This window comes from Mustelus asterias, chromosome 3 (genome assembly GCF_964213995.1).
Source record: "Mustelus asterias chromosome 3, sMusAst1.hap1.1, whole genome shotgun sequence".
NCBI lineage: Eukaryota > Metazoa > Chordata > Chondrichthyes > Carcharhiniformes > Triakidae > Mustelus > Mustelus asterias.
The window spans coordinates 120,338,767-120,410,855 of record NC_135803.1 but is presented as its reverse complement, the minus strand read 5'-3'; positions in this window follow the sequence as shown (position 1 = coordinate 120,410,855).

Genomic DNA, 72,089 nt, shown 5'->3' with positions numbered 1-72,089 from the left:
CTCCTCCCAATTCCGGTTTCCTCCCACATTCCAAAGATGTGCAGATTAGGTTGATTGGCCATATAAAATTGCCCCTTAGTATCAGAGGCACTGGCAGGGTAAATGCATGGGGTTACGGGGATCGGGCCCTGGATGGGATTGTTTTTGGTGTAGGCTCGATGGGCCGAATGGCCTACTTCTGCGCTGTAAGGATTCTATGATTCTATGATTCTGAGTCCTACAGCCTGAGAGTGCCTGGATGACAGAATTAATTTCCAGTGCTTGTTTAGATAAAATTGATAAAATGACTGTATTAATGTGACAGGTTAAAAAGCCCTAATTCAGTCTGGTTTAAATTGGTGATGATTATCGTCAGCAAAAATAGACCAATTCCTGTCACACCTATTCAGGTAGTTTTGACTTGAACTCCTGGTTAGTTCTGACTGCCTTTAGTTAAAGGGATATTGAATATGTGGTGGTGGAGTGACCATGATGATATTTGTCACCAGTTTCAATGTCGCTAAATCTGCACCAGATGCATGAAGGACAATCCATATCAACAGGTCATCTTAATCGGTTTTATTCAGGTCTCCCAAAAATCATACAGAACGAGAAGGAAAGAAACATCATTACTACCTGAGTATTGCGTTAAAATGAACTTTAGATATAATGCAAGTCCCCCAAAATTAATTTTCTTTTTTTTAATCACTACAGTGCAGAAGGAGGCTATTCGGCCCATTGAGTCTGCATCAACAACAATCCCACCCAGGCCCTATTCCCGTAATCTCACAAATTTACCCTGCTAATCCCTCTAATCTGTGCACCCCGGAACACTGAAGGCCAATTTAGCATGGCCAATGCACTGAACCCGCACATCTTTGGACTGTGAGAGGAAACCGAAATACCCGGAGGAAACCCACGCAGACACGGGGACAATGTGCAAACTCTACACAGACAGTGACCCAAGCGGGGAATTGAACACGGGTCCCTGAAGCTGTGAGGCAGCAGTGCTAACCACTGTGCCACTATGCCGCCCTGAATGGCTTACATTTATGGCTTACATTGGTAAATGCAATATTATAACAGCAAAAAAACTCAGGACATTCTGAAGTCAGTCTCATTCCTGCAACTCTGTATGGGAGTGAAATGTTTCATTATTTACAGTTTTGCTATGAAACATGTAAGTAATGGCTTCATCAACTCAGGGTACCCATTTGCTTCAGCATCCAGCCAGTAAACAAGGTCATATTTCCTTTGCAAATGTCTTCACACTTCAACCATTGCAGTGATCCTAGTGACATTCACATCCGTTACCCCGAGAGCTAAATCAGATGAAAATGTTTGTATGTGGCAGTGGAGTGACTATTACAGACCAGCGCAACTGATTAAATGATCACTAGGTTACTGATGACAGGCGTCGAACAATAAATATCTTCAGTTAGCTCTCAATGCTGCCCTTGGTAGCATTTATGCTGTTGAAAAGTATAATTTTAGGAGACAGATGACAAACTCGGAGCAAATTTATATGAACTGTTGTAAATGAATCAGCATGTAATAACTTTTGACTGTTCTCAAAATGTTAAATATATTCTCATCACAACTGCAATGAGAACTCTGTTTATACCTGATCATATAATTCTCCACAATGTCTAAAAGCAAAGTTGTAGCGTTAGGATGTGGATGCTTTGGAGAGGGATCAGAAAAGGATGTTGCCTGGTCTAGAGGGTATTAGCTATGAGGAGAGATTGGATAAACTCGGTTTATTCTCACTGGAACGACAGAGGTTGAGGGGTGACCTGATAGAGGTTTACAAGATTATGAGTGGCATGGACAGAGTGGATAGTCAGATGTTCTTTCCTAGGGTAGAAAAGCCAAGTACTTGGGGACATGGGTTTAAGGTGTGCGGGGAAAAGTTTAGAGGAGATGTGCGAGGCAAGTTTTTTACACAGAAGGTGGTGATTGCCTGGAACGCGCTGCCCGGGGAGGTGGCGAGAGCAGGTACAATAGCGGCATTTAAGGGGCAACTAGACGAATACATAAATAGGATGGGAATGGAAGGCTACGGACTCTGTAAGTACATACGGTTTTAGTTAGACAGGCATCGTGGTCAGCGCAGGGTTGGAGGGCCAAAGGGCCTGTTCCTGTGCTGTACTCTTCTTTGATCTTTATTAGGATTAGGGAAACAAGTTGGGCTGAAAGGCCATTAATCAGCATAGCTTGCCATTGTCAATAAGTGGCATGCCAACTTAAGATCCATTATTCAATGGAGCATTGCAAAAGCATCTCTTGTTCAGCACCATCACCTGTGTGCAAACAAGCATAACAAGAGCAAGAGATATTTCTTCAAAGTTTAAAACCAAGACCACTTCAAACTTGAAAACTCAGTTGCTAATTTTCCTGTTTGATAAATCATGATTTGGATTGATGAGTGAGGAGGATTGGTACCTACCCTTGGGTTTCTCGGTCCTTGTATCTATGCAAATAAATGTTTTCATAAAGCACAGAAATTCCTTTCAATTAAGGAGCTTTGCATAATGCTGAGTATTTTACTTCTGGGATCCGACAAAACTGTAATATGTTAATACCTGATGTACTAAAACTTAGAGGATTCCTATCTGTTGTGTTAAAGTGCTACATTACTTCCCAGGTAATTATAAACGCAGTTGGCATTGTTAACTTTATTTGTTCTTAATGCATGAGTAATGGTGGGAGGCTGCATTTATTGCCCGCTGCTCGCTGCCCTGGTTCAATTCCAGCCTTGGGTTACTGTCAGTGTGGAGTCTGCACGTTCTCTCCATGTCTGCGTGGGTTTCCTCCGGGTGCTCCGGTTTCCTCCCACAGTCCAAAGATGTGCAGGTTAGGTGGATTGGCCATGCTAAATTGCCCCTTAGTGTCCAAAGATGTGCAGGTTAGGCGGATTAGCCATGATAAATTGCCACTTAGTGTCAGGGGGATTAGCAGGTTAAATACATGGACTAAGTACAGGGATTGGGCCTGGGTGGAATTGTTGTCAGTGCAGGCTCGATGGGCCGAATGGCCTCCTTTGGCACTGTAGGGATTCTATGCTGTTGATGTGGCATCTCCTTGTGTCACTGGAGTCCCTTCTGGTGATGCTGCTTTCACAATGGTGTTAGATTGGAATTCCAGTGTATCGACTTAGTTGCGATGAAGAAACAGAGATTCAGTATTTTATGTGATCTGAAGGGGCAATTAAAGATAATGGTGTGCCCATGATATAGCTGCTCCTGTCCTCAGGTGTAGCAGTTACAGGTGAAAGATGCACTGCTTCCGATAGCCACTGTGCGCCATTGTTGGATAGAATTAATATTGAATCTGGTGAAAACTAGTTGCAGAGATAATTTGCTGAGTTAAATGACTTGATTCTACCTTCTGATCATGAACCTTGTTCTCTTATGATTACCCTGGAAATAATCAACATCTAAGTGAGATGGATTGACAGAAATAGACAATAATATGAACACAATATAAAAGTAAGGTAGTGCAAGTGAAAATAGCAGGATTATGAAAATCACATTACGCAGGCCTTGTACTTCAGGGAGCAATTTCCTTTGGCCAAATCACTGTGGTTCGATTTCTACTGCTTTTATATGGAACACCAAATTCCATTCCTCATGTTCAGAAAGAAAGCTGTGAACAGTTTACAACAAGGAAGAAAGAGATTTAATAGGAACAGCTATGTGAGAAAGAGTGGAACTAACGAGTTAACACAGAGGATGCAAAGTTTTACACAGGCGGGAAAATGTGTTATTTTTCAAAAGGAGCAAACTAATGATGTTAATTCCGAGAGTAGTGTTGAGTCTGCTGCTTGGTACCAAAGGTCAGTCTAATGAGTGCTGGTGGTGTCCTCCTGGCTGAAAAATAAACTAGCATACATTTCTAATGGAACAAGCTATGCATAGCAAGTAGTATTCAGCAGACTAATCATATAATCTATTATTTACATAGTTATGTTGTATTAATATGTTCAAACACATTACTTGTGAATAATTATATTAATGTCCTTTTTCTTCGGCAATGCCTCAGGATCCAGGATGACGTGCTTGCAGTCCAGTTCGATGGGTTCTGGGATAGCTGATAAGTCCCATGCGTGACCTGCAGACTCTCTATCACATACAGGGCAGGTGGTGCTTGGAGGGTCAGGTGGATGAGTTGGTCGGACTTTTGTGCACTCCTTTTGATTCTTCAGCTTCACCTCTGTGTGTTCCCAACAAAGTCTCTTGAGTTGTTCGGTGCCTTTTACAGTGAACCTTCTCCACTTTGTTTATGGGAGCCATGATGTGGAGATGACGGTGTTGGACTGGGGTGGGCACAGTAAGAAGTCTCACATCACCAGGTTAAAGTCCAACAGGTTTATTTGGAATCACGAGCTTTTGGAGCGCAGCTCCTTCATCAGGTAAGTGGAGAGGTAGGTTTCACAAACAGGACATATATAGACACAGACACAATTGCAAGATAATAGTTGGAATGCGAGTCTCCACAGGTAATCAAGTCTTTACAGATACAGACAGTGCGAGGGGAGGGAGGGATATAAACAGGTTAAAGAGGTGCAAATTGTCTCAAGCCAGGACAGTTAGTGGGATTTTGCAAGTCCAGGCCAAATGGGGGTGGGGGTTACATGTAGTGTGACATGAATCCAAGATCCCGGTTGAGACCATTATCATGCATGCGGAACTTGGCTATCAATTTCTGCTATCGGTTTCCGCGTGGTACATTGGCGAGGCCATGCAGATGCTACGACAACGGATGAATGGACATTGCATGACAATCACCAGGCAGGAGTGTTCCCTTCAAGTCGGGGAACACTTCAGCGGTCAAGGGCATTCAGCCTCCGATCTTCGGGTAAGCATTCTCTAAGGTGGCCTTCAAGGTACACGACAACGCAGCTCATGATTCCAAATAAACCTGTTGGACTTTAACCTGGTGATGTGAGACTTCTTTACTGTGCCCACTTTGTTTGGTCACAAGCCAGGGACTCCCATGTATCAACAGAGATGTTTGACCTCTTCAGGGGTGCTTTGAGAACACCCCTAAAGCATTTCCACCATCCTCCTAGAAGTATCCTGCCCTGACTGAGTTGTAACTCGAGCTGTTGCTTCAGGAATCTGGTGTCAGGCATACGAATGACATATCCTGCCCAGGCGAGCTGGTTTAAGGGATTAAATCTAAATGCTGGGCTTTTTGGCTTGGGAGAGGACTCTTGGATCATCTCTCTTGCCAGATGATTTGGAAGATCTTGCAAAGGCAATAATAGTGGTACTACTGCAGTACTTTGAGGTGCTTGTTATAGGTTGTCCAAGGTTCCGAAGCATATAGGTGTATGGGGATCACTGCTGCTTGGTAAATCTTGGCTTTAGTGTTAGGTTGGAGATCCTGGTCCTCAAATATTCTCTTCCTCAGTTGGCCAAAGGCTGAGCTGGCATGTTGGAGGCCATGATGAATTTCATCATCCAAATCTGTCTTTGTTGAGATGAGGCTCCAAAACATGGAAATTGGTCCACATTTTTCCGGATTTTACCAATGATCTTAATCGATGAGGGAAGGTATCGTACAGTGGAATAGTGTGTGTGATTGCAAAACAGGGAATGGGATAGTTATGCTTATATAGTCGGTATTGATAATCTCCTAACTGTTCTCCACAGAATAGAGAAAACCCAATAATTTACAAAGCATGTGTGAAAAGTTTTATCAGTGTATCATATTTTGCATTTAATTTGGACATTAACATTGATATATACAGTCAGAAAGAAGATCTTATTAAAATTGAAAAGGAAGGGTGCAAATTAGCTGCAATGTTTTCCTACATTGCAACAGTAACAACAATTCAAAAGTATATATTCAGCAGTGAAGAGCTTTGGAACATCTTGAAGTCATGAAAGGTTGTTATAAATGGAAGTTCTTTTCATTTTTTTACATTTCATAATATAGCATCCTTATTTGCATTTCATTATAATACTCAAATTCTGATGGCTGAAAAAAACTGGTGGAGAAAAGCTTAACTGAGCTTTTCATCTATCCACCCAGAGTAGGATATTTTTATGTTGACATTAGCATAGAAATTCAATCCCATGCAATCATCGACAAAAAAGGAATGCATTGATAGAAAGTTATCATGCCCAAGTGGGATCACCTGAACAATGAGTCCCGCTCCAGGGCTTGCAATGCTTATCATCCAAGTCCATAATGAAGTGTCTTTGTCCAACAGGACAATGCAGAATTCTATTATCATTTCAAAGGCTGTATCTGAGGAATATAGTAAGGCATTTACCAGTTGATCCAAATATGCAATGTGTTGCTTTAATAAGACAAATATTTAGTGCATGCCTTGGTTTGACCATGTAAACCATATCTCTGCTGTAGTGAAGGGATATACAGAAGTGCCAACACTCAAGCTTGCAGTACATAGGTTATATATGCTAGAAGCTATCCATCCAACCATCTTTCCTTCTCATTGCAAATAACCACAGCACACTTGATTGCCTCAGAAAGAAAATACAATTTAATCTGCTGGAGGCTATTTGTGTATTTATCACTGTCGGACCCAGGTACCTCACTCATCCTGCCAAAACTGGTGAAGGAAGACTATTTTCATTCAGCATTTCAGCTCTCTTAATGAAGAGAGTTTTCTTTTTATTCAACTGGCAACACTTCATCAGCAATTGCAATATTTGAGTTATTTTAATATGACAGTTGAGCTGTTGGATTTTTAACTGGTACATTGGAAACTGCACAGTACTCCCAGGGGCTGTTAGAATGGCATTTGATATTTAGCTATTTTGCCACTTGCTGTTTTGCTTCATTTTCAGTTTATGAAATCTTTGCGACGACTCTGTGCTGTGCCTAGAATCGTGTCTGAGGAGGTGGTCTTTGAAGTCAAATGCAAAAGCCCTGAGTAATGATGTGTGATGCAACACATTCGTCAATCCCTGTCACCTGAAACGATTCGACTTCAGATTTTATCAATGACTCACCAAATATATTTTCAAGTTAATAAGCTATTATTGACCAAACTGAAAATCCTATAAGCTCCCAATTTCTGGAGGAAAATGTAATGCTGCGTGCTGTTATAAGGAAAACAATGTTTGGTGTTCATGTCTAACCTCATAATGCATCTGTAACATCAGAAGTCAGATTTATGAATATTTCATGCAGCATTATAAATAACTGGGCCGCATATGAAAGAAAGTGTAATGAGCACACTGCTGTGTGAGCTGTAAATGCTACAAATAAAAACACTGACACAGTGCAGGGCTATTCACTAATTTCTTTTGACAAAACGTGCTGAACATAACTTTATATTTCCCTTTCTTCCCTCTTCTGTCACCTAGTAAGCTGTGAATTAAAGTGAAAAGACATCTATTTATGGGCAGCACGGTGGCACAGTGGTTAGCACTGCTGTTCCACAGTGCCAGGGACCCCAGTTCAATTCTGGTCTGTGGAGTTTCCACATTCTCCCCGTGTCTGTGTGGTGAACACCTCCGGGGGTTCCTCCCACAGTCCAAAGATGTACAGGTCAGGTTGATTGGCCATAATAAATTGCCCCTTAGTGTCACAAGATATATATATGTTAGGGGGATTAGCAGGGTAAATATGTGGGGTTACGGGGTAAACTTGTTGAGAGTCGGTGCAGACTCGATGGGCTGAATGGCCTCCTTCTGCACTGTAAGGATTCTATTCTATGATGGTTCAATCTGAGCGGTTTCATGTGGGCAGTGGATAAAGACAGTGGGATTGGGGGGATGGGATGAGTGAGAGGTTGTTTTGTATCCTCCAGGGAGACGGCATCACAATTATCACTGACTCGGCCTTAACATTAGATTCTGAGAAGGTCCTGACAACATTGATCAGCCCATTTATATTGATTTGTAGAACTCAAAACAAAGGCAGAAATAGCCATCCTCTGCTGTAAGAGATAAGGTTTTTGCACCACATCCTAAGGCGATATGAGAACAGATTAGTCTCACTGTTCGCTTAGTGTCAGGAAATTCTTGCCCGATCGACCAAATTCAGAAATTGGAACTGGTGGCAAATCATTATGAAACAAATAATACAGGTTGAGATAACCTACAAGCACAAATTCTTGGGCAAATGGCCACTCTTTGAGCACCTTGACCTGGAAAATCCAATAAAAAAGAGCAGAATTGGAGAATTGCTTCAAATTGCAGAATTTGTTGACTATATTTTACAAAAGTTTGAAAAGAAAAGTTATCTAATTGAAGCAGTTGTTAGTCTGAACTGAATCTGAAACAGCACGAATGAGGTGAGATGGACGAGGAGAATGGAAGGGCTGAGCATTTCAAGAACAAAAGAGGATGGCTTTAGTGATTATAATTACTTGGTAAAACCTCTGGATTGTTCACAGTTTGAGGAAGCAGTTCAGATTCCAGAAACTTTAGACTTGGTCTTTGTTCAGTTACCTGAGCGCAGGAGTGACAGGAGGGATGTTGCAATTGATTTTAGTTCCTCTGAGTTTTGAAGGGGGAAAAGTCAAATGGCGTTTTTACTCTTGTTTGCTATCTGGTAAATTCAGCTGGGATGTGTGAGCACAGGCCCTGTTTCTGGTGTATTACCCTATTCATTAAACATCCCACTGATAATCACTGTCTAAGTGGAAGAGTCCCCATTCGGGCAAGATTCTGGAGGCTAACAGCATGGAACAAAACAGTAGCGTGTGTGAGCAGTATCTTCAAGAGAGATTGGAGAAAACTGGGAAACAGAATCAAAGAATTATGGGCTGGAATTTTAAACCCTCCCCGAAAGTGGGCTGGAAAGCAAGGAACTGCTGAAAATAAGTTGGGATGGCAGGTGACACTGCACCCATCATCTACCATTTTCCGCTGATATCTTACTAGTGGCAGGGTAAATGGTGGAGAGGGTCCCCTCCCCATCCCTCCTCCCCCCCCCCACCCCACCGCATCCCCACGCCCCCCCACCCCCCCGATGGTGTGATGTGGCCTTAAGTATACTTTGGCACTTGGCTGCAGCCTCAGGAAGTGGGGTCCTCCTAATCGGTCCCCAAAGCAGCAAGGGCTGCCCCCCACTTGGAAGAGCCCCTCAGGCTTCTCGATTATGAACACCCCACCACCATCTTGCTGGGGTCTGCCTGACTGGCCCCAGCAAGCCCACCTCACTCGGCTTCTACTCTGGCCTCCATCGCTGCTTCTGGTGGACTGATTGTTGCAGTCCCAGCAGTAGCCACCACTCCGGGGGGAGGGGGGGAGGAGGCTCACTGGGAGGAAAGAACTTCTCGCCCTCTGAATGGCTAGCAGCTCTTGGAGGTGGGACGTGCTGCCTCAGAAGGGTAGACGCCACAACCTCAGGCAACCTCAGTGCCATATTAAATAGTCATGATGTGGGGATGGCAGTGTTGGACTGGGGTGAACAAGATGTGAGGTCACACGACACCAGGTTATAATCCAACAGGTTTATTTGAAATCACAAGCTTTCAGAGTGCTGCCGCTTCGTCAGGTGAAGTCATAAAATAGTGTCATGGATTCCAAGGCCAGAGAAGGCAGGCTCACCCCTGAATTTCCAACTGATGAACCGGCCTTTAGCATCTGTGTTAAATCCCATCCATACATTTCTTAGCAAAGAAAGCTCTTCTCTGTCCTGACTCACTCATTAGGGTTAAAGAGTTCCTGCGATAAGAAAATGCTTGGAGGTGTCCCATTGGATATGCAAACTGTACTTGCTTTCTCATTTATTCAATCCTAATAAAACCAAGTGAGAATCACCACAAGCAGAAATGCAAAATCTGATATCCTGCTTTCACAACAATTAAAATCAATACCTCGGCATCTCTGGTACACTCTGAGGTCATCGGGGCGACTGTAATTGCTTCCACTGGACATAGTTTTAATTAACCAATTTACTGAGAGTGGGGCTCCCTACCTAAAAAATAAACCCCTGTCTTCAAAACCAGAGCACCACCCTGCTGGGAATTAAAGCAGTGTGCACCATCAGATTATCATACCGAACTGATCATTCTTTCTGACTGGTGGGGAGGAAGTGGCGCAGTGGTATTGCGACCTGACTAGTAATCCAGTGACCCCAAACAAGATCCAGGGACCCAAATCCAGGGACTCAAATCCTGCCAAGGCAGATGGTGAAATTTAAATTAAAAGTCTAATGATGACCATGAAATTATTGTCGATTGCCATAAAAATCCATCTGACTCACTAATGTCCTTTATGGGAGAAAATCTGCTGTTTTTAACTGGTCCGGCCCACATGTGACTCCAGACCTACAGCAATGTGGTTGGTTCTCAAATGTCTTCTGAAGTGGAAGGCAGTTTGTGACGAACAATAAATGCTGACCCAGCCAGCGACGTGTATGTCCCGTGAAATTAATTTTAAAAAGTAAAAATATCTGTGAAGGATTTTGGCTAATTGCAACTGGAAAAGATGAAGCCATAAAATGGATAGTCAAAATGTTACCTAATATTCCTATAGCTTATAAGGAACAAATTCATCCACACCTGAACCATTCAGATCTCTCTTCTATTTACACAGTGCCTGGATTTCTAACTTTGCTTTTATTAGATGGGAAGAACATTCATAAATATAAATATAATCGTAGAATCCCTACAGTGCAGAAGAAGGCTATTCGGCCCATTGAACCTGCAACAATTACAATCCCACCCAGGCCCTAAACGCTTAACCCCATGTATTTACCCTGTTAATCCCCCTGACACTAAGGAACAATTTAACCCAGCCAATCAACCTAACCTGCACATCTTTGGAGTTTGGGAGGAAACCGGAGCACCCGGAATGGTTGGAGCAGTGGTTAGCACTGCTGCCTCACAGTGCCAGGGCCCCGGGTTTGATTCCCGGCTTGGGTCACTGTCTGTGAGGGGTTTGCACATTCTCTCCTGTGTCTGGGTGGGTTTCCTCCGGATGCTGCGGTTTCCTCCCACAGGTGCATTGGCCATGCTAAATTCTCCCTCTGTGTACCCGAATAAATAAACTTCTTTAAAACTTCCCACGCTGACACAGGGAGAATGTGCAAATGCCACACAGATAGCCACCTGAGGCCAGAATTGAACCTTGGTCCCTGGCGCTGTGAGGCAGCAGTGCTAACCACTATGCCACCGTGCATATTGTGGCTCACGTTAAAAGTACTCATAAAGGAGCAAAAGGCAACCAACAACCTGAAGAGAACCCAAAGCAGCCCAAGAGAGCTGAGAGCTGCAAACTGGAACTGGAATCTCATTGAAAAACTGCTGCAGCTCTATCTATAATGATGTCCTTGCATGACCCATGTCACAAATACCCAGTAATGGAGTTCGACATTTCTGAGGGGGTGCAAGCATATAAGAGGCGATTCTCCCATCCCGCTGCACTGTTTTTTCAGAGCAGCGGGCCGGGAGACTCTAGCGGGGACTATTTTGCAGCCTCCCCACTGGGCACCTGGCGTCCATGCATCTCCCAGTGCCGGATTTCCAGCGCCGTCAGCTCCCCGCTGGAATTATTTGAATCATCATCTCCTTCTCTTTTAAATAGCACGAACCTCTCTCCCCCCACCAGGAGTATTTCACTCCAGCGGGGATTACTGTAGCTCTCCTCTTGCAGGGAACTGGTGGCTCGACCCCGCTGCAGTGAAGTGGGGGCAATTGAGGCCCCTCCAGAGGGTCGGGCGGTGGGGGAGTGCCCACTGGGCATTGCCAGCTTGGCAGTGCCGGCCTAGGGGGTGGGGCCTGATGGGGGGTGGGGCCTCTGGGGGCGATCATTGGGGGTGGGGGGTCCCGCTGTCACCTTGCAGACGGGATCAGAGGGAGGGAGGCCAGTGATCAGGGCTGGCCATCAGGGTGGGGGAAGGCAGCCTGCTGGGGGAGGTTGGCATTGCGTGGAGGGGGTCAGGATTGCCAGTGGGGTGGGGGGGTAGCAAGAGATCGGGGTGCCAGGAAGTGGAGGGAAGGGGCGGGAGAGCGCGGCGGACCAGGATCGGGGGGGGGGGGGGGTCATGATTGGACCCGAGCATGTTCGGGGGGTCAGCGATCAGGCAGTGGAGGGGGTGGAGGTCGCAGGGAGGTCGCAGTGATCGAGCTGGCCAGCAATCGGGAGGCTGGCAGACAGGGGGCACTGCGCATGCGCTGATCTTGGTGCTGACAAATCGGCGCATGCGCAGTGGCCCACTCAGTTCTATGCTGCCGGCCTCTCAGGCAGGAATAGACCCCAGCCCCTGATTTTTAATGCAATTTACGCTGGTGCACTCTGCGATGCACAGAGTGTGGGAGATTCATTTTTGAACTCCCACTGAAAAAACCAACATGATTTACTCCAGTGTTTATGCAAATTTGACACTTAGATTTTTTGGGGGAGAATCACCCCCATAATGTTTGGGAGGGTGGGGGGTGGCATGACCGCAGCTGCTGGAAATCTGAGGGGGAATATCCCACAGAAAATTATTTTGAAGTTCATTTATTAGTGTCACAGGTAGGCTTACATTAAAACTGCAATGAAGTTACTGTGAAAATCCCCTCGTCACTACACTCTGGTATCTGTGTGGGTACACTGAGGAAGAATTTAGTATGGCCAATGCACCTAACCAGCATGTCTTTCAGACTGTGGGAGGAAACCCACTCAGACATGGGGAGAACATGTAGACTCCGCACAGCAAGTGACCCAAGCCAGGAATTGAACCCAGGTTCCCAGCGCTGTGAGGCAGCAGTGCTAACCATTGTGCCACCATGTACACTCGCTGAACAAGTCAAATTTCTACTTTAATAAGTGCAATATGTTCCTTTTTTGGCAATTTAACTTCCTGCACCTCCAAGACCGTCTTGAAACTTCTTGGATGCATGATTTAAGATTTATAACACTGTTGCTGATTGTTACTATAATATCATGCTAAACTATTATTCTTTTTCTAATTTCATGGTGATTTGCAGGCAAATTCCTTTGCAGATCACTCCAATAAAAAATTGTTGGTGCTGGAGCAAGGTGATTTTTTGCAAGCTGCCCCAGCACACCCTCTCATTCCATCTTTTGCTCTCATTCTGCACTCTTAAAACTGAACTCCAACTCTTTTAAACTTTCCAGTAATGATCATATATTAAGCTAAATTTTCTCTTCACCCTATCTGTAACTGCAACCCTACATTCTGCACCCTATTCCCTTCTCCCCTATGAACAGTATGTTTTGTCTGTATAGCGTGCAAGAAATAATATTTTTCACTGTATCCCAATACATGTGACAATAATAAATCAAATCAAATCTTTACGTGTTGTCATTCAATCACTGGTTGATTTGATTTGATTTATTATTGTCACATGTATTAACATACAGTGAAAAGTATTGTTTCTTGCGCGCTATACAGACAAAACATACCGTTCATAGAGAAGGAAAGGAGAGAGTGCAGAGTGTAGTGTTACAGTCATAGCTAGGGTGTAGAGAAAGATCAACTTAATGAAAGGTAAGTCCATTCAAAAGTCTGACAGCAGCAGGGAAGAAGCGGTTCTTGAGTCGGTTGGTACGTGACCTCAGACTTTTGTATCTTTTTCCCGACGGAAGAAGGTGGAAGAGAGAATGTCCAGGTGCATGGGGTCCTTAATTATGCTGGCTGCTTGGCCGAGGCAACGGGAAGTGTAGACAGAGTCAATGGATGGGAGACTGGTTTGCGTGATGGATCCTTGTCAACGATTCAAACTCCATTTTGAAAACACTCGTAGCGAATGTTAAATTCAAGATATTAAATGTTCAATGGAAAGGAAATATGAACGATGTGCACTGATTTGTTGATTTGTTACCACCATTTTGTGCGCTGCCAGGAATTGAATATTAATTCCACATTCCGAGCTGCTGTCAGTCCTTTACTTAACAAATTCAAAGGCCTAACACTTAGCGGCACGGTGGCACAGTGGGTTAGCTTGCTGCCTCACAGTTCCAGAAACCTGTGTTTGATTCCTGGCCTTGGGTCACTGTCTGTGTGAAGTCGGCGTTTTCTCCCTGTGTCTGTGTGGGTTTCCTCCGGGTGCTCGGGTTTCCTCCCACAGTCTGAAAGACGTGCTGGTTAGGTTCATTGGCCATGCTAAATTCTCTCTCAGTGTACCCGAGTAGGTGCCAGAGTGTGGCAACAAGGGGACTTTCACAGTCACTTCATTGCAGTGTTAATGTAAGCCTACTTGTGACACTGATAAATAAAGTTCAAACTTTTTTTTAAATTGAGGTCACCTTCCAGGAAGCCTCAAAAAAAATCCCCCCCCAAATTTGAGGAACTAACCATTGTACTGACTGTTCTACGTGGAACCCTTGCAGATGTTATGCGTCCAAATATCAGGTATGATATATACAAATGTCTGTCCCTGTACAATGACAGGTAAGCATCTCGGCAACACAATTTGAGAGGCTTATATTCTGCTGTACATTAATGTTGTTGAATAACAGGTCACAAATTTACAATGAGCACAAAATTTGTTGTGAGCAATGAAACATCACATGATGCTTCACAGAAGCAGCCTAAAAGAAAGTGTGACAGCGAGCCACATAAGGAGATATTAGCTTGGTCAAAGAGATAAGTTTTAAGGAACGTCTTAAAGGAGGAAAGCGGGAAAGAGAGTAGGAAAGGTAAAGGAAGGGACTTCAGAGCTTGGGATCTAGGCAACTCAAGGCATGGCCACCAATGGTGGAAGAATTAATATTGGGGATGCACAAAGGTCCAGAATTAGAGAGTGTGGATCTCTCAGAGGGCTGTGGGGCTGGAAGATTTCAGAGATAGCGGCAGCAAGGCCAGGGAGGGATCTGAAAACAAGGATGAGAATTTTAAAATCAGGATTTTCCTTGGGAGCCAATGTCGGTTAGTGAGCATGGGAGTGATAGAGGAATTGACTTGCTGCACGTTAAGACATGGGCAGCAGAAGCTTGGAGACCTGAAGTTTACTGGGGGTAGAATGTGGGAGACCAGCCATGAATGTATTGGAATAGTCAAGTCTAAAGGTAACAATGGTGTGAGTGAATGTTTCAGCAGCCAGTGAGCTGAGACAAGGACAAAGTCAGGTGATGGTACAGAGGTGGGAATGAGTAGTCTTGGTGATGGCAGAAATGTGAGGTCAAAAGCTCATCTAGGATCAAATGTGTCACCAAGGTCGCTGATGGATGGGATTAATCTCAGATAGTTGCCAGGGAGGGGGATCAAGTTGGTATCTAGGGATAGGAGCAGAGATTGAAAACCTTGGTTGGGATTTTCTGGCTCCGTCATGGTGGGACCTGCCACCTGCCAGAGGAGATTCGGTGTCCCGGCCAAAAATCCATTAACGTTTGATGGGATCAGACCATCCTGGCGGTGGGCAGGGCCGGAAAAGCGTGCACTATGACTTCAGTCTTCCCAATTTCTAATTAGAGGAAATTTCTGGCCACCCAGTACTCAATGTCAGATCAGCAGTCTGATAACTGGGGTTACAGGGATAGGGCGTGGATGGCACTGTTGTTCAGTGCAGTCTCGATGAGCTTAATGGTCTCCTAATACACTGTAGTGATTCTATGATTCTATGACTGTGATCTTACCTTTTCGGCCCGCCAGCCTATAGGCGGGGCAAGCCAGGGGGCGGGGTGGGGGGGGGGCGGGCGGTGGGGATCGGCTCCGGAGCCCCATGATAGCAGTGGGGTGATCGGCCTGGGCATGGACGGGCTCAGCTGCAGAGGCCAGCAGTAGCTGGGGGAAGCAGTCACTGACGGATTTCTGTACACAGAACACAGAGATCTGAGAATGCGCAATTGCACCCTCTGCTGCTATGTGCCGACTTTCGGCGAGCAAGGCCCCACCCCCTCCCCCTGCTGGCGAGAAACAGTTTTGGCTTCATTTTTTTGACAGAGTTGGGTAAGATTCGATTTTTAACTGGCCCAAAAAGAGACACAAATTTCTTCCATTTTCACACTAATTTGGCATTTAGAATCTTTTTGGTAAGATCACCCCCTATGATTCTATAACCCAGCAATAATGAAGGAGTTCATCCAGGTGGTTTTGACTTATGGCTGGTCATCAGCGTACGTGTGAAAACCAATACTGTGCCTTTGCATGATGTTGCTGAGGAGCAGTTTGTCGTTGAAAAATAAGAGGGGTCAAGGAGAACTCCTTGGGGGCACTAGAGATAATGGTGAAGAAACATGAGAAGAATGCTGCAAGAATCCTGCCTACAATGAGATAGATAAGAACATTGGGTGGAAGCTAGAATATTGGCCCACCTTATGTAAATATGATCCATGCAGAAACATGTGACATTGATGAGATATTTTTCAACAGGGAACCTCCACAGTAAAATTACAGCCTTATTTAAAAACAAATAATCAGGACCATATGGTGCAGTGCTATATCAAACGTCGACCCTGTCTTTGGTCAATAGGTTTACGAGTCGAAGACTTATGAGAGGGTGGAATAATGATTTGATTAGAAAATCTTGGACTGAGACACATTATGCTTGGTGTCGGTATGTCTGACATAGAAAAATGTCTCTAAGGGTCATAGTTTTCTTACTGTCTTTGAAGCCATAAGGCTTCATAGGATGGAATGCTTGTGGTAACACATGGTCTACAATTGTCAATTATCATCATGTATCTGGTTAGTCTCAACCGTCACAATGTTCATGAATATTCAGTTGCAGCACAATTTCTTTTCAAACTTCCATGAATAAAATCCATCGTTTTTTTTACCAAAACAGAAAATGCAGGAAGTGTTAACAAATCTGAGAGGCCTCCACTGAAAATGTCCAGAAAACGCTGCAGTGTATTTCCAGCAATTTCTATTGGTTTTCCAGCAATCCACATTAGTTTGCTCCTTGCAATCATTTTGTAAAATTGATTAATTTCACAAGCAAGGTTTTGAGATCTACAGTTAAGAGTGAAATTAAGAGTGAATAATGCTTGCCTCCAACAACGTTCCCCTCATTGAATTATAGTCCAAGGAAACTGAATCAATATGTGTGCCCACGTCACATTAGGTCTAATGTAATGATTGTGAATACAGGACATTAAGTCATCATCTCATTAATGCAGCAATATCCTGATGAGCAATTAGATTAAAGAGAGCAAATACCCAGCAGCTATTTTTAGCTTCTAATCTACTGTAGTTGTGAAATTCCGTGCAATGGGTCTTCCCCATTTTTGATTGATCCTGAGTCTTCAATCGATGTTGCAATACAACATGTCAGTAGAATGTCTATTGCTGACCAGACCATCAATTTTTCACTTTGTGCCATCGGGGAATTAACTGGGCTTCACTCAGAATGTCTCAAAGACAAGCTAAAACAGAAGCTACTATGAGGGGAATCAAACTCCCAGCAAGCTACCAAGGCACATACAAACTTAAAGTATTTTTAAATGTGTAGAATGTAAAAAGCATAGGTGCCATCTAGTGGCTGTATGTTTCATTTTCTATGCTGCAATGATAAACTGGAATGAAGTTGGAGGATTCTGCTTGCTCCAGATTTACAAACACATATTACTGATGGGGCTTATGCTTTTGCCCTGCTGCACATTGCTGTTGAATATTCAACAACATGATTGTGAAGAATGGGCACTTTTAAGCAAATTCAGCATCTTCCTGAGCGGGGGTAAAGATTGGAAGAGAAAGCAATTCATCATGAGCTATATCTCTGGCGTTTAACACAGTTAACAATGTGACACTGGAAATAAGTCATGTGCAAGGTGATGTGGGTTGAATGCAACGTTACAATGTAACAATTGTAGGCTGGCCATGTCGCGGATCACAGACAGGAACACAGTGGGTGGAATTTTCCTAAGTCCCATGGCATGGGCAGGGACATGGAGTGTTTACTATTGTGGAGGCTGGCAGGAAATCACGTGATAGCTTCTGGCCCCAACCTCATTAATTATTAAAACCCGCATTGTGCACCATATTCCGTGGCTGACTAGGCATGATGGTGTGTAGTCTGCTGTCATATCCAGGTGCCATGGCTTGAATTCTCTGACCTCACCTGCAGCTGGGATTCTCTGTCTCGCTGCAGTGAATGGAGATTTGGCTGAGAAAGAAGATAGATATCCAGGAACACTCTGAGGTTGGAAGATGAGCCTCTCAATGACACTGAATCTGGAAGATCCACCTGTAAATGCTCCCTCCACCCACTGCTGTGATGTTCCTGGGTCTAGGGTTGCTGGTGACCTTGATCCTGAACTCTGGAGGCAGCCCTAGGCATAATTCAGCTGAGTCTCGACATCTGCACGACATATTGTTCCAAACATGTTTTCCCAATGGCGTCATGGAGAATCGGGTAGAGTGGACGATTCCAGTTGGGTCTCATTAGAATAGAGCATCTCATGAGCAGGATGCAAATCAGTTCCACGCCGATCTCCAGTGTGTTTACTGATCTGCCAAGGCAGGAACCAACAGAACATACTGCGGAAAAATTCAGACGGCCTGAGACCTATTTTTGCACTCCCACCAAATTCTCCCCATCTGCCCGTCATTGAACCCTCTGGAGGGGCCATGGCAGAATTGCGCTCAATGTTTCCACTTGTGGGAAGGACTAGAGCAAGAGGCCATCAATATACAATAGTCACTAATAAATCTAGAAGGGATTTCAAGAGCAACATCTTTAACCAGAGAGTGGTGGACCAGTTGGGCTGAATGGTCTGTTTTTGTGCTGTGGTTTCTTTTGGAATTCAATGTAAAATCTCTAATGGTCAGTTCAACTTGTCTAACTCCCCTGTCTGTCATCTTATCATGCATATGTGCCTCCATCTGCTCAGCAAGCTGATGACAGTCAACCAGAGTGTGTTATTTTTAGAAGATATTACAGTACTATAAAGAAAGATTGCTTACGATTGTAGTGCTAGGGACATAATAAACATACATTTGTCATATACCTGCAAGATATTCAGCTTCTTCATGATGACAGTGTCAAGCATCACCATGTGAGGTCTTTTGGATCTGATCCAATCATCTTATTACAAGCATCAAGGATCAAACAGGCAAACATCTTTCATAAATGTCCATGCAGCTAGCTATATATAGAGCAGGGAATTTCCCAAGTACCGGATCCCACAGTCGGAATGGCAAGACATTTGTTGGCCACTCACCTAATGAAGGAGCAATGCTCCGAAGGTTTGTGCGACCAAATAAACCTGTTGGACTTTAACCTGATGTTGTGAGACTTCTTACTGTTCCCACCCCAGTCCAATGCCGGCATCTCCACACCTTGTTGTCTAAGTATTCAAAAAGAAACCTGAAGAGGCTGATTCTTAATCATTTTGAATTGCAGTTCTTGAGCAAACAGCTCTATACTTTATCCATTAGGACAATGTTTGAAGAGTATAGTTTCAATCGTTTTTTTAAATTTGGAAAACGCACATGGAAATCAGTCAGACAGCTATAAAAATTTTGTTTCATTGAATTGAGTTGGTTAATTTTAGCTGGGAAACCATTAGGGTTGCTACACAGGAGCTGAACACATGTAGGCTGGAGGAATGAAAGTTACCAACTCCCAATAGTTAGTGATGCCAATTGGTCCAGGCATACATGTGGATACAAACATGGACAATGCTGGCCCAATTAGCTTGACTATGATATCTCTATAATTGAACGGCCCTCTAACACTCAGTAAAGGTTCAACTGTGAAGACTGATCAGTTGGGTGACATACCAGATCGAAGCTAATATTGAAGAAGCAACTGCATAAATTCAAAGTAATACATTGGGTATAAAATGTAGATATAGAAACAAAGAAGGTAGAAGCAGGAGGAGGCCATTTGGCCCTTCGAGCCAATCATGGCTGATTGTCCAACTCAGTAGCCTAATCCTGCTTTCTCCTCATAACCTTTGATCCCATTTGCCCCAAGTGCTACATCGAGCAGCCCCTTGAATACATTATTTGTTCAATTCTATGACACCGTGATGTTGTGGAGGTGACTCACAGTAAAATCATGTAGATTCATGTTTACAGACATGATAAATTGCTTGTAAAATATTAGGTTCACAACATCTTTCCATTCTGATTTAGTGCTAACCTTGTCAATGATAACAATTCATTTGTGGCTGTACGCTGCAGCAGAAAAATCAGCTGATAAGCTTTATTCATAACTGTGATTTTGAAAATATTATGGCTTAGAAATTCCAGTGAACCAATTTTTCAAAATAAGCGCCGGAGATCAAAGTGTTTGCCTGAATAATGAGGCCTGAGGCATAGCGTAAAAACATTAAAAGGTATGTTATCATCAAAAGTCCTGTGACAGGGAACAGAAACCCTGACACAAGAAAACATGTCTCTGAAGATGAAATTTAACTTGGCTGGAAGCAGAAGACAAGCAGTTCGTCAATCATTCTCCTGCTCTATGTCCTGCCTGAGTTTTCTTTCCATTGAATTTTAGTCTGGTTACCTTGCAGCAGTGCATGGTATCTGGAGATGAGATTTTTCAGGCTGGCCACATCTGTTTGATGCAGCCTGCTTCTTCAAAGGATTGATCAACTGCAAGTTAGCCCACAGGCAGGTGCTGACAGCCAGGGCTTCATCAAACATGGCACTGGCTGCAGCAATGTGTAGCCAGAGGTACCAGAATAACTCTATCCCACAGGGCCTTCACTTAATAGCAACAGGACTTGGTCCTTCCACTCAGCATGAGGTTAGCAAGTAAGAGGAGCAGTCCTAATAGGGTCACCAAGAGGAAGCACAATGGTCAGATTAAACACACCATGTCAAGTAAATACTTTGTAAATTTGGAACACTTTTTCATCTTGGTGTGAATAGAGATTTTGAGAATGGCTAGGCTAAGGTAAGAGCTGATAATAATAAGAGGATAACAACCATGATTCATAAAATTCATTTTTTGGAATATGACACTCATTAGCAAGTCCAGTGTTTACTGCTAATCTCTAGCTGCCCTCCAGGAGGCGCTCATCTTTAACTGCTACAGCCCAGGTGGGCACAGCATCATACGATCGTCACAGCACAGAAAGAGGCCATTCAGCTCATCATGTCTGCACTGGTTCTCTGAATGAGCAATTCACCTGATGCCGTTTTCCAGCCTTCTCCCCATATGCAACACTGTATATTTTTCCTTGTCAGATAACAAACTAATTGCTTTTTGGAGTACTTCGATTAAACCTGTTTCCATAGGCTCTTCAGCAGTGTATCCCAGATCTTAACTACTTGCTGCTTGAAAAATATTTTCCTCATGTTGCTTTTGCTTCTTTTGCCAATTACTTTGAATCTGTGTCCTCTCGTTTGCAGTCCTTTTATGAGTGGCGTCATAATAATGAGGGAAAACACCAAGTTACATCTGAAAATACTGAACTTTAAAGAAGACCTATCAGTTTTTAAAAATGAACAAACAAGCCAAAGATGGCTGAAGGAGTAAAGTCAGTCACTGGCTGAATTGCAGGTGGGTGATACTCGGAGAGACAATGGAAGCCCACCATGTTTCCAGATAAAGATATTTCAAAAGCGTACAGAAACTAATTGCCATCTCCAGTGGCGATAACAGGAGATAATGGGAGATGAGTATCATCTCATTAAGAAATATCCAGTGAATAATATTCAGATGGATTTGTGAACTTTGTCCTCCAGGAATGTAGAGAGACATTGGCTGGAATTTTCCAGCCATTCACGCCTCAGCGCCTCTGACAAAGAGGACGGAGAATTTGGTGCTGAGCCAAATCTCCATTCACTGCAGCGGGATGGAAGAATATTGCCATGGGTTATGTGTGTGTGTGTGTCTGTCTGTCTGTCTGTCCATGTGTGTGTGTGTATGTATGTGCGTGTATCAGTACCAGTACCAGTGCTGGGATGTCAGAGCCTGTGTGACAGCAAAGAAGAAGCCAGCCAGCACCAATACCCCTGCAAAATCCTTTACAGGTATATCACCTTCTCATTCTCGCTGATTATTGAAGTAAACCAAGTCAGCAAAGACCACAGCTGAAATGGAAACATGGAAGCTTCTCCACCAAACTGCAGAACACCAGAATGTCAAAACCAACTATTCACCTGTTGAAGTGAGTAGGGTGGCACGGTGGCACGGTTAGTATTGTGGCCTCACTGCATCAGGGATTTGGGTTCAATTCCGATCTCAGGAGACTGTATGGACTTTGCACATTTTGCCTGTATATGCATGAGTTTCCTCCGGGTGCTCCGGTTTTCGCCCACAGTCCAAAGATATGCGGGGTTAGGTGGATGGGCCATGCTGAATTGATCCTTAGTGCCAGGGAGAATTAGCAGGGTAAATACATGGGGTTGCAAGGATGGGGTCGGGTGGGATTTGGTGCAGGCTTAATGGGTCGATAGGCCTCTTTCTGCACTATTGCAGTTCTATGATTCTAAGTCAGTGTTACTGAAACCTTGAATTGCAACAGCTGCAAAGCTCAATCATCTACTCCTCACATGTCAAGGACTGTTTCGTATACTCTTTTTTACTGGCCTACTTTGGACTGAATTCTTACTTCTAATTAGTACGATTGTACATGCATGTGTTTTACCTTTTTCTTGCCTTTAGTAGGAAATAAATTCACTCTTTCTTTAACTCAAGAGAGCCTGGTTAAATTGGCTTCCTTTAAAACATAAATATTGGGATTGGGAAAAGGAATCCTTTTATTTTAATTATTTATTAGTCACAAATAGGTTAACATTAACATTGCAATGAAGTTACTGTGAAAATCCCCTAGTCACCACACTCCGGCACCTGTTCGGGTACACTGTGGAGAATTTATTATGGCCAATGCACCTAATCAACACGTCTTTCGGACTGTGGGAGGAAACCGGAGCACCTGGAGGAAACCCATGCAGACACAGGGAGAATGTGTAGACTCCACACAGACAGTGACCCAGTGAATCGAACCCGGGTCCCTGGCGCTGTGAGGCAGCAGTGCTAACCACTGTGCCACCGTGCCACTGTGCCATCCCTTGTGACCAGCAGAGGGGATCCTGTGACCAGCAGAGGGGATTGAATAAAGAAAGGAAGCCAGTTTATCTCTTCTCACCTGAGCATAATGATGGGGGAGTATCCCTGCCAGATGGTAGCAGATTGAGGAATCTCACCCAGATGAACAAATTTGGGGAAAATCACCTGGGGATCGGTCACAACAATGGGAATCGTTTCTTCTTACTACTCTTTCAAGACACCTCGTGATTTTGAATACCTCCATCAAATCCCCTCTCAACCTTCTTTTCTCCAAGGGAAACTGTCCTAATTTCTTCAAACTATCTTCATAACTGAAGTTGCTCATGCCTCAAACCATTCTCGTGAATCTTTCCTGCAGTGTCTCTCCAAACCCTTCAGATCCTCCTCAAGTCCAGTGCCCAGAACTGGACACAATACTCTAGCCGAGGCCAAACTAATGTCTGACCTCCTTACCCATATGCCCTTATTAATAAAATCGTCTAAGATACTGCGTACTTTATCAACTGCCCTCTCAACCTGTCCTGCTACCTTGAATGACTGATGCATATATTCACTTCCAGAGAGCATTTTGATGACGTGCCACACAACAGACTTATGGGAAAAGTTATAGCTGATGGAATAAAAGGGAGAGGGACAACATTGGTACAAAATTGGCTGAGTGACTGAAAACAGCAAGTAATGGTTAATGGATGTTTTTCGCTGGAGGAAGCTTTGCAGTGGAATTCTTTAGGGGTTGGTATTCCCTTGCTTTTCCTGATGTATATTGATGATATACATTTTGGTATATGTGGAACAATTTCCAGATTTATGGCCAATACAGAGCTTGGAAGCATTGTAAACTATAAGGAAGACAGTATAGAACTTCAAAAGGACATGGGCAACTTGGTGAAAAGGGCAGGTAGGTGGCAGATGAAGTTCAATGCAGTGAAATGTGAGGTGGTACACTTTGGTAGGAAAAACATGGAAAGAAATACAAAATAAAGGGTACAACTCTAAAGGGGTACAGGAGCAGAGGGACTTGGGTCTTCATGTGCATAAATCATTGGAGATGGCAGGACAGGTTGAGAGAGCAGTTCATAAAGTATAGAATATCCTAGATTTTATTAATAGGGCCACAGAGTACATGAACAAGGAGTGAACTTGTATAAGACACTACTTAGACCTCAGCTGGTTTATTGTACACAGTTCAAGGTGCCGCATGTTAGGCAGAGTGTGAAGGCATCAAAGAGATTGAAGAAGAGGTTTATGAGAATGGTTCCAGGGATGAGAAACTTCAGTTATGAAGTAAGATTGGAGCAGTCGGGATTTTCTTCCCTTGGAGAAAAGAAGGCTGAGAAGAGATTAGATCGAGGTGTTCAAAATCATGAGAGGTCTGGACAGAATACATCGGAAGAAGCTGTTCCCATTTGTGAAAGGAACATAAATGTGAGGCATGTGAAGAGAAAACTATATGAACAATAACTTTTTTACACAGCACGTGGTTAGAGTGTGGAATGCAGTGCCTGAGAGTGTGAATCCTTATCTGAACAAGGGTGTAATGTTTGAAATTCTCCAGTCTCCTGGCACCACCCTTGAGCTGAAGGAAAATGGAAAAATTATACCCTTGCTGTTAATCCGTAATTTCCATTTTCACTTCCCTCAGTATCTTTTGGATCTCAACCAGAGCTGGTGCTTTATCAACTTTAAGTACAGACAGTCAATCCAATAGCTTCTCCTTGACAATTTTAAACCTTTCTACTGTCTGAATTAGCCCCTCTTTCATTATGGCCTGGGTAGTATCTCCTTCCTTGGTAAACACAGATGCAGAATATTCATTTAATGCCCCCAGTACATAAATTCCCTTTTCGGTCACTAATTGCCCTACTCCTCCTTTCTAGTGTGTTTCTGCCTACAGAAGTCATTGGGATTCACTTCTGCCAGTCTCTCTTCATACTCCCTCCTTGCTTCTCTTATCTGCTTTCTCACCTCTCCTCTAAATCCTTCATATTCAGCCTGATTCTCAATTTCTCTCTGACAACTGTCATGATTACATTTTTTCTTCTTTATCTTATTTTTATAGCTGCAGGAGATTCGACGGCCCAGCAAAGATCCATTGACTTTCAGCGGGATCGGATGGTCCCAATGGCAGGCATGGCTGGAAAATCCCACCCTATCTTTTTTGTCATCCAGGGAGCTCTGAATCTGTTTGACGGTACCCAACTTGTCTCTTCTTTGAACGTAGCAATTACAGGCCAGTTAGTTTAATCGGTGCAGGATCAGAGGCAACTGGGTGTATATCATAGAATCTCAGAACTGCTGCAGCTCAGAAGGAGGCTATTTGGCCCATCGTGTTTGCACAAGCTCTTCAAATGAGTCTTTCACATGACGTGCCATTCTTCCACCTTCTCCCCATACCACTGCAAATTGTTCATTTTCAAATAATCGTCTAATTTCCTCTTTGATTGAACCTACCTCCACCACCATCTCAGGCACTGCATTCCACACCCTAACCCCTCGCTGTGAAAAAGTTATTTCTCATATTGTTTTTTCTTCATATGCCACTTGCTTTAAATCTGTATCCTCTTGTTTCCACTTTTCTTGCCAACCCTTGACTCCAATTTATTTGGCCCAGATACGTTCTTACCCCACTGAAGTTGACTTTCTCTCAATTAACTATTCTTACTTACCCTGGATTGTTATTTGTCCTTTTCCATAGCCAGTCGAAACCTAAAGATGCAATGATCACTGCTCCCTAAATGTTCTTCCACTGACATTTGATCCACTTAGCCCACCTCATTCCTAAGAACCAGGTCTAGTAACGCCTCCTTTTGCATTGGACTAGAAATACAGCTGTCGAAACATTTCCTGAATACATTCTGGGAGCTCCTTCCCTCTCTGTTCTTTACACTCCCGCTATCCCAGTCTATATTTGAGTCCTCCATTATGAGTATTCTACAATTTTTGCACCTCTCTGTAATTTCATGTAAGTTTATTCCTCTACATCCTTCCCATTAGTTGATGGCTCATAGACCCCCATTGAGCAACATAATTGCATATTTTTTGTTTGTTAGCTCGAGAAAGGTACTCCCACAGCTAGGTACGAAGTTCCAGGGTCTTGGCCAAGCAATGCTGAAAGGAATGGCAATATATGCCTATATGAGGTTGCCGAGTCACTTGGAGGGAATTTAGAGGCAATGATGTTCTCATCCTCCTGCTCTCCCCGTTCTTCCAGTGATGGAACTCACTCTTTCTGAATATACTGCAGTATGTATTATTAGGCTGGAATACACATGCAGAGCTAAATCTGGCAGATAGAAGCAGTTATCAATCATTCACTGACACAAGCAATCTTCCCAGCTTCACATCTTTTCCTTCTGTTTCCTTCACTTCCACCTCATCTTCCTTGTCAACAGCATCTCCCGCCTTATCGCCACAATTCTCAATCCTCTTCATATTGCAAAGTCAGCAGACTACGATTAGTATACCGAGAAGTACTCTGACAAGAAGGGCCAATCTTTTTGAAATCTTTGTTTCTGTCGGCCTATTCTGTTTTCTGCTATATTTCTAGTTGAAGCACTGGCCTCATTATTATCTCCATTTTGCCATTGTTCTGGGACATCTAAGGGAGGTCAAGAATTGTTTTGGCAGAGTAGCCCTTGTTACCCCAAAACCACCCACTCAGTCTTTGTACATTTCAAATAATATGGGCACTATAGCCTGCAGTGTAATGAAGGCATTGGCTATTTCTTGGATGGGCGATCACATGCACAAAAAATGTTTCTATGCATGCCATCCGAACATACATGGATTGAATATGTAGCTCTTGGGGTTGGTTTGATGCCCATAAAGTATCATTTGCAATGCCAACTCATGAAAGTGATGTATGCATGTCAAGTTGATGCTTTCTTTCCACAGGATAAGCGTTTAAAGGTATTGCTTCCAGCAAGCATTGCATCTGTCCCTTCCCCGGTATGTATGTGAGTTGTTAATTGCCTCGTCTGGCAGATGCCACCTGTGGTGGCTTGGATGCTTAGTGCTGTGGTAACCTTCATCGTTAGAGAAGGAGCAGATGGCATAACCCTGTGACAGCCTGTTTTTCGAAGTGGAAACTACAAAGACATGTATCATCTGCCATATCCAGGTAGCGATGGGGACTGTAAATTCTGTTCTTGGGGTCATGATGGTAGCAGACAAAATGGATATTGTGGCATCTATATTTATTGTCCCCTTATGAAACCATCTTGGGTCATGTTGTACCTTTGCGTGCACCAAAGAGATTCCATCCTCACCAATTCATTTTCTGCATGTCAACTAATGGCAGCAAGCAACAGGACTGAAGCATAAAGGAAAATGCAAACACTTGCATTGCACCATTTGCATCTTAAAATCCTTTGCAGCTAATAAAACACATTTGAAGTCGCTCTTGAAATGTGAGATGTTAGAAGGGTGTTGCCGACAGAAAGTAATAAAAGTAAGAAAGCAAAAATGTTGTATTCCTCAGCAGTAATGGTTAATGCAGGGAACAATATCCAACAAATCTCAAGACAAAAGGAGTAAAGATGGCTGTGGACAAGTTTTCTCATCATAGCCACGTTTTAATAATTCAACTATAGCGGGCCAGGATAAGCGATTTATCATGCGCTATTTACTATGAGTGAGCTTAATGCAAGGCTGAAGGAAAGTTAAAATACCTGAAATCCAAAGAGGGTTTAATTTATATAATTTTCAAGCCTCTAAATGAAGCTTTGCCTAGCTTCCAGAAATTTCTATAAAATGCTTTAGACTATGTGCCCATTGGCCCAACTTGCGTGAATCTTTGTACCAGGAGAAGAGAATTGCAAAATTGGCTCTACATATACAGCACACTGTGTGTTACAGACAGTGGAATATCACTTTAATCAAATGACAAAGCCTTTATTGTACATTATTATGTTATCTAAAGCCTTTTAAATTGCCTTTTAAAGCTAACGAGTTATAAAAAGAGACTTGCAATGGGGTACTGTGTGACTTTTCAGCACACTGTACCACAGAATTGTAGGATATATTTCAACTTCTTTAATCTCTCACATGATGAATGAGACGCTGTTACTCCAGGCCAGTTCTTTCACTGTCCCCGGAGCCAGGTTCAAATGCAGCTTTGACATCTTCTCAGCCCAGCGATAGTTCATTGTTTCTGGATCTCAAAATGGAGGAATAAACATTAAATTTAAAATGAGAAAATTTAAGAAGAATAAAAAAGAGTGAGGAAGATAAAGAGGCTTAGATAGATGGATGGATGTGTGCTTTTGGTTTTGAGCTGGTGGGGTGTGTACTAAATGCCCCAGTGTCATCAATTCAAGGCCCTCGCTATTTAAACGTCAAGGCCTCATTTGCATTCGATTGTAAAGCTGTTTATGCAATCTGGTGGGGAACAGGCAGCCTGCCCACTTGTCAGGTGGGAATTATGCATGCCCAAAGGCCTACTTAAAGTGCAAATAAACCTCTTCAAGAGTGATTGCATTTACTGCTGCCAGATTAGTCTCGATGCTGCTGAGAAGTGGAGGTTCTCAGCAATGAATCAAAATGTAGTCTCCAGACTCTCTGATTCTCCCCTGGAGGGCTTCATGGAAGAGGTGAGGACAGGAGAGATGTTCTATTAATAGGGTGACCACCAGATGTCATGGTTTTGCTGGGACAGCCTGGGCTTTTCCGTAAGCATCCTGTGGTGTCCTGATAGTTTTCTCCAGTCTGCTCAAATGTCTGGATTTGCAGCCCCGCCCTTCAATCTATCCCTCACATTTTACCGAGGTAATTAGCTGGGTGGTGGCAGAAGCAGTGTCCACCCATACAAGGCGCCTTCGTGACTGAGCTTTGCACCATCAATTGTCATTATAATGGACTTCGGTGAGGATTGAGATGAAGACAATTATTGTGTTTGATATTAAATTAATCAACTTCTGTCACTTTTGGCCCTTGGGTGTTAAGAGTCTATTCGTTTCAACTTATTACTCAACATTGGCTCAAAGGTTTGAATGTTCTTTCCTGCAGATTAAAGGAGTGGCCCTAATGCAACGAGGCATTGTGTACATTTTCAGGGCAGGGGGATGAGTAGGCCACTGGAAGCACTCTATGGGCTACCAACCAATCCCTGACATCTCTGGCAGCAAGGTGTTGTGCTGGTGCTTCTTCTACTTTGAGCTTACCTTCATCCAAGCGTTCCACGTCAGATTTGCTGTTCTTCTGCCTTCAAATGCAATTGTCTCTGCATTAATAATTGCACAACTTGCAGAACACTACACTGATGCATACTGCAGTAGACCCCCAGTTACATGAACTGTGACTTCAAAAGGCCTACAAGTATGCCCACTGATGTTCTGGATGATTCCACAGCCCTCACTGTGCCCGTGCTGTTCAGGTGTTGAAGGCTTGTAGACTTGGCGTTCTTAAATATATGTGGAACATATGATCCTTGTGCCCCAGAAGTCATCCTTCAATATTCTTGGAAGGGTTCCATGGTTGAGGGCTAAAGACATTGTGACGGCTGCATGTGAAATGGGCACAGACTTGTAATGAATCCTTTGCAATGATCATGGACCTCTGGGCTGCTGGGTGTCTTGGCCTTTTGAAAGTAAAATATGTGATTAAAACAGATGTGGGCGTCAGAAAGCAGATGGTAATGGTGATGTCAGCCCATATCCCAAGTTTTATGTGGAATAAAACTTGAAATTTATATGCAAAGAAAATGCCCTGAAGTCAATTCAATTGGAACAAGAGATGATTGAAAGAAAACAAGATGGCTTTCTTTACAACATATGGTAAGCCAGACACGAACAATTCTTCTTTAAGAGAGTGGCAGGTCTTTGCTTAATGTGTAGAATCTATTTTCCAAATTGCTTTCTACGCTGCCAGAACATTTTTTTCATATTTTCTTCAGCTTTGCTGGAGATAATCCTCAAATCAAATTAGTTCATAGCTCTGTCCATACCGACACTGAGCAAAATGAATTTTAAGCATTCACTGTTAGATGCATTGTGCTCAGTAAAATGCTCGTGGTTAATAATTTACCAGCCTCGAGTCACATGAATCCTACAGAAGTTGCTTGGTATGTTTTAAAACAGCTGTCTAGCATAAAGGGCAGGGTGCCAACATGAAGAGATGGCAGAAATGCAAAGAGACAACAGATATAAAACGTTGCGCAACAGATATATGTAATAAAAGTAACTGAAGCTAAGTGATAAAACAATAGAAAATTAAATATAAGACAAAACATAGTATTAGTAAATTTTTTTTAATGCTTTGATCCAGCATAAATCATCGTGAATTCCTACCATTTGCGTTCGAGAGTTCAGGATAAATTTAGGACTAAATCCTTACAAATGAGTCACTTATTTCTGTGGTATTCAGACAGATTTGTTCATATTTGGCTGTGTCTGCAGCCAAGTCAATCCACCCCTCCAGAGAGGGCCAATACTTCAATGCAAACTGTTCTGCAAAGTGTCATCAGCAGGCAAAATCTCTGTGTGCAGGTTCTTTGAAACAGGCTCATCTCTTTAGAACTTAAATCATTGAAGAGCAAATCGATCTGGCAAATTGGAAATATTTTTCCAATACTTATTAAAGGATTGACATTGGGTCTCAATATTTTGTTGGCATAAAGTGACTGTAAATGAGTTCTGCCAATGTTAATTGTAGATGTGTCCATTAATATCGGGTGCAAATATATGGATTGCATTGTCCTGAAGCAGCCTTTTCTCCAGGTCTTCAATGCCACTTCAAAGAACAAAGAACAATACAGCACAGGAACAGGCCCTTCTGCCCTCCAAGCCTGCACCGATCATATGTTCCTAACTAGATCATCCGTTTGAATCCCTCTATTCCCAGTCTGTTCATGTGGCTATCTAGATAAGTCTTCAATGATCCTAGCATGTCTGCCTCAACCACCTTGCTTGGTAGTGCATTCCAGGCCCCCACCACCCTCTGTGTAAAATACGTCCCCCGCATATCTGTATTGAACCTTGCCCCCCCTTACCTTGAACTTGTGACCCCTTGTGTTTGTCATTTCTGACCTGGGAAAAAGCTTCCAACTGTTCACCCTATCTATGCCCTTCATAATTTTATAAACTTCTATTAGGTCGCCCCTCAACCTCCGTCTTTCCAGGGAGAACAACTCTAGTTTATTCAATCTCTCCTCAATGTGGGGAAAGCCACACAGATACGGGGAGAACGTGCAAACTCCTCAGGTGACTCCACAGTCACCCGAGGCCGTAATTGAACCCGGGTTCCTGGCGCTGTGAGGCAGCAGTGCTAACCACTGTGCCACCCAGTCGTTCACCAACCAAAAATAATTTCCTTTGTAATATAATCACATTGTGGTGGACGGTATCGAAGTCAGATTCAATGCACAAAATGGTGTTTTCAGTGATTTGAAGAATGACGCATAGGGCGGGATTTTACTACCTTGCTCAGGCGAGGCTTGTAAAATCCCACCCAAGACCAACGGAGAATTCTGTTCCGCGAGCCTCGCTTGTCCTGGAATCGGGGCGGGTGAGGTGGTAAAATTCCAGCCATATTTTGTGATTTGCATACACTTAACAGCGATCATTTATTCTTTTGTGTTAATGACAATAAATGGCTAGATGTCATAGGGAGTTGTTTGCTTTCCAACATGACCTTTTTTTTTTACAAACACTATTGGCTTTGTCGCCTGGCTTTAATGGTGTAGCTCTGAATTTCCTGTTTCACTCTGAATTTCCTTTCATTTGACCTGCAAGGTAGCTCAGGAAGACATTCATGCATAGGATTTGCAAAGATGAGGGTAGCTGGAGGCTTTCCAGTGGTCAGGCGAGGACTCACCCTGTAATGGTGAAGAGGTATAGCTCTTGTTTCCACACCTTAGCCGCAGCTGCACAGAATGTATTTTTTCAAGATACGCGTATATCCCTTTTCCATTAGCTCTTGGCTAACAGGGTGTGATTTTTTTGATGAGTAAGCCCCTGTTTGTAAACTCACTGAACTCATTGCCATTAAACTGAGGCCAATTTGGATTTTAAACAAGTGGAAATCTGGTGAAGTTTTGAGATGACAGCTTTCACTGAACTAGATATCACAATTTCTACAACAGGGAATCTACTCAGATCATCAAAGATAACAGCAGGTGTTAACAAATGGCCAAATAGATGAAATAATGCTAATCTCAATCCAAAATTCTGGAGGTAGTTCAGACATAGCGTCATAGAGTCATAGTAAAATTTATTTATTAGTCACAAATAGGCTTACACTAACACTGCAATGAAGTTACTGTGAAACTCCCCTCGTTGCCACACTTTGGTGTCTGTTTGGGTACACTGAGGGAGAATTTAGCATGGCCAATGCACTTAACCAGCACGTCTTTGGACTGTAGGAGGAAACCGGAGCACCCGGAGGAAACCCATGCAGACACAGGGAGAACGTGCAAACTCCACACAGTTTCCCAGTTGAGCAACGCCAATACTTAGCGTGGAACTTGTGGGAATATGGATGATCGGGGCAATTTTGTGTGTCCATTCTCCATCAGCGAAAACATGGGAGCAAAATATCGCGAGAGTCTCGTTGGTGAAATCTCGTTTCCCAGCTTTCTCATCCCCATGCTGGTGATGTAACAAAGTTCCCGCCTAGAAACACCCCCTGTGATCCTTTGAGAGGATTATGAAGATTTGATATTGTGGTTGCTTGACATGGAATTTATGCTCTACCATGAGTTCAATTCATGAGAGCCATAACTTTTCCCAAAGGAGTTGTTTGGTTTCACAGTTCTGGAGACCTCCACATACGATATTGACAAGAAATTCCCTCAGTGAGTGTGGAATGATGAAGTTGCTGCTTAACACAAGATGGATGTGGTTGTAATGATGAGTTCATTTTGAACATTGTGAAGATCTTGTAGATGCTTTCTCAATCAGTTTTAAAGTTTATTTATGAGTCACAAGTAGGCTAACATTAACACTGAAGTGAAGTTACTGTGAAAATTATCATGACTTTCCAATGGTCCCAGAGCTATCGTACATGGTTGGAATGCCTCATCTTGTTTTGTTGTCACTTTGATACTAGTTAGTTTTAGCAAATTTGGCAGCACGTTTAAGCTTACATCGTTAAGATATTGTTTGGCACGTTTTCCTCATGGGTAGAAAGGCTGCCTGTTGGTAAAAGATAGTCTGCTGTGTTGAGCAATGTTGATACCTAGCAATGGAACTTGTGGGAATATGGATGATTGGGGTGATTTTATGTGTCCGCTCTCCATCAACGAAAATGGCAACATGGGAGCAAAATATTGCAAGAGTCAGGAAACAAGATTCTCGCCGGTGAAATCTCATTTCCCAGTTTTCCCCACCCCTTGTTGGTGATGTGACAAAGTTCCCATCCAGAAAGGGTGGGAACCTAACTTAAATATATTTTAATGAATTTGCATATCATTAAAGGGCCAACCCAACACATGGTTCCCCCCCCTTACTGAATATTCAAACCTCGTCCATCTGATGTCACATCAGCGAGCTTCACAACAGCTTTATGAAGATGGGAAACAGATGGGGGGGTCTTACAGGGAGCACCAAGGTAAGCATAGCACCTAATGGGATAGGGACATGTCACAGGTTGGCTATGCCAGGGTTGTCCCTTTGGGGGAGCCAAATGGGGAGACGGGCTTTTCGTATGTGTAGTGGGGGGAAGAGCGCCAAGGTCTTTGAAAACTGGGGGGGGGGGGGGGGGGGGGGGCTTGGTAGTGACGGGGTGGGCAGTGAGGCGGAGAACATGGCATTGGGGGAGGGGGGGCACTGGCGATACTGCCACTGTGGATGTTCATTTTGGAGTCAGGAGATGCGGGGGTGGGGAAGCCTCCCCTGATACCTTTGTGATGGGGAAGGAAGGGGGCACTGGTGGGAGTTTTACCTCAGTTCTGATTGGGTGTCCTTTTGAAGATGGTGTCCAGATCTCTGTGGAGCCAGGCTTGCCTATCAGGCCCCACTCCACCCCACCCCACCCCACCAGATCAACAGCATAAACCACACCCCCTTTTGTTTGTCAGAGTGGCTCAAAGTCTGGTCTGAATACTCAGCAGTGCACCTGGGGAGATATACGCTGGCTTTCAGTCACAGTCTGACACTGACAATTTATGGGAAAATTCCATCCGAAGCCTTTGAATGTGCTTCAAAATGTGATAGGTTGGACTTAGCCATCTTGATCAGCAGTGGTAGATCCAGGAATCTTTAAAAGAGAAACCCCTGTATAATGGTACTTGATTATTATTTTGATTTTTATTTCCTTTGGAGGGTTGTTTTGACAAGATCTGTGTGTGTGTGTGTATGTTGAGCATCCCTTCCTATTGCTAATTCTGAGATTGCTTGCCTTATGTGTGTGTCTTATACAGTGTCAACGCCTTCACTAAATCTCCAAAATGTTGTCTTCCGAACATTGCATATCTGAAAACAATGTTTCATATTTTCACCCCCTTTTTCGACATTGTGAAATTCTCAGGGAGAAGCAGTCAAAATTCCATAAGAAGCAGTCAGATTCAGAACTGTACATATTTTTTAAAATATGGATTCCCGTATTCTCCTTCTAGACTCCCTCTGCTGGTATATGTGTCGGGTGGACAAAGTGCACAATTCAATTCTCAATACACCACACCACATTATCGAAAATGAAGAGGCAAGAAAAAAAAAAACTAAAAGAAAGGCTTTCAATTCATGGCCATTGCATCTGCAAAACTCATTAATTAAACCAGCATCTTAACTTCCCCACTGACACCTTAGGCTTGATCATTGCATATTAATTAAGTGTTTAATCATATTCAGGTGGTGGGTATTAACTGTTGCTCCTATATAAAGAAACAAACTAATTAGATAAGTTTCATTTCATGTTTTGTCTTTTGTTACAGTGAGTCTTTAAGGGGCTGTCAATTAGTTAATTAGCCTAAAATAGAAACAAAATGTTGGGAACCTCAGCAGGTCTTGTAACATCTATAGAGAGAAACAGAGTTAATATTTGGAGTCCAATATGACTCTTCCTGAAAGCTGAAGAGAGGTAGAAATGTGATGGAATTTATATTGTTGAAGAGGGGTGGAGCAGCTGGAGAATAATAGGTCAGAGTTAGGTGGGAGCTGAGGACACATTTTTCAAAGATGTCATGGACACAAGATAAAGGAAATATTAATAGCAGTGTTAAAGTCTAAAGAAGGTGCTAATAGTGGCATAAAGATAAGGTGGCAGAATGTGTTAATAACAGAACAAGGGTCAGTGCTCTGTGAGAACAAGTTACAGACTGCCCCGATAGAGGGAAAGTATTGGGGAGAAAGAATAAGATGTAAAAGAAAAGACTGAAATAGATGAGTGAGTTCAGTCTGGCATTGTTGAACTCAGTGTTAAGTCCATTAGGCTGTAAAGTGCCTAATCAGAAGATAAGATGCTGCTCCTGCAGTTTGCATTGGAGCATTGCAACAGGCCAAAGACAGGCATGTGGGCATGAGAGCAAGATGGTGAGTTGAAATGGTAAGCAACTGGAAGGTCAGAGTCATGCTTGTGGACTGAAGGAAAGTGTTCTGCAAAAAGGTCACCCAGTCTATAGTCTCGAATGCAAAAGAGACCACAATGGGAGCAGTGAAGGAGGTGCAAATGAAATACTGCTTCACCTGAAAGGAGTGTTTGGGGCCTTGGGCATTGAGGAGGGAGGAGATAAAGGAGCAGCTGTTATACGTTCTGCGATTGCAAGGGAAGATACTGTGGAAAGAAGATGGGGAGTTAGGAATGATGGAAGAGTCGACCAGGGTGTCACGGAGGGAATGGTCCCTATAGAATGCTGGGAGGGGGGTTGGGGGTTGGTTGAAGGGAAGATGTATTTGGTGGTGGCATCATGCTAGAATTTATGGAAATGGCGGAGGATACTTCTTTAAATGTGGAAGTTGGTGAGGTAAAAAGTGAGTTTCTGGGAGGGAGGGAGGGAGGGGAAGGGGTGAGAGCAGAGGTGTGGGAGATGGATTGGATATGGTTGAGGGCCCTGTCAATTACAGCTGGGGGAACCTCACTTAAGTAAAAAAGCAGACATGTCAGGGGTTCCGTTTTGGAGGGTGGCATCATTGGAACATCAGCAGCAGGGGTGGAGAAACTGGGAGAATGGGATGGAGTCCTTACAGAAAGCAGTGTGTGAACAGCTGCGGTTGAGGTAGCTGTGGGAGATGCCGGGCTTGTAGTGAATATTGGTAGACAGTCTATCACCAGAAATGGAGACAGAAAAGTCAAGGAAGGGGTGTGTTGGAGATGGACTATGTGAAGGTGAGATTGGGGTGAAATTGGAATAAAAAGTGATTCATTTTTCCAGGTCTAAACGAGAGCATGAAGTGGCTCCGATCCAATCACTGATGTAACAGGGAAAGAGGTATGGGAGAGGCCCTGAATAGGATTGGAACAAAGAATGTTCCACATATCCCACAAGAAGACGGACATCACTGGGGGCACCCATAGCCACGCCTTTTATTGAGAGGAAGTGAGAAATTGTTCAGTGAGAAGTCAAGTTCAGCCAGACAGAGGTGAGTGGTGTTGGATAGGAATTGTTTGGGCCTCTGTTCAAGGAAGACGCGGAGAGCCACCTGACCATCCTGGTAGGGAATGGAAGAGTAGAGGAATTGGATGTTCAGTTCGACTATTGACTTTAATATTCTTTTATAAAGAGTATAAAGGAGCAGACTGCAATAATGATTGTTAGATTTGGACATGCATGTTTGTAATGTGTGTTTCAGTGAACAAAGGTTGTCAGAAAGATTAGGCTCACCGTCTGGCTATCTGCAATTGAACAAGGTTCACCCCAGTAGCAGCAGACTTATAAACAGGCAAGTGTTATACACTTGAAACAGGCGTGTGGATGCTTTAAGATAAAAATCATTGTCCAAGAAAGAGCCTTTCTCCTGGATTTAGTGTGAGCCACTGCTCATCCTGCTCTGCTCACCTTCCTCCTCGGACCCACCTGTGGGCTGGCCCTGCGTCTGGCCTGGACACAGTCACCAACTCCGACTGGCACGTTTTCATTCAGAGAGGTCTTGCCTCTGACCGATGACTTGGGGCCGATGACTTGGGGCCCCAACGAACAGTTGCTTTGCTGATGGGCTGCCTGTTTTTTAGTGCAAGTCAAATTTCTCCACCTAATTATTCTCAGTTCAATTACAATGAGAAAAAAAAATCTTAAAATTGTCTATATATCCACGGGACTCCACACTCGCCTTAAATAAGAGAAATCGAATTTCCCATGCTGCATGTAGCTTCTCATCAATCACTGCAATTCCCCATAACACTGGAAATTTGAATTTCTGATTTAATTAGTTGGAAAGGCAGACAACCTGCCACAAATTGATTCCTGGCAAGGCAAAGAAATTGTCTCAGACTAGTAGTAAATGTAAAATCATTGAAAAATCATAGAATGATATATCCCAGGAAGCAACCATTCAGTCCATCTTGTCTGTCCTGATTCTTCGGTGGACAAGTCTAATTAATTCCGCTTCCTTGCTCTTTCCTCACAGCCCTGTAAATTTCTTTCTTCATTTATATATCCAATCCAGTTATCTTTTTATTGATACTGTTGAATCTACTGCCACCATCCTGTCAAGCAATGTATTCCAGATCACAACTCACTGTATAAAAGACATTTCTTATGCTTATTCCACCAATCACCTTAAAGCTCTGTCCTCCTTCAGCCACTGGAAAAGGGGTGGCACAGTGGCCTCACAGCTCCAGGGACCCGGGTTCAATTCCAGCCTCAGGCGACTGTCTGTGCGGAGTTTTCACATTCTCCCCGTGTCTGTGTGAGTTTCATCTGGGTGCTCCAGTTGCCTCCCACAGTCCAAAGATGTGCAGATTAGGTTGTTTGGCCATGCTAAACTGCCCCTTAGTGTCCCAAGGTGTGTAGGTTAGATGGATTAGCCTTGGCAAATATGTGAGGTTACATGGATGGGCCGGTGGAAAGGGCATGGGTAAGATGACCTGTTGGAGAGTCGGTGCAGACTTGATAGGCCGAATGGCCCCTCTGCACTGCAGTGATTCAATCAAATTGTTTCTTCTTACTTACTCTACCAGACCTACTCAGAATTTTGAACACCTCTGTCAAATCTCCTCTTAACCAGTCCTCTGCTCCAAGGAGAACATTACAGCTTCTCAAGTTTCTTGACGTAAGTTTTTACTACCTTTACAGAAAAGCTTTTCTGTTCTTTGTCAAGACCTTGCCATCCTTTCTATAGTGCAGTGGGCAGAATTGAACACAATATTCCAGCTGAGGACTAGCCAGTGTTTGATAAAGGTTCAGCAAAACTTGCTTGTTGTTACTCTGTTAACAAAACCTGCATTTTTTAAAAAACAGCTATGTGCCATCAAAGATTTATGTGCATACATCCCCAAGTCTCTCTGTTCCAACATCCCCTTGTTTACTTCCTAGTGGTCTGAACTCTACTGCAAGAGTAACAGTGAGGCTATCAGTGCGCACCACTATTACAGGGCTAATCTGACAGCAAGTTCTGAAGACGAGCTTTGGCATTGTCACATGCACAGTTAAATATGGGAACACAGAGGTTGCTGTCAGTGATATCCTGCTCCTCTACAATATGTACCGTTGCAGTCCTCACTGAAAGACTTGACGTTGAAATCACTATGAACCTAATATAATCACCTATTAGTTCTGCTCTGAAGATGACTGAAAGGTTAGGGGTTGGACATTCAATTTTTAATGCTGTAATAAGTGTTAATTATGACTAAACAAACTCCCTGAAAAATTAATTTTATAAGGGCAGCGTCTCATTTCCTCAGATGAAAGCTAATGCTGCATATTTTTTAAAAATACTAAAATTAACATTTCAAATGTCTCCGACTATCTTTTTAATCTCCCTCCTGTAAACTCATCTGCATTTTCCAGTTTTAATTTTAATGCCTATATACGACTTAGATTGAATGGATATTTCCGGTGTCATGCATTCTGTTGGGACATTGTGAGGATTCTTCAATCTAGTTGATTGAAGAGCCTTGTTGTTGCTTGGCCTGCTCACAACTGCCACGGATCCCTTATGGAGGGCGCTCCATTGAAACAGATAGGAGATTAGTTGAATTCTCCACAGACATACTGGTGATAGTCTATGCACGGGTGCACACAAGATAAATGGTGAAAGCCATACCTTTAACACTGAGGGAAAAATCTGGGCCATTGCCTCCCTTCATTCACCCTGCCAATACTATAACTATACTTTGCTGGTGTTGAATTTCATCTGTCAGTGTCTCTTCATTTTACCAGCCTTCTCCTAAAATATATTACTGTCTTCCCTATTGTTTACACATTCTGAGGTCCATATCATCTCCACAGTTTGTAATGATGCCCTGTTCACCAGGTCATTAAAATATATTAAAAGGAAATGTGATTCCAATACTGATCCCTTGGGACAACCACTCTATACTTGAATTTTGCTGAAAAAGAGACATACGATCGAAACTTCCCATCTTGCACTCATCAGGACAGCTGCACAATGCACTCCGTTCACCACAACTCTCTGCTTTCAGTCGCTCAACCAACTTTGCATCCATGCTGCTTCTGTCCCTTTAATCCCTTGGGTTTTTGGTATTGCTAGTGAGTCTATTTTTTCATACCGCATCTTGCTTGAATACCTGGTAGCCAGCAATGTTCCTCTCAGTCCCCTCTTTCTTTGAGCCAGTTGTCTGTTATTGTCTGTCATTCATAGTCCTCCTGCAATCTCACAGAATCATTACAGTACAGAAGGAAGCAGTTCAGCCCATCAAGTCTGCACTGGCTCACTGAAAGAGCATTCTACCCAGTCCCACTCCCTTGCCTTATCCCCATAACCTTGCACATTCTTTCTTTTCAGATAAAGATCCAATTCCCCATGAATGACTCGTGGCTGTCTTTAATCAACCTTATTTACTTGCATACATGAGATTTAAACTAATTTTAGGCTGCTTCACATTTTGCTTTGATCTGGTCTCTCTTGTTACTGAATGTATCTTTACTGCTGTATGAATTCTCCCTTTGGCTTTATTCTCTTCTCTAATTTTTATTCTGGTGTGCACTCCCCTGTCAAATTAGTTTTAAAAACTCCCACTTGGTGTGAGACAACCTCCATGCAAAGATATTGGTCCCAGCTCTGAGATGCAATCGTCCACCACATTTCCCTCTTGCCCCATGTTATTCAATCATTTTGCTTAAACAAATTCCCTTTAGACCTAATTAATTACTCCAATTATTTATCTATTTACTGTTGTCCCTCGCGCCCCCCCCAACAGTGAATTCCCACTCTCATTAAATTCTCATTGCCACCCTTTTCAGAAAGCCATTTCATTTAGTACATTCTCCGTAGTGTGTGCACATAGCTCCAATGTGAGGAGAACAACATCCACCACTTCAATATCAGCGGAACAATTGTTTCTCTCAATGCAGGGCCCACGGATGCCATTCTCCAAAAGGATGGTATTTACCTTGAAGTGGACGGAGGGGGAAATAGAGCAGCCAGGGTTTCCGGAGGTCAAACTGTTGTCTGATTTTAAGAAAAAATTAGATATAAGCTCTTGGGGCTAAAGGGATCAAGGGATATGGGGGGGAAGGGGGGATCAGGATATTGAATTCGATGATCAGCCATGATCAAAATGAATGGTGGAGCAAGCTTGAAGGGCTGAATGGCCTACTCCTGTTTCTAGTTTCTACGTTTGTGCATTACGTTGCTATTCCTGCTCACTAAACCTTCTTTAAAGATAAATAGATCAATTGTTCAGTTAATAAATGAAGTATGCAGAGCACAGACAAAGCACAGAATCAGAGAAGCATCATTAACACTTTACTCTGTTCATATCAATACACATTTCTTTATGTTATATAGGTCATAACATTTTCAGTGCCTGATTTTATTTTTAATTTTTAAAATATTGCAACCTTTATTACTTTCTTTAATAAAGATGAATTGTTTGTATTGAAGGCTGAATATTTAGTTCAGGAATATGGATTGTCTGTTAGATTCCTACTTTGAAGCTGAAAGCATTTGGAACTATATTATCAACCTGCAGGAATGACTGCAGTGTATAATGAATTGGTTTCAGTATGTGACCCTAACCTTTTCAATATTTAATCACGTCGTTTTGCACTGAAACTGGTCTTCACTGAATAATAATCGTCAAAAATGTAACGGCAGCAGGCGTACTGCTGAGACATAGCAACAGAATGTCGATCCATTTCCACTCTTCTGACAATAAACAATTCTGTGGCAGCAGCCAGGCCGGCTGGGGCTTGTTAATTAAGGAGTGATTTATCAATTCACAGAAACACTGAAGCCTTTACATCAACATTTAGGACAATAAAGACGTATATCTGAACACAGTTCCAAATGGTGCAAGTGGCAGGGTGTGAGGATGGGAATAGACATTCTGGCGATCATGATGTCGGTAGGGTGGAAGGGCTGGGGGTAGGGCAGGGGGCAGTGGTTAATGCAGAGCAACATGAATTTACCCCCTGCAGTTTTGTTCCTTTCTATCCTGAACAGGGAGAGGCATGAATCCAAGGCAAACAACCTCCCAGCGTGTTTGTCATTTGCCCAGCCGTTATCATAGAATCCCTGCAGTGCAGAAGGAGGTCATTCAGCCCATCGAGTCTGCAACAACTCAGCATCTTACCCAGGTCCATGTCACACCCCCACCCCGCCCCGACTGTCTGGCAGCACAATCTCTAATCCACCTTGGCTACACAACTTGGGATGCTAAGGGGCAATTTAGCATGGGCAATCCACCTAACCAGCACATCTTTGGACTGCAGGAGGAAACTGGAGCACCCGGAGAAAACCCACGCAGACACAGGGAGAACTTATTTTGTTTCCTTTCTCGGAACGAAAGTCAATCTTGGGATCCTTCCTGCAACCTTGGTTGACATTAGCTAAATCGGCATTGACAATTGAAAAAACAGGTCACTATCACTTACTCAGCAACTTTTCTCATTCAATCAACTGTCTGTGTGGAGTTTGCACATTCTCCTCGTGTCTGCGTGGGTTTCCTCCGGGTGCTCCGGTTTCCTCCCACAGTCCAAAGATGTGTGGGTTAGGTTGATTGGCCAGGTTAAAAATTGCCCCTTAGAGTCCTGGGATGTGTAGGTTAGAGGGATTAGCGGGTAAATATGTGGGGGTAGGGCCTGGGTGGGATTGTGGTCGGTGCAGACTCGATGGGCCGAATGGCCTCCTTCTGCACTGTAGGGTTTCTATGATTCTATGATTCTATGAATAAGCTGCATTTTACAGTCAGTGGCAACTCTTGTTGTTCATTACATTCAGACTAACTACCCATGAACGTTCTGTGAGCTTTTACAGTGAAACTAACGGTTACTAGTCAGCCAAACACCATGACACCATCTACAGGGGATCCAGGATATGTGTGAACAAGGGAAGGAACATTGTATCTCTATAACCTATCAGATTGTAGAAACCTTTGTGGAACACACAAGCTAGGATTTCACGTGTGGCAGAGGGGTGATGGCACCAGAAGAGGAAGTGTGGGGTATGCCTGCTCCTGCCCAGTCCTGTGGTCCTGCTGTGATTAACTGCTGCTGAGCCAACTAGAGGTTGAACAGCAGGACTTCCAGCCAATAAAAAGAAGGGGATGGGTTGTTAGGTGGCAACAGAACTGGGTACATACCAGGGAGCATCTACTCTCAGGTGGAAAGGGCCACTGGTAGCATGCATCAGGGCAATGGAAGGGATGAATCAGGAGGTCAGCGTGCAATGAAGGGACAATCAAAGAAAATCCGCTGTGGACAGAGGGACCAATGCCATCTTGCTAGCCACAGTCTCCACTGTTGACTGTCTCCATTTCTTCACCCAGTAGAACAGGTTGTGAGAAGGCATTATAACTGGTTTGATAATGACTGTCTGCATGTCTTCCTCCAGGTTATGACCAAAGGGTTTCTACCTATGGGATGGGAAGAGGAGATATTCCTGTCTGACCAAGCGAGCCTGGGTGGTGGTACATGGCAGAGGATGTCAAGTGCTGTGCAGTGGTTCACTGTATTAGCATGCAGTGTCACACAAGAGTGAACAACCATTTCCATGATGCAAGCATTAATGAAGATTTAAACTCTTGATGTGAGCACACACCTAGGGGAGGGTCTGCATATGTTGTGTTCCAGACATGTTAGCCATGGGAATGGATGAATAGTTCATGTGTGTTCGCATTAACAACTCAAGGAGCTTCAGCATCCTGGAGCTCGGACACAAGAATTGGAAATGTTGGATGCCGCGGGAGGAACACCAGGAGGATGAGGAAAGCAGCATCATAACTTGTGGAAACCATTCTAAGGGGTTGATCCCTCTGGATGGGAAAATCATCATTGTCTCATTGTCTTCACAGGAGAAGTTAGCCCACAATTATGCTGCAACTGTACAGGACTTTGGTGAGACCACATTTGGAATATTGTGTGCAGTTCTGGTCACCTCACTATAAGAAGGATGTGGAAGCGCTGGAAAGAGTGCAAAGGAGATTTACCAGGATGCTGCCTGGTTTGGAGGGTAGGTCTTATGAGGAAAGGTTGAGGGAGCTAGGGCTGCTCTCTTTAGAGCGGAGGAGGTTGAGAGGCGACTTAATAGAGGTTTATAAGATGATGAGAGGGATAGATAGTGTGGACGTTCAGAGACTATTTCCTCAGGTGGATGTAGCTGTTACTCAGGAGCATAACTATAAGGTTCATGGCGGGAGATATAGGAGGGATGTCCTAGGTAAGTTCTTTACTCAGAGAGTGGTTGGGGTGTGGAATGGACTGCCTGCTGTGATAGTGGAGTCGGACACTTTAGGAACTTTCGAGCGGTTATTGGATAGGCACATGGAGCACACTAGAATGGTAGGGAGTGGGATAGCTTGATCTTGGTTTCGGAAAAGGTTCTGCACAACAGCGTGGGCCGAAGGGCCTGTACTGCGCTGTACTGTTCTATGTTCTATGTTCTAACACCCCACGAGAGGAGGGGAACTGGTGAAGCAGCGCCAATTGGGCAGGAACATCTCAAAATGCTGGGGCCCTCACGCCCTTAGGTGACCAGAAAATGCCTGCTAAGGTCATCCCAGGCCAATGGGGCACCAAGTCAGCATTGACTCCAATACAGTTGGCAATGAAGGGGCAGCACCACAGCACAGCACAAATGAAGAAATCACTGCAGACAGACATGGGTCATCATGGTTTGATGTGTTAGGCCGAGTGTTATGTTGTTTGAATCCATGTTATTAAATGATTGTCATCTGTTATGAGATGAGGAGGCAGCTCCCTGAAGGCTGCCAGGGATTGTAGGGGAATCTGAGGGTGCTGTGTGGCTTAAGAAAATAAACTTTACTGTTGTCCAACAATGACATCAGCACTGAGGTCACGGAAGGTGCGTGGGCATGTCGGGAGGGCTAAAGTACTCCCCGTTCCACAGGTGTGTCTGTCTGTCCTGGTGCGGGAAGTCAGTGCCAGGCACAACATTCTGATGCCCAAAGGCAGCAAGAGAATTCCACCCTACCTGACTAAGAAGGCATGCCCAAGTCAGTGGGCACGACATTTTTTTAAAAATTCCATCGTGAGACATGGGGCGTCGCTGGCTTGGCCAGCATTTATTACCCATCCCTAGTTGCCCTTGAAGAGCACTGCACCTGGCTTCGGTGCCTTCAATGATTGTCTGTATTTGGCAAGGGTAAGTGCAGAAATGGAATGGACCAATGTGGAGAGGTGCAGACAGTTGTCCATTCCCCTGTGCACTCAGGGGTCTGAGTGTGTATGCTAACTGACACTGACCCTGCCAAGACTGGAGTGTCATCACAATAATCCGCAGTGCATTGGACCAGGGAGTTGTGCCACAGTGAAATGGCCAGCTTAATGCCCATATTGGGGGCAGGGGGCACCTGTAATGGACCTTCAGGAAGTTGGAACATTAATGAGCCTTCCTATTGTTCCCTGTCAGGGGAAGACCAGTCACAGTACTGCAGAGCACTGCCAAACTGGTGAGGTATCCCCAGTCAGCTGGTAACACCTGGAACAAAAGTGATGCTCTGGAGTTGGAGAGTCAGCAGCTAGCTCGCTCCTCCAGGTTCTGGTGAGACAGGGGTCTGGGATGAAGGTAAGTGTGTAGGTCCCAGATGCATTGTGCCATGGATACGGGAGAATGTAGGGGATCCTCTTATCAGAGAGTGAGCTGCCCCAGCCAGAATGCCCATTGAAGCAACAAAACAGTTGTCACCATGCAGCATTTCTCCACTGTCTCAGCAGGCCAACCAGCATGTATGGTGATGGTGGTGATTGAATTCATTGCTGTACCTTCTTCCACAGATAAGACAACCGCATTAGCTACAGGCAAGCCGACACGACACTTCTCCTGAACTTGTGTCATGCTGTCTCTCGGAACCAGGCACCAGCACAGATACCCACACATCAGTAGGCATTAAGTTGTCATTTTTGTGGGTCATGAACAGTGGTGAGGGCACATCATACTTGCGTGAGGAGGTGGCAGAAGCAGAGAGGTCCTAGTGTGACGACAGTGGTAGCACAGTTGAAGACCAGGACCATGTTGAGTCTGAAGCAGATTAACAGTCTCTGGAGATGTCCATTCGGCAGCAGATACTCTTGGTCTAGCGGAGTGTGCGGAGAGATCAGGCAGAGATCCATGAGCGCCTGTGCACTATGGCTTCCATCACTGAGAAGTTCCTGCTGAACACTGTGTTGACCGTGAGCATTGGGCACACAGCCTCCTCCATTGAGAGAGTGTTGACTCTTGTGGAGAGGCAGCTTCAGAGACACCTTCATATGTTCGAGGAGTCTCGCTGTGACCTGCAAGCCAGCACACCAGTTGTGGCCTCTGGGGGTGCCCATCCATCAATGGTGAGCAGGAAATTGTAAATGCACATCACAGCGGCTCCTCTCAGGGCACTCCGGACAAAGACTGTTCTGCCTCTCTGCCAGTGGCCGCTGTGTCTGATGATGCCGCGATGTCTGAGGAGTGCCCAGCCATGGGGCTGGATGCGCCTTCCCAGCTGGAGACAACTCAGGCTCCGATGGCCAGAGGACAATTGCCAAGGTCATCATGGCCAATGGGACAGCAAAATCAGGAGGCTGCCTCCAGTGCCACTGCCAGCAAGGGGGGGGGGGGGTTCGAACAGAGGAGGGCACCAAGACACACCAGCCACTGATGTACGCTTAAGTCACCTTAAGCATAACAGGAGCTTGTCATGGGTGACATTACTTGTGTTTACTACAGTGAGGTTACTGTTCGGTTTGGAATAGTTGCATGCTGTTTGTATGTTGATATGAAGTCACATGAACTTTGACTTTAATTCAATGGGCTGAATTAGCTGCATGCTTTGAACAGTAACCACATGTTGCACAGACTTGTAACTGGAGGGTTTTGTGTGGTGCAGGATTTCTGGGTTGGGCTCTGAAGGAAAGTTTTATTGTGAGTGAGACATTGCCATTGAATAGAATCAACCTCCATGTGTTAGATGCCTGGATGAAGGTTCACGGGATCAAAGCATCCCTTGTGTCCCTGCCCCCCTGAATGTTCATATCGTCTGCCTCAATGCCCTCACCCTGGACATTCTCAGGCTCATCCTCTAACCCATCACTGGAGGCATCCTCCTGGGCCAGTGGTCCTGCCTCACCCTCCTCAACCTATTCTGAGTACCCCCTTGTCAGAGCTAGATTGTTCAGGGTGCAACTCTGAAGGAAAGTGGCCATCTGCGCGGACGCGGGCGCGGATCGCGTTAATGGCCTCACACCCGACTTTACCGCGTTTTCGCACCCGAAAACGGGCGCGACGCAATGGTAAAATAGGGTTCTATATTTCAATACAGTGTTTTTTGGCAAAAGACTACAACAACAAAGCTCCTAAAGGAGCAGAGTAGCTAAGCAGCAGCTTCCTGATTTCCATGTTGGACTGTAGGTTTGCTTTGATATCTGAGTGTTCTTCAATAACATTGAGTACTCATGGTTTCATTGTTCTTCCTTCAGGAAAATCCAGGCTAATATCACTATTGGCACATTGGTTGAGTTCTGGAGGGTAAAGTACACTTTTATAACAATATGTATAAATGTACTGCAAACAGTACTTTTGGAAGGCCACATATATTCCAGTACAGAGAAGCAACAGGAAAATAACATATCTGGAAAAGCCTTGAAATAAGGAGTTAGTTTGCTGACTGTGCCAAGTCTCAGTTTACATCCATACCAACATCCCGCGCAGAGATTGTTTTGCCTATATTTTGAGGTCACTGTATTTTGTACTGTTTTGCGTCTCAGCAGATTAAGTTCACCGGAAGTCTCCAATGCTCTTAGCACTTAAATGAATGGTTTAAGTTTATTTATTAGTGTCACAAGTAGGCTTACCTTAACACTGCAATGAAGTTACTGTGAAAATCCCCTCGTCGCCACACGGCGGCACCTGTTCAGGTACACTGAGGGAGAATTTAGCATGGCCAATGGGCCTTACCAGCACCTCTTTCGGAGTGTGGGAGGAAACTGGTGCACCCAGAGGAAACCCACGCAGACACGGGAGAACATGCAGGCTCCGTACAGACAGTGACCCAAGCCGGGAATTGAACCCGGGAATGGCAGCACATCAGAATGTTCTCAGCCACTTAAAATGTGCTAAAAATCCGCCACCTAGTCTCTTAATAATGCTGCAATTTTCATTCACTGAAGCAGAAAGTGAGACCCGCCAACAACAGAGACTATTGTAAATCCAAAGCTGTCTAGAATATTTTCAAATATTTGTAGTGGAAACAATTATAGTGAAAGGCTGTTTTGTCACATACTGGTCTGATGGAAAACACATTGCAGCATAACCTTTCAATAAATTATGTTTGCCATTTCTATGGAAGGTTACCCTTATTACGTTTCAATTCATGCCACTGGCAGCTTTCAGATCCAAACCAATGTTGCCTCTGAGAAAAATATATTTCTCTCTTCCAGATGCCTTAACTGGAGAGTGCATTATTTTCTCAACTTTCTTCCAATATCCCGACAGTAAATGGAAACTGCACAGAACTTCAGTGTAACCATTGGTTCCCAGTTCTTTCCTGATTATGATTATTCTTGTGTCGGTACTACATGTCAACATTTGCACGAAAGATCTTCGACGCAGTGAAGATTAAAATCATGCAGGATTAATGAATTTTTTCATTGTGCACCTAACATTATTGTACAGGTTATTTCCCACACAATCCAGAAAGGGCCAATGCGTATGAAAGTGGAAGATTTGTTGGCCAGATAATTCCTTGGTAAGTACTGTCCATTCACTTATCATGAATCGCACCATTTATGAGTGATTTTATTAATACTTTGTTTGCTGCACTGACACACAGATAGAAACATAGAAACTAAAGCAGGAGAAGGCCATTCGGCCCTCCTAGCCTCCTCCACCATTCATTTTGATCACGACTGATCATTGAATTCAATATCATGATCTCCCCTTCCCCCCATATCCCTTGATCCCTTTTGCCCCTGAGCTATATCTAATTTCTTCTTGAAATCAGACAAGGTTTTGGCCTCATCTACATTCTGTGGTAGTGAATTCCACACATTCATCACCCTCTGGGTGAAGAAATTTCTCCTCACCTCAGTTCTAAAAGATTTACCCCTTATCCTCAAACTTTGATCCCTAGTTCTGGACTCCCCCACCATTGGGAACATTCTTTTCTGAATCTACCCTGTCTAACCCTATTAGAATTTTATAAGTTTCTATGAGATCCCCTTTCACTCTTCTAAACTCCAGTGAATATAATCCTAACTCACTTAGTCTCTCCTCATATGACAGACGTGCCATCCCAGGAATCAGCCTGGTAAACTTTCGCTGTACTCCCCCTACAGCAAGCACATCATTCCTCAGATAAGGACACCAAAACTGCACACAATACTCTAGGTGTGGCCTCACTAACACCCTATACAATTGCAGCGAAACATCCCTATTCCCATATTCAAATCCTCTTGCCATGAAGGGCGCTGTACCTGCGTGCTTACTTACTTTTAGAGACTGTTGCATGAGGCCACCAAGGTCTCTCTGAGTATCCACCTCTCTCAATTTACACCCATTCAAGTATTAATCTGTCTTCCTATTATTGCTACCAAAGTGGATAACCTCACGTTTATCCACATTATACTGCATCTGTCATGCATATGCCTACACACCCAGCCTGTCCAAATCACGCTGAAGCATTTCTGTACACTCCTCAGAGCTCACCCTCCCACCCAACTTTATATCATCTGCAAATTTGGAGATAACATATTCAGTTCCCTCTTCCAAATCATTAATACATAATGTGAACAATCGGGGTCCTAACACAGATCCCTGTGGAATCCCATTCGTTACTGACTGCCAATCAAAAAAAGACCCATTCATGCCAACTCTTTACTTCCTACCTGTAACCAGCTTTTTACCCATCTCAAGACATTACCTGCAATCCTATGTGCTTTAACTTTACATAATTGTCTGTTATATGAGACCTTGTTGAAAACCTTCTGAAAGTGTAAATAAACCACATCCACTGGCTTTCCTCAGTCAACTCTACTAGTTACATCCTCAAAGAGTTCCAATAGATTCATCAAACATGATTTCCCTTTTGTAAATCCATGCTGACTTTGTCTGATTGTACCACTGCCTTCCAAATGCTGAGTTATTAAATCCTTGATAATGGACTCTAGCAACTTCCCCAGCACCAACGTGAGGCTCACTGGTCTACAGTTCAATGTTTTCCTCCTCCCTCCCTTTTTGAATAGCGGGCTTACATTTGCTACCCTCCAATCTGTACGAACCAGCTCAGAGTCCAAAGAATTTTGGAAAATAACCGCCAAGGCAAATAGCTCAAGTCGGGAAATCTCTTGACGAGGCAGACCTGCCTTGGTTTAAATAGCTCTCTTTAGATCCATTTTCCACTCTGGGGAAGTGGCAGGATGGAGTCAGGCTCATCAACCCCAGAAGCAGATTTTGAGAAACCTTGATTGTGGCTGAGCGCCAAGGCAGGTTGGAGCCTCTGGGACTTCATCCAATTGTTTCAGAAACCAATAGGCCTCCTAGTGTTCACTCCTCCCACCCTACAGCTCCCCCATCCATACTCTTCATGGCTCCTCTATGCCAACATCATGACCTCACCCACTCCCAAGCCTCATCCTGCCTGTCTTGGCCTCTACATGTCAACTCATGGCCCCCACTCACCTCTATGACCTCTCATACTCTCAAACCACCTTTATGGACATTCACCCAGTAGCCACCATGGGCAGGATTCAGGAACCATCTGAAGATTTAAAATATTGTGCAATCTAACACAGATCTCATACATACACAGTTAATAGCCATTCATGAAGCCCACTCTAATCTCCTCAAATACCCAATCTCTCATAAAAACAAACAAACTTCTATTTAAGCTCCACATAAAATATAGATAATTCTTTAATAGCCCCTTTAAACTGTCAATAAAACTGTGAACTCAAAACCGCTTGTTGAGACATTGGGCAGGATTTTATGGCCTTCCTCGTCCCGAAACCATAAAATCCTGTCTAAGTCAATGGACCTTTCCATGGTTCGCCTCTTGCCCACTCCAATTTCCGTGGCGGATGGGACGGTAAAATTCCGGACAATGTTTTTAGCTTTTGTAACTCAACCAAGCATTCTTAATGACATGATAATATTAGCCCTTGGGAAATGTCAACAAAGAGCTCTATTGAAACTACAGAAATCAGATGAAGGTTTTTCTTTATTACACTGGACGGCCCTTCAATCAAAGCATTCCAGCAAACTTTAAAATAAATCTCTCACAAACAGATGCAGCCTTTTTTTTCAATTTTGAAGAGCAGCAGATTTTTTAAAAATCCTTTAGATCATGATGTTTAAACTGTCCTTATCCACTCTTCAAAGACATTTATGTTTATTCCTTTAATTTTTGACTCCCTCACTGCAGGTTAAGGCCCTTGGACAAGCCAAAATGGGGTTTGCTTGAACTCAGCAGCAAATTCGAATGGTCCTGCTGAGTTCCAGTTTCCCTCCTGTGTGATTCATGCCCCCCCTCTGCTCCCCCACAGATAAAAAGAGGATTTGTCAGAAACAAGGGCATGACTTCCACATCCAGGTCGGGCCTACAATTTCGAAAGGTCCATGGACTCTCGTCTATAGACCCTGATTTTGCTGTTAAAGTTTATTTATTAGTGTCACAAGTAGGCTTACATTAACATTGCAATGAAGTTTACTGTGAAAATCCCCTAGTCACCACATTCCAGCACCTGTTTGAGTACACTGAGGGAGAATTTAGCATGGCCAGTGCACATAACCGGCACCTCTTTCGACTATGGGAGGAGACCGGAGCAGCCAGGGTAAACTCAAGCAGAATGTGCAGACTTCGCAAAGACAGTGACCCAGGCCGGGAATCGAACCCAGGTCCCTGGCACTGTGAGACAGCAATGCTAACCAGTGTGCCACCTTGCCACCGTGTGAAACAGTGAAACTAATGCTCCATGCTATTAGGTGAAAATGGTATAACAACTTCATGTAAAGGGAAAATCTTGCTAGAGCATGGATATCCAAACGTTGCTGTCCAAGTTGTACCTCTCTATCATTGGCTTTGCTATCTCTATCTTATTGTCAAAAGTGGAGATGTTTGCTGATGACTGCACAGTGTTTAGTGCCATTCACAACTTCTCAGATACTGAAGCATTCCATGTCCAGATGCAACAAGACAGAGACAACATTCAGGTTTGGGCTAATAAGGAGCAAATAACATTCCAGTCACACAAGTACCAGGCAATGATCATCTCCAACAAGAGAAACTCTAACCATCTCCCCTTGACATTCAATGGCATTACCATCACCAAATCCCCTACTATTAACATCCTGAGGGTGACCATTGACCACAATCTGAACTGGACTAGCCATATAAATACTGTGGCGACACAAGCAGCTCAGAGGCTAGAATTCTGCGGTGAGTAACTCTCCTCCTGACTTCCCAAAACCTGTCCACGTTTACCAGGCACAAGTCAGGAGTGAGATAGAATACTCTCCACTTGCCTGGACTGCAGCTCCAACAACACTCAAGAAGCCCAATACCATCTTGAACAAAGCAGCCAACTTAATTGGCATCCTCTCCACTACGTTAAACATTCACTCCTTCCACCATTGGCACACAATGACAGCACTGTGCACCATCTACAAATGCACTGCAGCAACTTGCCAAGCCTCTTATGACAGCATCTTCCAAACCCACGATCTTTACCATCAAAGAGACGGCAGCAGACACATGGTAACACAAACACCTGCAAGTTCCCATCCAAACTACACACCATCCTGATTTGGAAATACATCATAGAATCCTAGAATCATAGAACCATAGAATCTTTACAGTGCAGAAGGAGGTCATTCGGCCCATAGATTCTGCACCGACTCTCCATCAGAACATCTCACCCAGGCCCAACCTCCCCATCCCAATAACCACACGCATTTTTCCCCAGTTATCCCCTACCCTACACATTTTTGGACACTAAGGGGCAATTTAGCATGGTCAATCCACCTGAATCTTCCCATTCTTCCCATTCCTGACCTTGGGTCAAAAAAAATGGAACACTTTTTTAACACAGTGGGTGCACCTACCTGTCCAAATAGCAATAATAAAAATGGCACCTTGGTGTCTGCCGCACCATTGAAAACATGCATTTAACAGTGTGACATTAATGTCTTTATTAGTTAGATACAAGTTCAATGAGTCACAGCAAGTTAGCCAGTTCAATATAATAAATGTTAGCTGCAGTCAATCAAGCTCCCAAGCACTAAAAACTAACTATTGGGAGTGTAAAATCTCCTGGCCTCAGGCCTTATTTACTGTTGGATATTTTGAAAAATAAAATTGTAATTTTCTTTTGAAAAAAACTTCTCCTTTCTGTCTATTTTCTTTCTTAATTCGATCTTTTTTTCCATCCTCCTATTTTTCTTTCTGAATCCAATTTGTCATTGAATGCTCTTGAACTTGCATTGTTAGATTCACAATCCATCAATCTGTAGGACAGGGGAGCGATGCAGTTGCGAGGCCCGTTCACTCATATCCAAATGCATTCCTTCCCTTACTGTGCTATTGTCAGCTCACACTTTCAGTGGCTTGACAGACTCTGATTTTAAGACCTAGCTGTGCTCTATCTAATGGCAGGCCCTGCGACAGCAAATTATGAACCAAACTGCCGTACTAAATCCTCAACTAGTTGGGAACACCAAGCTACCTTATCAAAGCGGTAAATTTGGTTTTTCAATCTCAGGAGAATGAATACAACGACCTTTGTTGATCTTCTACATCCTCATTATTCTTGTTCTTGAAAAATATTGTTATGGTGGAATTAAAGTGATGGACACAAAATGGTTACCTGGCACACAAAATGGTTACCTGGGAAGGGACATTAAAAGGCACTGGCTTTTGGCACAGACAGTTACACAAAAAGTTAAAACCTGCAGTATCTGAATTGCTGCAGGAAGCTGGTCAGAGCTTGAGGCACTTTAGATAAGAGCAGACCCAGAACAGTGAGTCTGATAATAAGGTCAGCCACAGATGGGGACATAAATACATAAATGTAACAAGATCAGCCACTGAATGCATAGATCGAAACCAGTCATTGATAGAGGACATAACTGCATAAATGTATCCATCCTACGAACAATGATATGTTAACTGTCCATGTCCCTACCTGTCTGCTTGTAACGATGTGTTAACTGTCGATGTCCGTATCTGTCTATTCAACTTGTAACGATGTGTTAACGGCTAATGTCCGTACTGCCTATTGTCTAAAAGGTATAAAAATGATCAACTACCATTGTGTAGTTGAGAAGGTAGCTGCCAAGTACTGTGGAGTACCAGTGCTTTTTCCCAAAGCTTTGTCCGAAATAAAACTGTATTATTGGAACCTCCAAGTCTGACTCCAAAGTGATAAATTTCCCACAACAATATTGTTGCAATATTCACCAAAAAGCTGAGTATTTGTTTGTCTCTAATATTGTCTCTCTCCTTGTGCATTTGTATTTCATTCTGTTTTCTTAGTATGGTGCGATTGCATTTTGAACCTGTTGCCCTGAACACTTACAAAATCATACTGGCATTGAAATAACATAGGAATTAGGAGCAGAAGTAGGCAAATTCAGCCCTTCGAACCTGCTCCGTCATTCAAACAGATCATGGCTGATCTCAAATCCCCATGTTCCCCATATCCTCTAATCCCTTTTTTAAAATTAGAAATGTATCTATCTCTTTCTTGAAACCATTCAATGATTCAGACTCTACCGCATTATGGAGCAGTGAGTTCCACAAATTCACCACCCTCTGCGAGAAGTAGTTCCTCCTCATCTCAGTTTTAAATCTACGGCCTCTCAAACTATACCAGTGGCCTCTTGTTTGAGATTTCCCCAAAAGAGGAAACATTTTTTCTACATTTACTTTATCAATCCCTTTTTAAATTTTTAAATTTTATATACCTCGGTCAGATCCCCTCTCTTTCTAAACTCCAGCGAATATAAGCCCAAACTATTTAATCTCTCCTTATACGTCAACATTTCCAACCTCAGAATCCTCAGAATCAATCTAGTGAACCTCCTCTGAACTGCCTCCAATGCCATACATCCTTCCTCAAATACGGAGACCAAAACTGGACACACTACTCCAGATGTGGTCTCACCAACACTCTATACAATTACAACAACACTTCTCTATTTTTATACTCCAGTCCCTTTGCAATAAATGCCAACATCCCATTTGCCTTTTTTATTACATGCTGCACCTGCAAACCGGCTTTCTGCGATTCATGAACATAGACACCCAGATCCCTCTGCCCGGACACATTTTGAATCTGCTTTCCATTTAGGTAATAATTTGCCTTTCTATTTTTTTTGCCAAAATGGATAACCTCACACTTATCCACATTAAACTCCATCTGCCAAATTCTGGCCCATTCTCCTGGCCCCTCTATCTCTATCTGTAAAATCTTTATATCCTCTTCACTGCCTGCTTTTCCACCTTTTTTAGTATCATCTGCAAATTTTGCTATGTTACACTCTGTCCCTGCTTGCAGATCATTTATCTAGATTGTAAACAGCTGAGGTCCAAGGACTGACCCCTGAGGCACCCCACTAGTTACATTTCGCCAACCAGAGAAAGGTCCATTTATCCCTACCCTCTGCTTTCTGTCAGTCAGCCAATCCTCAATCCAATCTAGTACTCTACCCCCAATCCCCTGCGATTGCGCCTTCTGCATCAGTCTTTCATGTGGCATCTTGTCAAATATATTCTGGAAGTCCAGGTATACCATGTCCACAGGTTCCCCACTATCCACTTGCTGGTTAAGTCCTCAAAGAACTCAAGCAAGTTTGTCAAGCATGACTTCATGGAATTGCTTGGTCACGGCTGTCCATTATAATCTGCAGTTGGCTCTGCCTCCTGCCTGCCCCACTGTAGTGATAGGAAATGTGAGAAAAAATTTAAAATGAGAGCAAGAAAAGGCAGGAAAAATATTCCCATACCTCTGTCAACATTGTGCCATAATTGCCCAGATTTAGTGGCTATCTTGTATTGTAATAAAGCACCTGTCCTTTTCAGTGACGTAACTTACCCTTGATTGTGGGTGGAACGGTGGCACAGTGGTTAGCACTGCTGCCTCACAGTGCCAGGGACCTGGGTTCAATTCCGACCTTGGGTGACTGTCTGTGTGGTGTGTGCACATTCTCCTCACGTCTGCGTGGGTTTCCTCCGGGTGCTCTGGTTTCCTCCCACAGCCCCAAGATGTGCAGGTTAGGTGGATTGACCATGGTAAATTGACTTTTAGTGTCCAAAGATATGTAGGTTAAGGTGCATTAATCTTGGTAAATTAATGGGGTTATGGGGATAGGGCAGAGGGGAGGACCTGGGTGGCTCTTTCAGAAGGTCAGTGCAGTTTTGATGGGCCAAAGGGCCCCTTCTGCACTGTAGGAATTCCATAGTTCTATGATTGGAATATCCCCAATGCTTTGCATGCAACCTGAAGCACACAGGTAGCAACCCACAAGGGCAAAATGATGCTGTTCCAATCCATGCAATATTGTTTATCAGCATGTGGTGGTATTAAATAATTTCATCGTGCCCCTTAGAATGAAGTTTGTCTGTGTTTCAACCTAACACAAAACAGATTGTCTATTTGAAATGAGACGAGGTGGCTGGGGGAACATTTGTAGATGAATTTCCAGTTGCTCTGTAGCATAATTACATTTGGATAAAATATGAAATTCAATTAAGCATCATCATCGGAAAAATTAAATTTTACTTTGTTTGGTTTTTCATACCACAGACTACTGGGGATAAACTGCATAAACTACTGCAGAGTAGTTGCAAGGGAAAGCAATTCAATAAAGGACCACTATTACTGCAGTTATCCATGACTAGAATGTATAAAATCTTTCAACAACAAGTTCACATTCATGACTGGAAAGGGTTTGTTTGAGTGGTTCAGATAAAAATAAGCAGGATTTTAAAAAAAAAATTACTCCTTTCTTAAAGTTACAAAGCCAATGCGCAGAATGGACAGGGCAAGCCCTTAATCCATCTCCTTGCTTGCTCCAAAAATCAATTCAAGTTCAAATTGAATCCAGTTGATGGTCCCCAGAGAGACAGACAAGATCCAAGCTGACAAGAAAAGGCATTGCACCTAATCTTGGGTTTGATCTGATACTTGGGGGGTGCAATCTTACCAAACACATTCTAAGTACCAAACAAGCCTGAAAATAGGAAAAATGTGCACCGTTATTTTGAGCAACTTAAAAATCGAATCTTACCTCTAGCAAAAAAATCTTGACAAATTTGAAATTCGCCAGCAGGGGAGTGGCTGGGGTGTAAATCGCCCATAAGCCGGGTAATAGCAGCAGAGGGCACAAATGCACATGTGCAGGTTTCTGTAACCAAGAGAAAATGCTGGAAAATCTCAGCAGGTCTGTAAGGAGAGAAAAGAGCTGATGTTTTGAGTCCAGATGACCCTTCGTCAAAGCTGAGTGCACAGAAACTTGTCACTACCTGCGCTGCTATAGCCGGCCTTCGTGGCCCAGCATCCCTAGCCCCCCTGCTACTGCGGGGCTCCGCAGCTGATCTCAACTCGGTCTTGTCCGGAATGATGGCAATCCCTTCACCCGGAACAATTGTGATCCCCCCCACCAATTGTGACTGCAGAATGCGCAGCAGGCCCCTTCCCCCCCACCGATCGCTACTGCATAGTCTGCAGCAGTCCCTCCATCAATGAATGGCCTGCCCCTGGTTTGGCCCCGCCCCTCAGTTGGCTCAGCCCCCCTCCCCTTGGCACTGCCCAGTGCCAGATTTGCACTGCCCAAGGGGCACCCCCCCCCCCGACCTTCGATCTCCTTGGAGTCCTCAGTGGCCTCCAGTTCTACTGGCGAGGGCATCACATATGGTCCTTGTTGATGAGAGCCCATATGTGATCCTCACCAGAGAGAACCTTCCCCGGTGAGGCCAGAGGCAAGTGATCTCAGACAATTCCACCCTGGGCTTGTTAATTCTATTAAAATCAGGATTTAAATATATATAAATGAGATGATCACGCCAGATATTCGGTGCCAGTAAGATCACGAGAGACAAGTAATCAGGCACAAACCTGATTTCTTGGCTCTCTGTGATTTTACCAGCTCACCTCGCCCATCGGCCGATGGGGCTCAATGGTAAGATCACCCCTGTCTTGGAAATGAGCAGGATTTTTTTTTCAAGATTTTAATTTTTTCAGGATTTAGTACAACAAAACAGTCATTCCAAGAAGAATAGAACATAATGGCCCAAATATTGTTCTTGCTGGCCTTCATGTGGTGCTCACTGTTAAGTGAACTTGCTGTGGTTGGATGTACAAGATGGAAATGGTACAGTACCGTCTGCAGGCATCTGAGTGAACAAGACAAAAAACTTTATCTCCTTTACCAATCAAATCAGAGCACTGTGAAATTAATAGCACAGGGACTGACAATAAAGTGCTGAATGAGGGTATTCAAATTCAAATCAGGTACCGAAAGAGAAATAAAGAGAAGGCAAGAAGAATTGGAATCAAAAAGAAGAAAGGTAGAAAGAATTTTTTTTTAAGACCTACGAAAAATATTGTCAAGATGAAACTGTAAAGGCGGACAGGGGGCCTTCCCATAGGAAAACTGGGCCTTCATTTTTCATAGTTGGGTACTCTGGACTATGAGTATCCAACTGAACCGGTGGGATATTCTGGTCCCACTAACGGCACACCACCCCTTCCACATGTTTCCTGGTGGCATGGGCTGGAATTCGTGAGAAATCCCATTGACAGTGGCAGGGCCAGAAGATCCTGCTGCCAGTAAACAGTGCGCCACCTCCCGCTGCCAAAAAGAGGCCCTGGGGAGGCCAGAGAATCCCGGCTTTCGAAGCAGAAATCTTTAAATCTTTATCCATTGTTTTTAAATGTCAAACTGCCCTTGCTCATTCAGCTTCTATTCCAGCTTTTGAGTAAATGTCAAATATCAGCAATATTTTGTTTCTGTTCCAGATATTAAATGTGGAAAGTGATTTAATTTTCTTAAAGCCTGGTCAATTCTTTCTGCAACTTCTCATTATTTCTGCCTGCTAAGTGCTGATGCATGAAAACTGTATGGAGCAGGTATGAATGAGTGTGGACAAATTGGAATTGATTTAGATGTCACATGGCTGCCTCTTTGTCCAAAAGGTTGCAGAAGTTGCAGGATTTTGTCGAACACATTAAAGAAAAAAAGGCTCAAGAAGCAAATGTGTCTTTCTTTTAAAAAATAAAGCTGCATGAAATGTTAACCCTTGTTTGTTGGTTTATTGTTTCACAACATTTCTGTCACAGGCACTTCCTCCTTCTCTGATGAAGGCACCAACTCATGCTAGATCATGGCACCATGCCCAGGAGATCATACTTTATGGGTCCAGGCAGCCAATCTTGCCATAAAGACAGTAAACCAGCAAATCACATCTCAGCAGGTTCGGCAGCATCTGTGTAAGGAGAGTTTCACTGCCTTGTTTTCCTCCTTCGGCTGTGATTTCAGCTAATTGGTTTGCAGAATTGTTTCCAAGTGAGCATCATTGCCCCACAATATTACGAGTCGATTCTGTAACTTTTAAGGAGAAGCTTTTGATTTTAATTTTGATATCAGATTTCACGGTGATGGGGTGGAGGCATTTTCTGGCCGCCCTCGCGGGAGGAGGCAGCATGCCATTCGTCGGAGGCAGGATTTTCCATCCGGTTGTCAATGGAATTTCCTGTTGACTAAACTCCACGCTGCTGGGAAACCTGCAGCAGGGGTGTGTCATTGGCAGGACCAGCTGAAAAATTCCGGCCCATACCTTTGAACAATGGATAGAATTTTAAGATAATGCAAGAACATAAGAAATAGGAGGAGCAGTAGACCTGAACAGCCCCTTGAGCCTGCTCTGCCATTCATAAAGATCATGGCTGATCTTTGCCTCAACTTGACTTCCCTGTTTGTCTCCCATGACCTTCAGCTCCTTTACATTTCAAAAATATTCGATCTCAGCCTTGAATATCTCTAATGACCCAGCCCTCACATCTCTCAAAGAGCCATGACCTTCTGAGTAAATTTCTCCTCATTTCCCTCTTTAGCGGGAGACACCCTGGGTATCAGGTTCAAACTGAAAAGCGATGTGTATCTTTCCAGCTGCAGAGCCGAGTTTTCCGTTCAAATTTTCTGGCACTCTGCACAGAGAATCTGGGGCTGTGGTTTGCACCATCACTCTGGTGGGGCAGGTCCTGACACCACAGAGATCCATATCCATCATAGCCAACTCCTGCCTCATACCACTGTAGTCTCCTTTCTTAAGATTCAGGATCCTCATCTCAGAATCAACAACATCACTCTGAATCTTGAAGAAAAATTCTATCATATTATGGTCGCTCATTCCCAAGGGGTCTCGCCCAACTAGATGCCAATTATTCATTTTTCATTACACAATGCCCAGCCTAGGATGGCCTGCTTTCTAGTTGGCTCCTCAAATTATTGGTCCAGAAAACCATTTGCACATTAAGTACAAAGCCTTAAAGCTTATCTTTTTAACATTACTTATCCCATTCTCATTATTTTTCACTGTGGCCATGTTTGATTCTTGCCCTTGATTTCTCTGCCATTCAATTTTCTTATTCCTCTTTCTGTATTTTATTATTTTCCCTGATTCTCCCTCCTCGGACTTCTCGCAGAGATTCCCATTCCTCTGTATTTTAGTTTAAATCCTCCCAATCACTCTTGTAAATATTGCCCCGAGGACCTGCCCAGGTGTAACCCATGCATTTTGTACCGGTCCCATCTCCTCCAGAGCCAATCCCAATGTTCCAGGAATCCGAAATCTTTGCCCTCACATCATCTCTTCAGCCACATATTCATCTGATATATCCTGCTATTTCTACTCTGACTAGTACGTGGCAGTGGTAGTAATCCTGAGATCACTACCTTTGAAGTCCTACTTACTTCCTAACTCCCTATATTCTGCTTTTAGGACCTCATCCATCTCTTTATCTTTGTCATTTGTAGCAATGTGTACCATGGCCACTGGCTGTTCACCCTCCCCCTCCAGAATGTCCAGCAACCGCTCCAAGACATCCTTAACCCTAGCACGAGGGAGGCACATTCCATCCTGAAGTCGTGTTTGAAGCTACAGAAATGCCTATCTATTCCCATTACAAGTGAATCTCCTATAACTTGCATTCTACATTTTTTACTCTTTCCCTGTGCAGCAGAGCTAACTGTGGTGCAACAAATGTGGTTGTTTCTGCTTTCCCCTGAGAGGCCGTTCCTCTCAAGGGTATGCAACGTTGTATATCTGTTTTGCAGGGGAATACCATAGGGGATTCCTGCATTGCCTACCTCACCCTATTGTTCTGCCTGGTGGTCACCCATTCCTTTCCTGCCTGGGGAGTCTTAGCCTGAGGTTTGACCACCTGTCTATACATGCTATCCATGGTACTCTCTGCCCTACAGATGCTCCACAGTGTCCCCAGCAACTGCTCCAGCTCTGAAACCGAGGCTTCCAAAAGCTGCAGCTGGCGACATTTCCTGCACACATGCTGGCCCTAGGCACAAGAAATGCTCCCCGCTTCCCACATGGAACATGAGGAGATCACCATGGCTTTGAGCTCTCCTATTATGACTTACCCCTTTAATTTAAACCATTGGAAGATGCTTAGTATGAAATAATATCAATTACTCTAGGGCCTTTCTTCCCTGGTCCTTGTTACTACAGAATATAGCCCTTACAAACTATAAACCACAAAAAGGCCTTACAAACTATAAGCGATAAAAGTAACAAATACTTAATTACCCGACCTTACCCATTATCACTAGTCAGCTCTCTCCCTTGTAGCCTCTATTGCTGCAGCAGGGGCAAAACACCTCTGAGGATTTGAGAAGCCTGAAAACAAAAGAAAAAAAACCAAAAGATCCTCTTTACCTGAATTGTTCCAAATTCCTGATGCACACACTCACTCTTGCTGTGTCTCACTCAGACTGTATTCTCCCCTCCTCTTCATGTTCAAAGTTCACTGCTGGTGAACTGCTGGTCAGATGTTGCATTGGGAAGCTAGGGCCATAAGGATTAAACGACCTAATGAAATTGAGTTGTGTTACATAATGTTATTTTTTATTATATTAGCAAAGTCACAGATTCCTATATGGATCTCATTTATCATGTTCTTTATTGCCTGACAGTTTGAAAAAACAACTAACCTTGGATAAAGATAATGGCAGGTAATGTGAGTGGAAACATAGTACAAACATGGCATTTGTGTGTCATATTGACGCTTTTTTAATATGGGACACAAATGCTTAAACTGAAAGGTGTGATGTGCGTTATCATACACGAGGCTTGATGCTCAGGAAATAAAGGCTTTTATTTGCTGTAACAAGACAGCTACTAATTATATACACGATCCCAGACTGAGGGGTCCCAGGCAGAGCAGAGACCTTTATACCTCTACCAGGAGGCGGAGCCCGACTGGGATGTACCACAATACTACAATACAAAGGTGTAACAACCCAACCCTAACCCCAACAGCAACAAGTGGAACAGCCCATCCCTAACCCCAACAGCAACATATATACATACTTGTAGTACTGGCCAGACCCTGGCTCAATACTATCTAGTGGGAACCAACGATGGTTCACCACAAGGTGTTACAATGGACAATGAATAAGGATATAAGCAGATTTTACAAATGCTTTACAATTAACAAAACAAATGCTGTGACAAGTATAACCAAGCAATTAGCCAAGCATCATTAAAGCTGATACAAGAGTCCTTTATATCATCTTGTACTGCTCTTACATTCGTATTCCCAGGACCATAGAGCACTCACTTTTAACGTTAAAGAAACTGCAGGTAGTCATCCGTTTATTTTTAGTCGATTAATATTTCAAATAAAATGGCAGACAAAAGACTTTTGTGTGAGTGCATTAGTGTTTGTATACTATGAGCAACTGTGTTCCAATTTGCAGACAGCAAAGCCCTCGAGATAATTCAATGCAGTATCTAGGCAACTGAAACTTGACTAATGCATTAGTGGGTGAACACAAAACTTTTGGGAAGTGCTAGCATCTTGGGATGTTTTACTGCATTTAGGGAACTATATAAATGCTATTGTTGCTTTTAGCGGAGACGATAGGATCTTAAGTTTGTGCAGGTGGCACAATCTGCCATCCAGTACAAAGGCGCCAGATTTAGCCAGATTCCATTGAGGGCAAGTTTCCGTGACCTTTCTTTTCCCAATCTTAGTGGAGCTGGCTTTAGGAAGCAATATGATGCAATAGATAAACTGAAATACATGGGGTAAAATTACATCAGAAACACACTCCAAGCAGATATTTGTTGACAAGGTGATGAATGGTTGAGGCAGGAAGTGCAAGCATGAGATACGGACGCCATTAATGTTCAGAGTGCACATTCTGCACCATGAGAAAGAAAGTACTAACTGCATGACAAATTCAGTGAAAGGATCTGGGAGGACTCCATGTTGGATAGGAGTATCGGTGCTGGTAGAAAATTAATGAAATTCTAAATATAGCTCCGCAGGAAAGTTATTTCTATATCCTGTAGAATCCCTACAATGTAAGAAATGTTCCGTTTTGCTTAATTGATTTTCACACCTTTAAAACAAAGCAGAATTCAAGATAACTCTCATTCTTTATATTCAGATTACATTCATTCCAAAGGTTGGCAGAAAATTCAAACAGACCTTTTCTACATTTGTATTTCCATTTTAATTCTTTGGTTTATAATTGAGAATTTCCACAATTTTTCTCAATCTTGATTATGTGTGAAGACTTGGAGAAAGGGAATTGTTGGGGTCAGTGGTGTCAGATGATGGGAGTGCAGAAAGGGAAATGAAGCAATGGTTTTGCTCTGATAGGAGTAATTGGAAGAAGTACGGTGGAGCGTTATGTGATAGGAAAATGTTGCTGAAACTGATCTGAAGAATCTACCAGACAATTGTGAGACCGGCTTTGTTATTTAGTGGTCAACATCAGGAAGAGAGGAAAAATGACCGGATATTAATAAATGCAGATTCCGAGGTGGATGCGTGGAGTAGCGAGCAAGGTCAATATCAGGAACCAACACATCAGGAGGTCTATGAAGATTGGGAGAGTATCGAAGAAAGTAGCCGGGATGCGATTGAAATGATTTTATCATCGACTGCGCAGCGAAAGAGAGAGGAAATGTGGTGAGGCCAGAGATGGAGATAAGAGATAAAATGGAAATATAAATGTAGAAAAGGGCTGTTTGAGTTTTCTGTCAATCTTTGGAATTAATGTAACCTGAATATAAAGAATAAGAATTACCTTGAATCGAGGAAGATGGAGAAGACAATTTTTTAAAAATCATTCACGGGAAGTGGGTGTCACTGGCTGGACCAGCATTTATTGCCCATCGCTAATTGCTCTGAACTGAATGGCTTGCTTGACCAGTTCAGAGGGCATTTAAGAGTCAACCACATTGCTGTGGATCTGGAGTCACATGTAGGCCAGACCAGGTAAGGATGGCAGATTTCCTTCCCATGAGTGAACCAGATGGGTTTTTACAACAATCAACAATGCGTTCATGGTCATCATTCGACTTTAATTCCAGATTTTTAGTGAGTTCAAATTTCAACATCTGCTGTGGTGGGATTCGAACCCTAGTCCGCAGAACATTACCCTGGGTCTCTGGATTACTGGTCCCAGTGACAATATCACTGTGCTGTCCTTTCAAGAAGAAATTAGATATAACTCTTGGGGTTAAAGGGATAGAGGGATCTGAGGGGAAGGGGGAATCAGGATATTGAATTTGATGATCAGCTATGGTCATAAGGAATGGCAGACCAGGCTCAAAGGACCAAATGACCTACTTCTGCTTCTAGTTTCTATGTTCCTATGTTTATATGCCACTGGCTCCTGAAAGGATGATCTAAGACCAGATGGAATGATGTGAGATTTAAATGCAATGGGATGAGAATTGGAATGGGTGACTGACAGCAGGAGGAGATGGAGAAGGGTCATCAACCAACATAGTGGTGATCCCAAGTAAAATGAGAAAAGCTGGGAGGAGGAGAAGAAGATGGAGAAGAGGAGGAGCAGACAGGGTTTATAATTGGGAATACTTTGAGACTATAGTCAATCAAATTTGGTTGAAGAGGAGGATGAGCGAAAATGCCTCATCATATTGGCTTAATTAATATTCTGTAACTGAATTAGAAAAATCAGCAAACCTCACTGCTCCCCTCCACATTTCATCCCACAAGCGGTATTCAGATGGTTTCATTTGATTTATGGTGGGGAAAACCGGAATATTTACACCATTATTTCAAGCTGAAGTAAACACACCAATATCTGTTTCTTTTAAGTATTAATTAATTTGCTCATTTCTATCCTAGTCTGTACACCTTTCCATGTATACATAATTATTGTCTAACAATCATTTTATCAGTTCCAATAAAGCATGTGACTGGAACCTTCCAAATTTACTTGTCAAATACTGATCATAACAACAACTGGTTTGGCTGCTTTCAGAATTGCAAAGCATCGCGGACATTACGAATGAGATAATTGTTTGTGACATCTTGGATCTTCCAATCTGAAACACTGGGACCTTCAGAAATTGGTCATTTACTCCAGCAGTCAGTAAAGATTTTAGGATCATTCTTTTCTCTAAGAGCCTGACATTGCAGTATTTAATATTAAAGTGTTCCACCAAACAGTGAGGGCACAGCTCCACACTTCTTCACAGCTGTCATCAGGGCAACACTACAATTGGCAAACAGAGAAAGTGCTCAATCAAACTGTGACAGGCAGATATTTCCCTTTCTAACCCTGTCCTCTTATAGAGTTCAAACAAATAGCTTGGTTGAGAAGAACTGACAAACCCCTCTAACGACTGTAACTATCAAACTCATAATCCTGCGGTCACGAGGCCAGCAGTTTACAATCTGCACAACATGATACCCCCTCGGCTAATTTGTTCTTCAAGCTGCTTTTGCCGTGTCTTTTCTCAACAATAATGTCAATGCTTTGGATTGGAGATCAATTAAAACCCATACCTTGACCTTTCCTACAAACATAATTAGTTCAGCTAATAGAAGAAGCAAATGGAGCTTCATGCTACACAACAGTATTGACATTTGGTGTCATTCTATACATAAAAGTCATTAAGTTGAAGCAGTCCCAATGATAAAATGTGACAAAATGCAGGGGATTTGCATAATTTTTTATGTAACTTTTAGGCAGACAGGCTTTTAAAAATGAGCTTTCAGCATTTTAGGTGAAGCTAATTATTTCCATGGCAAGGCTGAGAAATTTGCATGATTGGTTGCAGAATCAGATCATGGTTAGGGGAGATATCTGGAACTCCCTCCACAAAGCAGGCGGCGCGGTGACACAATGGTTAGCACTGCTGATTCACAACGCCAGGATCCCGGGTTTGAATCTCGGCTTGGGTCACCATCTGTGTGGAGTTTGCACATTCTCTCTCATATCTGTGTGGGTTTCCTCTGGGTGCTCCGATTTCCTCCCACAGTCCAAAGATATGCAGTTTAAGTGGATTAGCCATGCTAACTTGCCCCTTAGTGTCAGGAGGGCTAGCTAGAGTAAATGCTTGGGGTTATGGTGATAGGGCCTGGGTGGGATTGTGGTTGGTGCAGACTCGATGGGCTGAATGGCCTTCTTCTGCACTGTAGGATCCTATGAAACCCTTCTGCCTCTCCATTTCTCCCTACCAAAGCTCTCTTTTCAAAAAGGTGTTTGATCAGCATTGCAATTTCTTGCTCGATGTCTTGGAACATCTGCCGTTACCCTCTGCAAAACACCGTAGGACATTTTCTGCATAAAACGCACAACGGAAATGCAAATTGTCATTGAACCCTTCATGTCAACATGTTTGGTCAGAAACTAAGTCAAGGATGCCTGAAATCAAAACGTAAAGGACTAGAAATACATAACACAACTAACAGCATCTCCAGTTTGAGGGGATTCACATTTTAGGTGTATACCATTCATTCTGATGCAGGGGTTACATGCCTGAAATATCATTATCCATTTTAGAAGTTTGATCTCGCTACACTAGCTTTTCAGGCAGGACTTGGTGGAGAAAAGTCCAATATAGGTGCCTTGCAGCTGGGGGTCCAGTCAAGTATGCTCAAAAGGTTGAGTTTTTAGGGGGCTTAGTTTAAAAGACACTGGAAGATTCACATTGGTGGGCAGGGAGAAGAGAGTGTGTTGGATTGCTTGGAGACATTGGGACTTTAAATACTAGACAATGGGCCCGATTTTACCATTTTGATTCTAAGTGCTGAATCTGGACGCAATTCAGATCCAACTTGGACATCTGTTCCCTGGCGCCCCCATATGCACTCAACCTGAAAAAAAAATTGCGGGTCTGAATCGCGCTGTGAGCGGGGCTTATCACGTCTGAAACCCTGCTGGTCTGATCGGAGCTTTGAACTGCACATGCACATCGCTCCCGGGCCGCAAAAAGCAAATAAAGCGGCCCGGGAGCAATGGTCCCCACAGACATCGCCCCACCCCCACAACCTAACTATCCCCTTTATCCACCCACCCCCTGCTACCCAGACCGATCGCAACCCCCTGCCCCCCTTCCCCCCCACCGATCACCCGCAGAGTGGCAGCGGACCCCCCTGCCCTCCCGTCCTCCCCCACCTGAGATTCATCTCGCCCCCCCAGAGAATGATCAGACCTCTCCGCCCCAGAGAATGATCGGGTCTCCCCCCCTCCAGAGAATGATCGGGCCTCCGTCCCCCCTCTCCCCACCAGACAACAATCGGGCCTCCCTCCTCCCCCCCGCCCCTCCCCACCAGAGATACATCTGACCTGCCTCCTCCTCCCTCCCTCCCACTAGAGAATGATCTGGCCTGCCTCCCCCACCGCCCCACCACCGATCTGAGTCAGAGAACCGTTGGAAGCTCTCACCTTACCTCTTCAGAAGCTGGAGCGCCCGAAACAGACTTTTGCCGAGCATGTCTGTTTCACATCGAATCTGGACATGCGAACGCGATGGTAAAGGGGGAAATACTGGTAAAGTTGGGCGGGCAGCCAATTAATTCAACTTAAATGCATGCAAATGCATTTAAATCACCGTTGCGCCCGTTTCGGGCACAAATCGGATCACGGCCATTTTCAGGCCTCGGTAAAGTGGGCATTTGCGCGGAAGCGGGCACGGATCGCGTTAATGGCCTCACTCCCGATTTTACCAAGTTTTCGCGCTCGAAAACGGGCACGACGCAATGGTAAAATCGGGCCCTATGTGTCTGCTGAGAAGATGCCGGAACACGTAAAAGTGGTGTGGGGGTTTCGGTTGTGCTGTTACTGGAAAATACCTTTTCTATAGTTTAGTGTGTTCGTTGCTTGCTAATTAAAGTTTGTCAATTTGATTTTACGCCATTTGTTCCAGTAAAAGTGGATTTGTGAAGGGCAAATCGTGCCTCACAAATTTGATAGAATTTTTTGAGGAGGTAACTAGGTGTGTTGATGAAGGTAGGGCGGTTGATGTCATATACATGGATTTTAGTAAGGCGTTTGATAAGGTCCCCCATGGTCGGCTTATGATGAAAGTAAGGAGGTGTGGGATAGAGGGAAAGTTGGCCGATTGGATAGGTAACTGGCTATCTGATCGAAGACAGAGGGTGGTGGTGGATGGAAAATTTTCGGACTGGAGGCAGGTTGCTAGCGGAGTGCCGCAGGGATCGGTGCTTGGTCCTCTGCTCTTTGTGATTTTTATTAATGACTTAGAGGAGGGGGCTGAAGGGTGGATCAGTAAATTTGCTGATGACACCAAGATTGGTGGAGTAGTGGATGAGGTGGAGGGGTGTTGTAGGCTGCAAAGAGACATAGATAGGATGCAAAGCTGGGCTGAAAAATGGCAAATGGAGTTTAACCCTGATAAATGTGAGGTGATTCATTTTGGTCGGACTAATTTAAATGTGGATTACAGGGTCAAAGGTAGGGTTCTGAAGACTGTGGAGGAACAGAGAGATCTTGGGGTCCATATCCACAGATCTCTAAAGGTTGCCACTCAAGTGGATAGAGCTGTGAAGAAGGCATATAGTGTGTTAGCTTTTATTAACAGGGGGTTGGAGTTTAAGAGCCGTGGGGTTATGCTGCAACTGTACAGGACCTTGGTGAGACCGCATTTGGAATATTGCGTGCAGTTCTGGTCACCTCACTATAAGAAGGATGTGGAAGCGCTGGAGAGAGTGCAGAGGAGATTTACCAGGATGCTGCCTGGTTTGGAGTGTCGGTCTTATGAGGAAAGGTTGAGGGAGCTGGGGCTGTTCTCTCTGGAGCGGAGGAGATTGAGGGGAGACTTAATAGAGGTTTATAAAATGATGAAGGGGATAGATCGAGTGAACATTCAAAGACTATTTCCTCGGGTGGATGGAGCTATTACAAGGGGGCATAACTATAGGGTTCATGGTGGGAGATATAGGAAGGATATCAGAGGTAGGTTCTTCACGCAGAGAGTGGTTGGGGTGTGGAATGGACTGCCTGCAGTGACAGTGGAGTCAGACACTTTAGGAACATTTAAGCGGTTATTGGATAGGCACATGGAGCACACCAGGATGGTAGGGAGTGGGATAGCTTGATCTTGGTTTCAGATGAAGGTCGGCACAACATCGTGGGCCGAAGGGCCTGTTCTGTGCTGTACTGTTCTATGTAAAAGTCCTAAAATTGAAATTTTCTCATACAATCCCTTTTCGTTGGTCACTGGGAAATTTATATCTCTTTTTAAAAGTCAGTGGTCTCTATAGGGATTGTAACAAGCTCAATTGTGCTAACAGTCCAGATGGACCTGAGAGATTGTTAAAGGGCCATTGCTTTATAGATGTTCACGATTGGATTGTCCTGTCAATTTGCCTCTTATTTTCTTGGCCTTATTTTGGCCATTTTCTCCATTGCACAACTGAATTGTGAGTTCTGGGAAGAAATATTGGCTGCTGTAGTATGGCTTATCTGCTTGTAAATATCTGATTTCCCTCATAGTTGGTCTAATAGGTCTGCCTTTGGGTTTGGAGGGAGATCAGGAGGAAACTGGAACACATGGAAGCAGGTTAGAGAATATGGAAGACAGAGCGTTGGAGGCCCGAGTGCGACTCTTTGCACAGGTCAATCTAACAGCAGGGTGGCTAAGTTTCACCAGGGAGACTGTAACCGAGATCTCTCACCCACTGTAGCCACAGCTTGAGCCCCACACCAGAAGATGAGGTGCTTTGGCTCTGGAGTCCACATTGTCCGAGGCTGCAAACACATGGCATGCATGGCACCTTGAGGCTTGCTGTAAGTTGCTGCCCCCTGTTTCCAAGCACAATTTATACTCCTGTTTTTTTGCCTTCACAGATGCCGACTTACTGCTTATAAATTTCCAGCTTTGTCTGTGTTTTCTTTTTCCGAATTCTGGTCAGGTTTCCTTTGTGTTCCAACAGTTACTTGTTAGCCGGGACTAACTGTTGATATGTTCGCATCTGAATGGAAATCATTCCAATGACTGAACTATCAAGAGGAAATGTTTGCTGGAGGGGAATATTAACACATTTCCCAACTGGGTGTGAATAATTGTCATGTACTCTCAGGCTGGCTGTGGACTTTAAAAAAACATATGGGGCTGTAAGTTGAAAGATTTCCCTCGGCATAAAAATCCAGCTTCTGTAATTCAGTTTTAATTTTATGTAGAGACACAGGGGCTGGATTTCCAAACATGGAATGGGTAGGCAGAATGCCAGCCCGTTGGTACCAGAGGGAAGCCTGGTCTGTTTTGAAGACTGCATTATGATTCGACAGGGGAGCTGCAAGCCCTGAATGTGCATCCTGCTGCAGTTCACCATCTTCAAACTGGCCTGATGTCAGGTAGCCGTGAAGGTGAAGGGTGGGGGTGGTATGTGTCAGGGTGGTGATGAAGTGGTGGGGGGGAGGGCTTGTGGTGTGGGGGGGGGGGGGGGTGGGGGGATGGTGAGTGAGGGGTGCAGGGAAGACTCGAGGCAAAATCTTTGTGTGGAGCCTGCAGGAGCATCCTGCTGCTCCTGGCCCCTCAAGAATTACTCTGTACTTGCCTTTTAGGACTTTGCTTATCACTGCCCAATACAAGTGGGTGGAGGAGGCACAGCACACACTCTGCCCAGTTGTCCCCATCGGGGTCTTATGTATGTCACAGGAATTCTATTTACATTTCGAATGGGGTTTGCACCTGATTTAGTTAGCTGGTTCACTCATTCTGCGGAATGGGCTTGGAGCGGAGAGTGTAGCACCATTATCTTACAGCCACTATCCTCTGGTTTCAATTTAGGGAAGTGTTTCAAAACATCCCTGTGAACTCTGTGGATTGCAACCTTGCTCCATTTCTGTAGGCAAGCGTCTTTAATCTAGTTTTGCTGCTTCTGAATCTGTGTAAGAGATTTATTTCTATAAGGGTACTTCAACCCATTGTGGTCAGATTCTATCTTTGATGTTTTAAATTCATAAGAAATAGGAGCTGAAGAAGGCCATTTGGCCCCTCAAGCATTCAATAAGACCATGGCTAATCTGATTGTGGTCTCAACTTGACCTCTCTGTCTGCCTGCCATAACCCTCAACTCCTTTGTTGATCAAAACAGACAAAAAGCGAACTCTGCTTTGAATACATTCAATGATCCAGCCTTCACTCCTCAGTGAATTCCAAAGATTAATGACCCTCAGAGAAAAAGAACTCTCCTCATTTCATTCTTAAATGGGAGGCACCTTGTTTTTAAACTGTGTGCCCTAGTTCTGCATTCCCCCATTAGGGGAAACATCCTTTCTGCATCTACGCTGTCAAGCCCCCTCAGAAGTTTATGTGTGTCAATAAGATCATCCCTCGTTCTTCTAAATTCCGGTGAAGATAGGCCCAACTTCACCAAACCTTTGTCATAAAACAACCCTGTCATAGGAGGAATCTGCCTTGAATTTCCTCTTCCAATGCAAATATATCCTTCCTTAAGTAAGGAAACTACACACAATACTCCATATGTGGTCTCACCAATGCAGTGTACAGTTAGGGCAAGTCTTCCCAACTTTTCGACATCCCCTATGCATTAAAAACCAGTATTCCATTTGCATTTCTAATTGTTTGCTAGTTCTACATGCCAACCTTTTGTAATTCATGTTCAAGGAGATTTAACCCTTTATAGATTGAAGTGCTGAAAACAAATGCTAACTGATAACAATAGATTTTCCTGAATCCCAATGAGATAAATCAGTTAAAGTTAAACATCACTGAATTACACATGGGCGTGATCCAGTTTGGCACGGAATTGTCGACTGCTTATTATATGTGTTTCTAATTGCCCATATGCTAAGTTCTCAACCTCGACTGTGCAATCAAGAGTGATCCCAGAAATGAAGGGTTTGCCATATGAGGAGCATTTGAGGAGTCTGGGTCTATACTCAGTGGAGTTTAGAAGGATGGGGGGGGGATCAAAATGAAACTTGCAGAATACTGAGAAGCCGAGATAGAATGGATGTGGAGAGGATGTTTCCACTAATGGGAGAGACTAGAACTCGAGGGCACAACCTCAGAGTGAAGAGACGCTCCTTTAAAACTGAGATGAGGAGGAATTTCTTCAGTCAGAGGGTGATGAATCTGTGGAACTCATTGCCACAGAGCACTGTGGAGGCCAGGCCATTGAGTGTCTTTAAGACAGAGATAGATAGGTTTTTGAGCAAGAAGGAGCTCAGGTGTTACGGGGAAAAGGCAGGAGAATGGGGATGAGAATCATATTAGCCAT